A 71181-nucleotide genomic window follows, 5' to 3' on the forward strand; every position below is an offset into this window, starting at 1 on the left:
GATCTCACATCGAGCTCACTTGTTTTGTGAAAAGTCGCTCGGTTTCTCTCGACTTATTGCGAACGCGTCCAACAACACGTTTGGTTGAGTATTCGTGTTAGTTTTGTTTTTTAACATTTATTGACAAGACGCTATGTGACTAGTCTAACTCAGTAACGTCACCCCCAACGTGGCTGTACGTTATCCACAGAAGAGCCGCAAGAGGCCAAGTTTCACCGATGGAGGTCACTCCCAAAGCAGACAAATCTAAATGTGTGTATTATTCACCTCTGAGTTTAGCGCAGTCGAGCCCCTGTGAATACAAAGAGGAAAAGGTAGGTGGAAGGGCAACGTTCATGTGAGCTATCTCAATACACAGTGCTGGATTTAAAGTGATGAAACACAATCTAACATCTGTTGTTATCTCACTGTGTCATTCATTCATTCACTGACATCTCCGCAGCATCACCAAAAGCTGAGCTCCTCACTGAAGGAGAGGCTGAAGAGATCGAGGCGCTCCTTCACCTCGCCCTTCTCTGTGGCCAAACGCCTTTGTGTTGATGAGAAAGAGGAGGGGAATGGCCAACAAGTTTCTGCAGATTCCCTGGAGACGGTTAATAACCCTCCACTGATCGTACGCAATGTCGATGTCAACAGAAATGAAGAGAAGTCAGGGAGTGAAAGGTTTCCTGGACCCATTCCCGAAACGACACATCCTCCTCCTTCCAAAGGCTTTACACAACAACGAGACCGACTGAAGAAGGAGGTTAAAGACAAGATGGAGACTCTGCGCAGGCTCAAGATGGTTAAAATGTACAGGAGCAAGGTACCAGCTACCTTTTGTATCTTTCTGGGTTGCTCCTGACATGAAAGTTTAGATTTATTTTGCTTAACTTGACTTGAAAGTGGTTGTTTTTATATGACGCGTTCCCTGTTTCCCCTCCCTAGAATGATTTAACACAGCTCCACACCTTGATTGACAAGTGGAGGAGTTGTGCTCAGGCTGCACTGTGTGAGCTCCAGTCGGATGTCCCCGTAGAAGGACGAAAGGCCGGCCTGTCGGAGCTCATTGACCTCTTTGGTCTGGATGACGGCATTCTGCACTTTGACCGCACAGAGGAGGACTTCACTGTTTAAAATGCTTTAAAACTCATCACATAACAAATATCCTGAGTTCACTGTTTTTATTTATGCTCCTATGCCATTCTGATTCACAGCTACATTGTAAATACAATGTTAAGTTTACTTGGTAAGAGGAGCGTAAATAAGTGTTATCTGTTGAAGAGAAGGCCTCGCTCAGTTGTGTTTCAGCTGATCCAGGGAAGGGAAGTTCCTCATCCTCAGACGCTCGACTTCGGCCCAGAGGAAAGCCATTTCATCCACTTGCGCTCTGGCCAGGTCCTCCAAGTTCTTCCTCATGAGGATTTCCTGGTATCGCTCCTCTGTTTTAGCTGCCTGATTTTCCCCTGAAGCTAAACACCATACGGGTCACATTATCAGTCAGAAGATGCCATAAGATCTCCCTTTGCAATGAGCTGAAATTCTTGTTGTATTACCTATTGCTTCATAGACGTGGGTCCTCTCTGCCACGGTCACCTGCATATTAGGCAGCTGCTGTTCTACATTTGCGCTCTTCTCAGCCTTCTCTGCTGCCTGTTTGTTTAGCTGTTCAATCTTTGTTATGCGCTGCTCCACACTTTGTTGATGAGTCTAAAAGGAGAACATAATATGTTTATTAATTTAAGTCAGTTATGGAAAGTACACGGCACAGAGCGGATTGATGAGATCAAATTGTTACCTTTTCCTGAAAAGCTATAGTTTTCTCCAGAATAGAAACTTGCTTGGATACACGCTTGTGTCGATCTGTCTTGTTGAGGTACTGGAAAGAAAAGAGAATAACCGAATATAGTGACTATAAAAGCAAAAACAGCAGCATCGGGATTTTCTATACAATGTGTACTCATTTATCATAAAACGTTATGGCTCCTTCAGGATGGATTTGATTATATTCAAAGTATTTTCCTCTCACGGTTTCAGGGGCCTAAACAATGACAGGAAACGACACCATGCCACAGTAGAGATACCTGAAACTTTTGCCAGAGGAAATTGGCATTCAGGCCGGGAAACATGTTTTTAATTTCAATGGGACTTCCTGGTTAAATAAAAAAATTAAAATTGGTGATTTGCTCATCGGCTCGTTTATAAAAAAAGATGATGGATGACTCATTTGATCTTTTATTTTTTCCATTGCTCAACCACCACCTGCCTATTATTTTGTTATATCACAAACTCATGAAACAACTTGTGTTTTATAATGTGTATGAACGGGTTAATTGTAATGGGGAACAAAGTGTCTTTCTGTCAGTTTTTGATTAAACCGCCTGTTAACTCCTTAGATTGACATTTGCTGCGAAGTGAAGCAGTTTTCTGAGAATTTGTGTTTATTGCACAAACATATCTGAGAGGAGTAGGAAAAAAAACAAAGGTAGTATATTAAACCTGTCTCCACCTTTTGGGTTTAAAAAAACAGGGTGGGGAACTTGAATACGGTGTGTCTATGTCGACAAAACACCATCCATCTGTACTCGGGGATGGGAACAATTTTCTGCTCGCATAACATCTGATGCTGCCAAAACCAACATACCTGCCTTGATATCAACGACTGAGGTTTGGCCAGAAATGCTAACAGGGTTATAAAGTGTCACCAGAAATGCAGATACATCATTGCTCTTTTGAGCAGATGCTGAACTTGTTGAAAATGTCTGACCTATAATTACCATGAATTATGTGCAGTGTCAAATCTATCCACGATCCAGTAGCATTACTCCTCATGAAGTGCTTTTTAGTGCGTATTTTCTTATTGAGGAAAAGACAGTATTTGACTGAGAATAAAAGATATCCCGGTCCTTGAGAAAAGCTAAACAAAGACTATCACAATATTTCAGTATCCTGATTACACTCACATCCTGTTGCTCCTCAGAGAGTCGTAACATCTGGATGTCCCTCGCCTTGGTCTTGAGGTTCTCTATCCGCATCCCCATCACCTTGCGCTCCCACAGCAGCTGGGTGATGCCCTTACGGAAGTCTTTGCACTTCACCATGGAGGCTATCTTCTGCTCTCCCAGTGTCTGAGCATATAGATAATAATCAATCACATTTATAACCAATGTATCGGACCAACACCTGAATTTGGCTCATTTTGGCAGCTTTTATCAAACAGAAAAAACAGACACTCTTATTGCAAAACAAGGATATGCAATGTATAAGAGTATACATTGCATATCCTTGTTTTGCAATAAGAGTGTCCATGCGCTGGTGGTAGAGGCTGACCCTGATGGTTGTGTTGAGGTTCTCCACCTCACTCCTGTCAGAAAGTACAGAGTCAGTGTAGTCAGCAGTCAGGTCTGTGGTAAACACCTCCACCTGGCCCTGTTTGAGCAGGACCTGGACCATGATGTCCATCAGGAAACGGTTTTTCTCCTTATGCAGACTAGAAGGGAGCAGAGAATCATTCTTCATTCTTCCAAAGAGACAGAACAAATCATATTGACTTACTATACATATATATATATATGTATATATATATATATATATATATATATATATATATATATATATATATATATATATATATATATACATATATATATATATATATATGTATAGTATATACTATTGTTACAGGTTACAGAGAATAAGACACATTCTCAAATGTAAGACTTCAGGCTTAATACCACTCTCTCTCTTCCCTAATGAGTGATGAATCAAAAATGTTTAATATTATCATTCACAACTGCTTATAATCAGAAGGAGTGACAACATCACAGTCATACCTTTCAAGTCCATCAGAGAGATTTTTAATTTCCTGTTGAGCGGCGCAATCCTCGTCTTTCCTCTTCTGAAGGAACGCGTTCATCTCAGCAAAAGTCAAAGCTTTAACTTTTACCTGAATAGTGTCAAACAGTGAGTGGACAGTTTCACACAAGACACACAGTAATTTGGGGGAGTTTCCTAAACATGATATTGATAAGATCAATTCGTAAGTACAATTAAAACAATTTCAGTTGTTGAAAAAAAAAGACTGAAATGTTGCAGTGTGAAAAACCTCAGTATGTTTAGTGTACTAGAAACACTCGTCTGTGTTTCCTATCTTCAACCTGTCTATGTCCTTCAATTACCTTTTGCTCACTCTCTACTTTTGCTCTGCGGACAAGACAAAACTTCTCCCAGATTTGTGAGCTCGCGCCTTCTGGTATATTCTCCGGAGCGTCCAGCTCCTCCATAGCCTTCAGCATTTTGACGAGTGCATCGGGAGCCAGAGAACCGCACAGACGCTGCTCTTTCAACAGGTTGGAGCTGTTGTCGATCTGGGTCCTCATCTTTTGAACCCTGAGGCATGAAAGACAGTGTGCAGCAACTGAGCAGCTAATTTACAACGTACAATGTGGATATCAAGGTGAGCAAGTAATACAAACCTGGGTCTACACTTAAATAACTTAAAAAGTTGATCAACCACATGGCTTCGCACGTCACAGAACTCCTTCCTGAATTCTTTGTCAAGAACCTTGGGATAGATATTGGGATGGGTATTACATTATGTATGTGCAACCATCACTTACAAAAATATTTCAGTATTTTATCAGCTGGCTTACTTTGTCCTCAGCTACAGTGCTGTCATAGGACTCGTGAAACAATTTTAGTTCTTCTTCCTGTCTCTTGACCTCCTGCCTAATTTCCTCCTGTCAAAAAATTCAAAGTCAATAACACGAGAGCAGAAATTAAGGGAAATAGTGTCTGACAGTCTTTAAGTGAGCGTGCAGCGCAGGTCAGCTCTTGCAGAACACACCTGATTGATGGAAAGATAGTATAATATAATTTGGAAGAACATCCCTGCCATTCACTCAGGTATCTCACAAATAACAGAAACTCAATCTGGTAGTCATAAATTCCTACAGCATTACTGTGTACGAGTTTTCTGACCTTGTATGCCAATTTTTTTTCAAGTTTGAGCTTGAACCCCAGCTCTCGATTTCTCATCTCGTCTTCTACGAGGACTGAATGTACAAGGTAAGTAATCTTGAGCTCTTCCTGTAAAATACATCAAAAACCACATTAAGCAGGATTTTTTAAAGATGTCACATATCATATATCATAATTATCTTAAGGAGGGAACCACAAGAAGAACAGAGGGATCTTCATACTGTGAGGACTGAGAAAAACAAGACAAAATGAAGTCATGTGATTCAGATTGACTTCATGTTTACATGTTATGAGTACACGTGTCACATACATGTACTGCATGAGTGAGTAGGCTCACCTGATAAATAGCCATTTCACATTTCACTTTCTTCTCAAACAGCGCTGTCAAAGTTTCATCAAACCTTTCGGTTGCATCCCTGGTGGATTCCTGTTGTTTTTTCATTTCAGTTTCCATTGACTGCAATTACAGAGTTCACAGGTGATTTGTAATTTCACCTGTTTATCATATTTCTCGTCATAAAAAAACAGAATTGTGAATGTTTCTACTGTAATACCTTTTTGTATTTCTCCTTCTCCTCCTTGAGGTCGTTGGCTTTCTTTTCATACTCTTTGTAGACTTTTTTCTCCTCCTCGCTCCGCTGGATGCCAGGTTTGGTCAAAACAAACTCAGGCGGAGGTATTTCCTGTGGAGTTAATTGAATAGAAACTATGTACACTTCATGCTGATTCGTCTAATCCAACTGACAATGCCTAAAAAGATATTCATGTTAAAAAAAAGGCCTAAAACATAATTTGCCTAAAGGGTGAGAATACTTAAGTACTTTGATTTCACTTTGGAGACTGTGAGGTGTAGTGTTTAGTGTGTGTCATAAGAAATGACTGCAGAAAGTTGGAGCTTTCTTCTTCTCCTCCTCTCCCACACAGTCAAAACATGTTTTCTGTTCACTCTTGCACTTTATTAAATAAATAATCATCTAATAATGAAATACAAATGTAAGAAACTCACTTTAAATTAGGGTAGTTACTAACAAATAGCTTTATAAGTTCATAGCTTAATTGTGTATTCTATCAAATGTTAGAAAACTGCAAAATAAAATGCCCATTATAGTTGCCAAGAGCCCATGATGAGGAAATGTATTGTTTTTGCAGCAATAAAACCAAAAGTTTTATAATCTTATAGTCCAATGTTTATGTCATGTATGACAAAGAAATCAAAAACATAAAATCGTCTGAGTAAAGAATTTGAAACCAGAGAATGTTTGCAATTCTTGCTAAATTGACCAAAATCAATTAATTGATTATTATCTGCCAATTGACTAGATGCTCAAAGGAAACATTTTCAACAATGTGTTTATTATTGTATATGAAATAATATAACTGAGCTCAATCTGTTACATCATGAATGCTTAAAAAACAATTTGAATATTTTGACCCACCATTTTCAAGATGTCCTCTTTTTTCACTTGAAGCACTCCATCCATCATGTCTTCAAGAGCCCTGTCGCTGACACTATTCCCCTGCAATAGGAAGAGCAATCAATATGAAGGAACTATTCATGGCTTTCTGTGTAATACTGTACATCACATAGAAATATAATATTCATATATTTAATTTATTTTTCAATAAAAGTAAAGCACTGTTAAATGTACTCTTACTGTTGTCAATAATAATGATAGAAGCACTTTCCAAACATGGGAGTATAGTATTTAAAGAATGTGTAAATAGCCGACAAACAAGAGTTTATGTTGTGTTTAAAAACACATTTATTATGGCTGCATACTTTGGCAGCCAAACGTCTTTGCTCTTCCAACCTCTTCCTCTCCTCCTCCTCCTTCTGTTCTTGGGTGAGGTACTTTTCTGCTTTTATCTGTAGTGGGACAAAGGTGCATATTTCTCTGTGAAAAAGCATCTCATATGATGAGGACCACACAATACTATTTCACTTCTCAGTATAGGAAAAACTAACACACCACAAAGTGGCTCAACATGCACTATTTGTTTGTTGAACATTGTGTGAACTGTTTGTATCTCGAGGAGGTCAGTAACCTCGGAGTCGTCCACCGTGAGCAGCCTCTCTGGCTGCTCGCTGGTGCTCAGGCCGGGCTCCCACAGCGTCTCCTTCACGCCCAGCTCCAACATGATCTCCCTGATGTGTCTGTTCCTGTCCTTCAGACGGTTCAGCTCCTGCACCTTTTGCTTGTACACAGCCTCAAAGTCAGTGTTGAAAGCTGTCTTGATGCGATAAATCACATCCTGCATTCGGAGTTGTGAAATTCAGCAAAGAAAAAAGAAATTGTTCTTTTGATCATGATGATAATAATATATGACTGAGTCAGTCAGTTTTTATAAACCACTAATATGTATGTGCTTTTTTCATTTCACTTTCTACTTTTATTATTTGTTGTGTGTTTTGGAAAAGTATGTTATATAAAAGCCATTATTATCACACTTTGGCTAAGTTCCCACCTGTAGCAGAATTATCTGGTTGATTCTCTGTTCTGTGGTTTGCAGACGGAACTGGTCGTAAATGTAAGGATTTGAACATCCTAACTGAGCGGAGCAACTTCCCGTTAGAGCAGCACTTTCTGCGTTGTGGCCTTCCTCCTCCTGCTCTTCCTCCTTCATACTTGTGTTGGAAGCTTTCCTTAACCGGCTCTGCTGCAGTTAAAAAGTAAGGGACAAACTGAAGGGTTGAAATACATGTTAAGGACAGAATCTATGGCTACAAGATAATAAACTTTATCTCAAGAATATTGCAGTGAAGGAAGCTATCCTCACAACTATATCTGAGACACATAGCCATAAATCTGGAAGAGTTTCAGCACGGGCGGACTGGCACATATTCAAGCATTTAAAAAAGTTATAACAGTGAAAGGTCAGATGTAGGATTGTGATTCAAAGCATCAAATTATTTTCCAGATGCATACCTGTTTTGACTTGAATGGTTTTTCCATAAAATTGATTTCCATAGAGGAAAACCTGCATACTGAGGAGGTTGCACTATCACAGCTTTTAGAAAATGGTTGCACGCTGCCTTTCTGTTTCACATTATAAACAGTAAACATATAATCTAATCCATTTTAACTCATCACACGTGCTTCTTAATACGTTAACAATAATCTAAACCACAGAATGCTCCGGCCTGTGGACCAGTTAAGCTTACGATGCAGGCAGCCTTTTCAATTTTCCTGATGTTCTGAACCCTGTGAAGGTCCTCCACCTCTTTGTCTGTTCGTTCTTTCAGAGGGTAGTTCTTCACCTGTTGTTCTGAGTGAAAGGCCTGTGGTAGACAGGCAGAAGTGATTTAGATTTCGTAGTACAGATCATACAATTCTGTGAAAATTAAGAAATGCAACACTTTTCTGTGCTTGTTCCTACACCATCTTACCTTAATGGCCTTGCCTTTGACCTTCATGGAATCCCAGCATTCTCTTCTGAGGACATCACTGAGGTAACGTTTTGCTGTAATCTCCCATTCAACTTCATTTTTCACCTACAATGTGACTGCAGTAAGAATCACTTCAGATCACTACTGCCATTGAGTTCATGTTTGTGTGTGTGTGCATTACCCGAGTAACTTCCTGCTCCACCATGGCCTCCAGTCTCTTCTGCTCCTGAACGTCCAGGTTGAACTCTTGTTGTTCCAGACACTCAATATCTGGGAGGTTCTCATTTTCGCGCATCATCTCCTGGATCTGCAATATGGAATAAACGGTTTAGTCATCATATTGTTTTAAAAAAAAAAACACATTTTGTGAACATTAAAACATTTACCAGTGAATTGTTTCGTAATTGTGCAACTATATTTAATATAAGTACTGGACTGGACTGTCATTACATTAATACAAATATGTTGCATGAAGCATACGGTATTTTTATGTCCTAGAAAACAATTCAAATGGAAATGAAAATGGTAAATCATTCATAATAGGTCAAATATTCTTGAGACATTATACATATTTTTGAATGTATTATTCATTAGTTATGTATTTATTCATTCATGTATTTATTTACCGGAATTCTACATACAGTTTGTATCGTTTAGCTAATGATTGCTTTAGCTTTGTGATGTTTTTGTTTCACCTCTTTCATTTACTGTGCTGCCCTGGTAGTGAACTGTGGCATGTAATTACAGGGATATTTTTATTGAATTCAAAAGCACTTATCAAACATGTCTAATTATATAATATTCGTGCAAACATGGACTGTGATATGTTGTTTAATGTTTGTCATGGCATGTTTCCTGATCAACAACCTATGAGTCCCATCAAACAAATATGTAATAAAACTCACTTACATTGTCACGGAACTCTTTGATGGTTTTCCTCAGGTCTTTCTTTGTCTCAGAATATTGCTCATTGTCTTCTTTTATTATCTGTTCAAAATATCCAGATTGAAAACAAATGAGATATTTTTTGAATGAGTTAGTATTAAAGTGTGTACACTTATGTCAACTTGACGAGACTCACAACACATCCCCATCCTTCTACAGTAAGTAAATCTGCAAACAAACAGCATGTTAATTATACATTTTACAACATGGGGAAAAACATATTACTTATATTGCCCCGAACACACGAGTCAGATTAGAGAGCATGTTGGAGCATAAAAAATGGCTTGAAAGGGCCTCTACACGTTTCCTATGTGTGAATGTCAATGAGGTGTAAAACTCAATTCAAAGCCCGCCACACCTTCAGTATCAACTTGATGTTATCAAAAAGCTTCATCAGGTGACAAAGTGCTGAACCTTTGTTTACAAATGCTTATCTGCTTTACAGCTCCATACCACTTGCTAATTGGTTGATTCCTAACTCGATTAACAAGGAGAAACTGTGCCAAAAGTAATACAGCTAGATGTCACAAAGAGGTGCAATGGAATCTTTCAAAATCCTTCACCTGCATCAGTGAAGTACTTTAACATAGTTAACATTTTCAACATTTTACGCCACAACCACAAATATGACGGCATGATAAGTCACTGACCGCCTCTCGTCTGCTTTCCAGCCAGGTGGGGAGGGAAGGTGGTGCAGACAGCAGGGTGCCATAACTCTCATCCTGCTCTGTCACATCCACAGTACCTGCTCCACCACTGACCTACAGAGTGTTAACACGCATACAAATAACGCAATGATACAGATAAATACATTCGCTTTTACACATTTTAAACCTTTAATCTAGTTAATAAACGAGGGTTTTGCATGTGAAATGTTGCATGTTATAATTACACTTCATATCTATCGATCTATGTAATCTTCATACCAGATTTATACCACGATGCTTTCATTAAGACTACAAAGTGCTGAGCTGTTTTATCGCTGAAAAAACGGTTTTCCCACAAACAATTCACATGTAAGATTATAGTCTTTAAATTTACTGGTATGCCTCACACTTTTATCACCTCCAACTCCAACATAATCTGCTGCCTAGAAAGGTCTGGAACATAATGTACTTGTTGAAACTGTTTTAGAGAGGCATTGATTCAATTTCATAGGTTGTAGTTTGTGTTGTACTGAGAGGTGTTTTTAAAAATGTTCCCAACACATTTATAACAGTGAGGAAATACTACATTTTTGGAAAAAAAGGCATCAGTATAACTGAACAACATACTCTTCACGAAGAGTGTATATTCTGCAATTGCAGTCTACTGTTTGGAGTTTCAAACAATCATCATAGTCAGACAGAATAGAATTTAATTTACCTCACTTTCCTCTGGTTTTACTGTGCCAGCAGGAGTCCCTTGGCCCCACTCAGGCAAATCAATGAGGACGAGATTCTCGGTATTGAATATGTTCTTCAAGAAATGATTCATAGACTGACTGTACTTAGCAGCTTCATTCACCTTACCAGCATTCCCACCTTTAATTCTGTATGGAGCCATGGAAAACACAAGGTATAAACAATATGATAGTAGAAGATATTTGTTATGGAGTTCTCATGATGGCCAGTTGATCCATAAATCCAAATAAAATTAGAAATGACATGTTATATGATCTTTCTAAAACAAATCATGTTTTAGAAAGATCCCATGGATTCGTTTTTTATGAACTAATTTTATTCTTTGTTTATGAATGAAACAAAGCAATGCTAACTTATCATTATCTTTTTTATTATCGTCATGAATTGTAAAGTTACTTATTGTAAAATAATTTCACATTAAAGTAGCCATTTTGTGTTTGTAATACAGTATAACAATAAATGAGCAAGTGTAAGAGTATAATAACGTTAACGGCTAAGGTTGAGAATATTCTACAAATCCTACAAAAGTCTGTCCAAAAATCTGTCCAAAGTAAAACATTTTAGGTGTGTCAGAGTAAAATTAGATTCTCTCTCTATAATTTCTGACTTCCCTCCTTCATCTGTGGCACTGCACACTAAGCCCATTTGTTTCTACTGAAGACGTAAATCTTAAAAAACCTTTGAAAATAAATAGTTTCATTTAAAAAACATGTTTTAGAGTTATTTCATTAAACATGTTTTAGAGTTATTTCATAAAACTTGTAAATGTTACTTAAACAGTAAATTGTACTTTAGTTGAGGACTATTTTCAGCCGATGAGTATTCATGTCAGCAGGAGCGTGTACATGGGATTGACTCAACATAAATCAGGGTGCCCTTGATTATAACAAAGGAACAGGGCACGCATGTGTCATTGGTGTGTTTTCAATAGTTTTTTTAACAAAGTTGATCTTTATGGCACAGAGGAACACACTATAATATACTGTAATGCTTTGGCTACAGGAACACTACTTGTACTTTTCAATTAATTGTTGGTTTTGGTCTTTTCATGGGATTTGTTGACAATAAAAAAATTACAGAATATCACCAGATCTTTAAATTATTCAAATTCCCATACTATCAACAATTTAAGCAGCCAATAGATCAGACACATAATGAATTCAAATCAACAACAGATGACAAAAAAAATTGAAAGTAGAAACTGCTATGAAAAAGGAAAAGATATTTAAAGACGAGACAGACGTGGAATGTGATCTTATTCAGTGGTGAGTGTTTAACTGTGAAATTTATTGGATCTTTGTTTTCCCACAGAGGATGTTCAGGATCCCCCTTGACCCAGCACTTCAGTTGTATTTATTTTACTTTCCTCGAGGCCAACGCAAAGAGAGGAAAAATACAGTTTAATATGGACTGTATCAAACTGCACAAGAGCGGCATCCTGTGAGCAACAGTTCCCCCTACTGTTCACAGCTGTGCATTATGTAAGCATGACAAACTGCGTGCTGGTTTACCTGAGATCAGTGCACACAAGAGAGCCATCTTTAAAGCCAGTAGTGAGGAGTGTTTGGCTGTCTGCAGAAAAGGACACGCTCCGAACTCCACCCAGACGGCATGAATGACATTGCAGTTCAATGCACCGCTCCTATAGGTGCGGCAACAGCATTGTAATACACACCGCAGATAATGAAAACAAGATTGGAAAGTTTAAAAGAAATAATAAAACTAAATAAAATAAGCTCCTACCAGGGAAGCAGTTTCTCGGATAAGTAGGAGGCCATCTCGGCCCACAGAAGCCAGCCATAACTGATGAGGCGACAGAATGAGAGAGGCGGGACCCAGAGGGTGACCCCTCACTTCCTGCTCTGGTTTGAGCTGGACCACCTGACTGGGGAGATCGTCTGTGTCCTGGACAGAACAATAAGAGATTGGGATAATGTAATGACTAGTTTATAATTGTATCAATGATATTTCAGGTGGATGAAGACAGAGAATTTAGATCAAAATAATCTATCACATTAGGCAGCAGTAAACCTGGGGAAGCTGAAATCGCTGTAGAGTTTTCCTCTTTTGGCAGTAAGCAAAGACCTCACTGACTCCCAGAACACAGGATTTAAGTGGATAAGGCACTTCGTATCTGGACACTTTGAGGATCTGGGTAGACAGACAACCATGTCGGTCTACACAATCAGGACCTGCAGATCAGCAAAGCATATCATCAATGTATTAAAATAATGACTTCCTTTTTATGTTCAGTTGAAACAATGCCTGTCCATGGTGACAGGTACTACAGAGAGCCTGCATCAACACACCCACAATAATAGGGGAATTCTTCAGTAGTTGGTCTTGGCCCAGAAGTTCTGTATCAGCTTAAGCATATGACACTTTATACGTTGTTATTAAATACATTTTCCAAGAGCTTTTGTTTCTCAGTTGATTTTTACCGAAGTCATTGTCATTAGTGATTTCCATGGAGACAGTACCTTAAAATACACTGCAGCCATTTGTTTAGTTCTATGACTCAGATGTAACTATTGTGTGGCACAATGCTCTTCAGCAGCCACACGTTAGACCTCATGTTTGCACTTTACTCCAGAGACCCGTCTGTCTCATGGTCTTTCTTGCTCAACATAGTTTAACAGGCTGCATAAACTATGGGTGTGTTTCTGGAAACCGCTTCGTCGTTTTTCTCTCTTTTGAACAGTGTTAGTGACAACATGTCTAAACAATTAGATAACAATGTCCAGTTGAGTACTATTAATCGGTTATGCTAATGTTTCTGGCTGTGGTTGTCTCTTTGGAAACAAACTGAAGTCCACTGTCAGAACATTCTCATGGATGAATTATGAGATTCCCCGCCTTAAAACAATAAGAGCAACAGGCAAGTGAAAGTATGGCAAAATGCAATGTCATTATTTACTGCTGAAGCTCTCGTCATTGAATGGATATGAGTCATTAACCACCGGTTGCAAAGTTAATACGTTGCATTCAATGTTCTGTCCCCACCCCTAACTGGCATCTTTGATGCTGTCCCCAGCTGAATGTTCAGAGAGGTAATGGGAGCCACTGGACCTAATCAGCGCTCTATTATTAACAGCTCTCTCTCTCCTCTGTACCACATTATCTTATGAGGGTCAACCAGTGCTGACTTAAAAAACAACGTCTGACCAATATACAAAATGTCCTTAATTAAAGAACACTATAGAGAATAAGTAGTGAATGAATCCATCATTGCTGTACCTGAAAAGTCCCCGGTAGGCAAAGAGAGCACTGTGAGCTCCTGTCCAGCACACAGTGCAAGAACGTTCACCTGCTCACTGTCCCTGATGCACTGACTGGAAAGCGACAAAATGGGCCCGGGAACAACTGGAATATCAAATGACAAAAGGATGAGCTTGATCGTGCTTCTAGATAAAGTGTTACAGTAATAGGGCAAGTATTATCCATATAGCTATATAAACACATTCTAAGCTAAAAATGACATTTACATTTATATGTACACTGTTTTGCAATGTGCAGGACAGTAGTGACATGTCTAATGAATAAAATAAAGACTATCTACCTGTGTATCCTATGACTGAAAACGTCTTCGATGGCTTTGCGTCTAGTACATAGATAAATGAATCTGAGGCACCTGTGAGAAGGTAGTGCCCCTCTTGATCAAAACTGTAGAAGCCCAAACACATACACACACACACACACACACACACACATACACACACACACACACACACACACACACACACACACACACACACACACAGACAGACAGACGGTATAAAAACACAATAAGAAAGTTTGCAACCATTTATTATGACATTTAAATTTGCTTTCCCGACTAGAACTGGAGGGGCAGTTGTCCTCTCAGGGTTTTATGGGTAGAGATAATATGTCTCATGCCTCTACTTTGTAAATGTATGATGCGTATAATACTTTGTTAGTGTAGTGTTAAACTGAGACTCTGGCTGAGACTCTGAGTTATCACAGGGATAGAAGATACTTACACCAGGTGATCCACAGGTGTGTGGTAGAGATGAACCCGATGCACCAGGCGAGGTTGCCGCTCCCTGTTCAAGTCAATGAAGAGGACATTTCCTGAAGCCGTACCAACAGCTGCGTATTGTGCAATAGGACAACAGGCCAGACTTGTCACCTAAACAGACACAGATTACAAGCTTTAACTGTTTAATTCTCTCTTACATTTTCAGAACAGGTGTATTAATATGGCACCGCTGATATGTTCTGGATGTTCATATGTTGTGAATCTGACCTCAGTTTGAAGAGACAGGGAACTAAGACAAATGCCATCTGCAGACCACAGCTGCAGTACTCCAGAATCCCTCACCGACTGCAATCAGCAAAAACACAAACATGACTCACTTAAGAGACATTGACCCAAATTACACATGCCATCATGGGACACTGTACTTCTTGCGTACGACAAGTGTTTTACCACACAGATGTCAGTATGTGACAAAGCTGCTGCCACAAAGTTGCCACTGAGAACCTCCAGGAGCTTCACAATTTCGTCCGACCGGGTTGGGTTAAACACATAGATTTGACCCTGAAGAACAAGAAACTTGTTACATTCTAATACCTATTTCCTTTTATCTCAGTAATGTCATGTTATTATTTAATTAAACATAATGTGACTCTATGTACAGTAGGCCACACAGAGGTACATTTAACTACTTACTGTATTAGACGAAAAAAGTAATGTTTCATAGTCAGGGGAGTACATCACAGTTGCGACAGGTTCTTCTAATTGCCACGTTTGTGTAATGTTGATCTGAGTTGTTTTGATTTGCAGACAGTGCACCACATTCTCCTGTGAAACATGCATTTAAAAGTGCTTTTAAATTTGGGAAATTGAGAATTTCCTAATAGCTGAAATTGCAAATCATATCACAGCATATTGGCAGAATAATTAATGTATTATATTTCATGAAAATTTTAATGTGTCATACTCAGTGAGCCAAGTACATGTCAATAGTGCATGGGCCAGTACCTTTCCTACAACGATCAAACTATTCCGCTTAAGGGTTAAACCTTGAAAGTTGCTCCGTCTGAGTTCAGGAATGTAATCGCCAGCTGAACAAAAGTGAAACACAAATCAGACGTAAACTTTTCTATTGTAAAATAAGACGAGGCAATAGGCACAATGACTAGTCACATTTCTGCCACGTCACAGTGTGTATGTTTGTTTACTTGTGGGGTTGAAGATGACTGAGACGGAGCATCTCTCCGGGTCAACAAGGAGCAGAAAGCCTTCCACACAGCCCACATAAAGCTGTGATGTGGGTGTCCAGCAGATGGCACTCGGAGTTAGTCTGGCTTTGGTGAAGAGTTTAGTCTGTGTAAACACATGTGGAATTGTGTAACAGTTTACATTTTGTCTTTATTTGTGTGTCTGGAAACTAAATTGTTCTTCCAACAAATAGATTCATAGAAATCAGTTTTATCACAAAAACAAACATTAAAAAAGTGCTGATAGTGTATCGGTTTTAGTGTATATGACAGGGGGACAATACCACAATGCTTTCTGCCATGTCTCCCTTGAGCCCTGAGATGGCTGATGGAGGCATCTCAAGATCGAAATAGGGCAGTTTGTCGCTGACAGTTTGAGAGTAGGGTTCCAATCGCTCAACAAAGGAACCATCAGTTGCTGGAAGCTCTATCACACTGCAATGCAACAAATATGACATACACATTTGTATTATCAGTCTCCATTGCCCTTGCTGCTTATTGCATACAAAGCAATAAATGCAGGTAATGTCAGTTAATTTATCAGTTACATCACATGCAATGCTACCACACTAATTGCTCGCACACCCAGGTCTGCTTTACCTTGGTTTCAGGACGAAAAAGCTGGCACTCTTCTCAATATTCCAGACAGTGAGGGACGTATTGCCCAAAGCATAGAGCTGGAGCCAATTCAGAGGGTTGAAGACCAAAGAAATGACATCCTGCCCAGCGTGCGGTTGTGTACAAATTGGCTCAGCATTTTCCCAGTTCCTGCGTCACACAGTCGTCATTACAGTAACAGAGCTACTCAGCCTAAATACACATACATTAAATATAAAGTGATGTGCAGCTTTCAATGGCTTACCACACTGTTATGGTGTGATCTGGCAGAGATGAACAACAGCCCAAATAAGGACCACCAGTACTCAATGTAAGAGATGTGTAGTCCAGTTGTGCTGCACCTAGAAAAAAAGTCAATGGAAACTAGTATTTGTCAGAGAGAAAATAGCCTAAATGTAGGATGGAAAATAATGAAAATAATAATACAAACAAATATTAAGAATGCAAGACATCTTGGGAAAAATATACAGTTAAATCATAAATAAAAACATCACCAGTTTGAATATTATGTCCTTTGCATTGATTTAGCTAATGATCTCTGCTGGGAGAAAATATTGTACCTTTTAGTTCATTCTTCAACTGTAACTCAGGGAAAATGTACACAAATATAGATGGGGATATCTTTTCCTCGGAGAAAGCTAAAGTCCCATTGTTGCCATTGGCTGTCAATGCACCGACTCCTCTTCCAGGACTCTGAAGCACATGCTGCTGCTTGGTCTCCAGGTTGAGGAAACAGATGCTATTCCCACATGTGTAGCATAGTGTTTTATTGTCGACAAACTCGATGCTGTTGTTTGTAAAACCTCGTATCCACCTAGAAAGAGTAAAACAGTAAATGATGAGCTCGCCACGGGTTGTGCCTCTCGTGTTTTAGCGTTAGTACACTACTCTAAAACAGAGAAAAACGGATAAAAACGGTAGTAAATAGATGTGTGTGAATGCAACATACCTGACATCTAAACTTCCAATGCCATCCATTTTATATCAAGAATAAAATTACACACAGTGAAAGTTAACTCTTTTTTTTTCATCAACACAACCGACAAACAAACGGTCAAGTCGTTGCGTATCCCTGGCAACCAGGAACACTTCTTCTCTGTCTGGTTTTACGGCGGTTGGCATCCATCTTATTGGCGCATTAACGCCACTTTCTGCCTCGGAGTGTGGATCAGACAGTAGATTTACAATATTTCCCACAAAACAAAAACAAAACAAATAAATACATTTAAAAAAAATGAAAATAATACCAGGACTATAATATATGCCCAACCTGTTCTCCTTCAACCATCATAATAACCAGAAAACTAACCTCTCACGCTATTGGTTGATGCTCTATCTGACACGCCCATCGCGGAAGCGATATATAGCTGATATCACTGTAAACTGTCACTTTTTTCTTTCGCACACAGACGTGACATCACCTCAAGTGTAAACATGTCGACAGAAAAGTGTTTCGCCAAAGGTAAGAATCTACATGCTGCCAGGTGTTTGGCTGCACATTGACTACCTGAGTGACTTTTTTTCTTACATCAAAAAACGTACATTTGATTTCAATGTGTTCTCTGTAAACGTAGAAGAAGACGTGTTCCGACTGTAAATGAGTGAAAGGATGAAGTTCAAGCAGACTGCTTAGTGAAATAAGTAAATTTATAAAATGCTTTACGTAACGTTAGTACTTTGCTACTATTAAAAGTCCTGCATTAACAAAGGACAGGGGTAGGGGTATTATCAGATAATGTTATTGCAATCTAATACAAGTTAATGTAATCATACATATAATTTAATTTTATTGTCATGTTCATCGCTTGTAAAATGTTATTTTGATTGACTGACAATCAACTATAGCACAGGTACTATTTGAATTTTACAGCTGCCATGGTACAAATGCAAATAAAATAGCAAGGCAGAGTACATGGACATATCCGAGTGGCTCGGATGGACAATAAAGTCTCTTTGTCCTATATTTTTTTAATTTTTTTAATACACACATTCCTCGAATTTTTTAACAAAATAAACCATTTTGTTTGCATTTCCAAGATTAAAACAAGGGGTGTCCCAATGGCGGAGGGGTGAACCGCGATTATTTATATGACTCTGGATGGTGACTTTTGTTACATAACGTTCCAATTCTCTCTCTACCCCCTCATTTCCTGTCCACTGTCAATTAAATCTTCAAAATGCCAAAACTAAAACTTAGGTCCACAAATCAAATGAATTAAAACAACACATTACCCATTCAGTGACTGGAGGCCCCGGAGTGGGTGGCTTTTTTGCCGAACACATGGCACACTGTGTTTCATGTCAAAAACTAATGAAAAGAATTATAGAAATGTTGGATCTTTTGTAGTACAATATAAATTAATATGAAGAAAAGCTGTCACACACCTGATGCGGAGTAATTCAAGTGCCATGTTTTGTCATTCCTCAACAATGTTGTCCAATTGTGTCCCAAAGGCCATGCACATGGACATAGCAGAGGTCCCTCTGAACAAGACTGCAATGGAATTTCAATAAACAAATCTAAGGATCTGTTTCTCTAGCTGTTTGAATATTGTGAAATTTCGAATATCATTATGGAATTCAAGCAGACTTTGAATTCACTTTTCTCTAAAACTGTACAGTAATATCTAAAGGCCATGCACATGGACATAGCAGAGGTCACCCTGAACAAGACTGCAGTGGAATTTTTATATACAAACCTAAGGATCTGTTTTTATAGCTGTTTGAATATTGTGAAATTGAGCTGGCCCCCGTACCGTAACACCTTGAATAGAGGTGCATTTAGAATTGCAACTGAGGCTCACTCGGCGGATGTGGGCTCACTTGACCGCAGTCCGCTGTACTCTAGGTGGGGCCACAGTTAAGGGTTTTATACACTGTTCTATATTTATATACTGATCGTTTAATCTGTAAAAATGCACTATACATTAAAATGTTTACAGGTTTGGCATGCATAGATCATAAATCTAATGTGCAAATAAACTAATAACTGTAGCTGGTAAGATAAGTTGGTATGAAGCACATTGTTCCTCTGAAATGATTTGAAGTTGAAGTAAAAAGTAGCATGAAATGAGAACTCTTAAGTTATGTACAAGTACCTCAAAAAGGTGCTCAAGTTCATCACTTGCCTAAATATGTGCTTGGATTTATAGTCTCCATTGGTTGTGATTTTAAAGCTTAAGTACAGAACAGTAACAGAGGTGACGGTTACATTCGGGCATGAATGGTAACAAACATAAACCATCGTACTCTACAGTTGCACTCGGTCATTTATGGCAATTATAATATGTTTCTTTCAGGAAGTGCTGTGCCCGGTCCTGTCCCCAATGGCCACATCAGGCTTTACAGCATGAGATTCTGCCCCTTCGCCCAGAGGGCCAGATTAGTGCTGAGTGCCAAAGGGATCAAGTAAATACACATTTTAATTATACATTATTTGTTTAAACCGTAGGTTCACTACTCTCCAAACCTGAAAAACCTGTGTGCTTTTTGATTACACAATATGCTTTTGTATTTCAGACATGATATTATCAACATCAACCTGAAAGACAAGCCTGAGTGGTTCCTTGAGAAGAATCCTCTTGGACTTGTTCCAACAGTGGAGACACTTGCTGGTGAGCTGATATACGAGTCTCCCATCGTCTGTGACTACCTGGACGAATTTTACCCCGAGAAGAAGCTGCTTCCTTCCTCTGCTTTCGGTAAAGCTCAACAGAAGATGACCCTGGAGCATTTTTCCAAGGTATCCTCCATGAAGTTTTATATCTGGGGTTCTGTTTTGAATACTTTCTACTGTTACTATCATATAATCATATTCATGCAACTGTTTATTCCAGATTACACCACTCTTTCACAAGATTGCATCGATGAGAAAGAGCGGTGAGGATATCTCAGGACAGGAAGCTGAACTGAAAAACAAGTTTTCCAAACTAAATGAGGTAGGTTGCTCAGGATTCTTTACACATTCGCCAGATGTGATTTAATAGATTGTGAAGTCAAACTTATCCCCAGGAATGAGCGCGAGCACAACGGTTAATGTGCGTCTATGAATCGCTGATAAAATGAGGAAAGTGAGCTCACCCATGTGTAGTTTACCGTGTTTAATACAAGGCTGGTGAACATTTGTTTACCTTTTAGGAACTGGCTAGCAAGAAGTTCTTCGGTGGAGATTCCGTCACGATGATCGACTACATGATGTGGCCATGGTTTGAGAGGCTGGAGAGCTTTGAACTAAAACAGTAAGTAATACTCTCTGAAGACACTTAAAAATAAATACTTTTTATTTGAGTTTCACTCAAGGTCACCATAGAGAGGAGCAAACAGTACAAATATGAGGTACAGTGCAAAAGTAAGACATGCAAGAAGAGCAGGGAATCTCATCGGAACAGAGCGAACCAGTCTTCTTCCGTCATGACGTCCGATAGGTCACATTTAATGAGGCCGCTTCATGTTCATGTAATTAGGCGAATGATTTAATTCCCGTTGTCTTTTCAGATGCCTTGACGGCACACCCGAGCTGAAGAAGTGGACAAAGCGAATGTTGGAGGACAAGGCTGTCAAAGCCACAATGCACAGTGCGGACAGCCACACAGCCTTCAAGAAGACCTACGCGGAGGGGAACCCCAACTTCGACTATGGCCTGTAGAAAAGAAGGGCTCAAAACCTTAAACCGTCCCATTTATTATTCATATCTATCTTTTGATTATGTTACTCTGGGGTCATGTCTCTTTTTCTAACTTTGATGATCTAGGAAGGACTTCAGTGAAGTAAATCTGACTCAATGTGTTCCCTTTCTTTAATAAAAACTGGATGTAATGACTCTGGCCTGAATTTTCTGTTTGTTATAATAAACGATAACTCCACCCCCAGACTACGCAGGGTGGTCTAATTTAATAAACTGAAGACCGCACAGCAAAAATGTAACCGGCAAAACAAAGGCTTTTTGATAAGCAATACAAAACATTGCACGATTAATAGCTGCCCATCAGATCTTCAACAGTATGAATGAAAACAAAAGCACTGCTATACTGCATGATACGAGAGGTATTTCTGTTTAAATGCTTTCCCAACTGACAAAAGTGCATGGTGTTTTCTTTGAAAAGGTAAAAGGTGAAATGCATTTCTAAAATGATCCTCTTCCTGCTTCTCTTAAAAGGCACACAGATATCTACTGGAAAATATCTCCAGCAGGTTACCTGATAAAAGAAGCTTCAGTAACAGTCCTACAGATTTGATTAATAATCACTTCAATATACCCATCAAATCTGTTTACAAAATGAACCCACTGTTAAAATTCTGCTCATATATCGTTTGGAGTCCCTTAGCATCACACTGGTTACTTGTCAAGTGTGAAGAAAGCAGCAGCAAGAAAAACATTTTCATGTCGATATCAGCTGTGACTAAAATAACAGTGCTTCATGAGTAATTGTGCATCATGTGCAACTAATTATAACACTGAATGATATTTAAAAATCTGCCAGTGCTTTGGTCACGATAAGAAATATGGCCAAAGCTCACAAGCTTGCATCCGGCCTGTGGCGCAAAGCGCGGTTGGATACTTGTGGTGTGTACTCTTGTATGAGCACAGGTGCATTTCTCAACATCTCGTGGAAATGTGCGATCGTTGCTGCATAAAGCTCCCTCTGCAACACCAGAGACCGGAATAGGTTGACAGGCTCTGCTTTGCGAATGATCTCAGGAACCTGGACTTCCTGTGGCACTTTACTGTTCCCAATCAGAACGTGATAAAGTCTCTTCTCGCGTAGGCTCGTCTGCAAGAAGCTGAGCACATCCCGAAGCCTGTGCTCCGTACTCTCAATGCTCCACGCAGAGGGCCTTTCAGTCAGCAACAAGTGCAACAGAGCAGTCTTCACGTGGTAGTTAGTGAGGGCGCTTTTTCCTGTGAGCTCTGTCTGCTTCCTGTGGAGGAAAGTAACAATCTGAAGGCAGTGCAAATGACAGGAATTTTGTGGCAGGCGTTTAGAGAAATGTTTCAGCAAATTCCTCTCGTAGACAGCAAAAGAGAGGTGCCAGCACGGGTCAGGAGCGCTGTCACAATCTGACGGGAAGTGTGAGACAAAATAAGCATCCGTATCCTCCAGCTGAACTACCGGGATGATGTTCATTACGACCACTTTCCCTGAACGGAATCTGATCTTCAGAGCGCCGGCGGCATCCAGGTTGCGGAAATTGAGCTCAAAGTCGTATTTGTAAGAGATGCGCCCCCACGCTTTGGTTACCGAGATCTGAAACCACTTCATGACTTGATCTTTGGATAAGAAACGTGTGTGCCTGGAGCACAGCAGTTCATCGGGACTGCGGCTCACTTTGAGTGGGTCATCCTTGCTGTGCAACAGACAAAGCATGTCCTCTCCCAGGTCCGCAGAGCCACAGAGACAGCCCTCCTCGTTCTCCCCGAACCTGGTCACCTTTATCCTGCCGCAGCCCTGCATGTCCGGAGGCATGTCACTGGAGGGGCTGCACCACAGGTGGAACTGGAAGGAGTACGGATCTGGAGGCCAGAACGGCACTAGAAGGTCGCACATCAGCGGCTTGCACACCTTCCACGACTCGAACATGCTTCCGATCCCGACAAAGTCCCCGACTTCCATGTCCGCCTGCCTGTCACACACGCTCCGGAGCGATTCCAGCAAGTCATCCGCAAAACCCTCGACAAAGCCCCTCACCCTCCAGTTCTCGTGGGCTGAAGTGTAGGCGCAGTTGTCGCAGAAGTTGCTCAGGATATCCTTATCAAGCACCACCGTCCTGGGGGTGATGGATCCGCCCTCAGAAAAGACGTCTTCATCCTCAACTGGCCGAATGTCTGTGTCAGCCCCACCCTGAAACCTGCTCACCTCGATAGCGAAGAATATAACGAAAGACACAGCGCTCCAAAAATACCAACTAGAACCTTCCTCCGAGCTGGTTTCTTCCTGCTCTTCCTCCAGCTGTGAAAGCTCTTCCTCCAGCCTCGCCTGCTCCATTTTCAGCCGCTCCTCGTGCTCCCGCATACGAGCCATCAGCTCCTCGTCCTGGTCCGGGAGCGTGGTGTTCTCTTGAGGAAAGAACAAGGGGTGGTTTAATATGGCGGCGGCCACCACCATACACACTCGTGCAATGGCCCCCTGCATCTTCAGCTTGTTTCCAACATGCACATTTAAGCACAGCGCAGGCGTCCGGGCAGCTGCAGCTCAGATCCTGAAACAAAATCACAAAATCACAAAATTAGTAAAGCACTCCACCCAAGGGGGAAGCACAGATTGTACCTCTAAATATAGAGGCAGTGCTGAGCGACACAGAGTGACGCACTCGTCCAGTATCAGACATGGGAGGAAGGAAGATTGGTCCCTTTGGTCGCCCCTTCTCTGATAACCCTCTTTCGTTACCAACATTGTGCCCGTTAGCATTTACATCCTGTTAACATTTTTGTCCAAAATAAAATTAATAACGCCTCCCTTTCTGGAAAATATCCCCCCCCAAAAAAAAGAGTATATACAATGAAATTCAGCTTGTAAGTGAAACAATGTGGGAAACGCTTACACTGACGTTATTATCTTCTTTCCTGGACGTCAGATAACCGACATGTCATGCAATACATTGCACAGAAGAGGAAATTACAGAAGTATCTTGCTTACGTTCCAAGCTTTTAGTAGAAGTTAAAGAGACAACCGGACACTGCACTGGTGAGGATAGACTGAATCTAGATATCATCATTATAATCTTTAAAGGAATACAATGCATTTCGAACGGGGCTTCCTTTCTTTCGGCAAATAAGTGAACGAAAAATGGGAAGTTCACGTCCATTATGAGCTCACTGCGAGATCATGAGAATATGAGCAGTTCTGTCAGACTTCAGCTATAAAATGACAGCAGTAATGGCAGAGTGTGTGCGGCCACATAGCCAGGGAAACTTCCCATGACTTACTCGCTGGGCTGTTTTCCAACACTTACATGGTTCAGTCCATCCAAACAAACATCAGGCCCAACAGAGGGATGCCTGTGCATGTAGAACATGTAGTCCACATAAACTAGACCAGAATTCTTAGCTACTCAAAAAAATATGTTGGTAAAGTAAAACTACTAAGGTACATAAGTGTTGTGCAGCTGGTCAAGTTGGAGGAGACTTTAATTCACATAGGGTTGAACACTTGAAAGAGCTATGCCTCATTTTTGATCATTTTTAAATGATCATCTGTAATGTAGTGGAGTAAAAAGTGGATACTATTCCTGTATGGAAGTAAAGAGTACATGGAAATGTAATTACTCAAGTAAAGTAACTATTTCACTGTAGCAATTGAGCACTGTACTTGAGTACAATTGTAGGTACTTGTACGTTACTGGAGTAATGACTGAATATACTATTTATATTCTACTCAACTACATTTCAGAGGGTATGATTGTACTTCAGATTATCAATACAAAAAATGTGTCAATGTAATATTATAGATTAAGATCAACCTTCACGAGCTGCAACATTCAAGTGATGAATGCATTGTTGCATCAGTAAGTACAAATCCAATAATATAACATAAGTGAATCAGAAACTGATCACTATGCATAATGAGTACTTTTGATACTGCAAGTTTATTGTGATGCCAATACTTTTGTAGGCTAGTCATTTTGGATGCAGGACTATACTGACTATAGTACTTCTAAACCGTGATATTTTACTTTTATTTTACTAACAGATACGTTTGCACTTATTGGAAGTACATCATCTTAAATGTGAAGTCTTCCAACACCCACTATGACGTCATGTTTTACACACATGGCCAACGGTTACCACCTCGGTTGTCAAAATAGTAATCCGCTCATCATGGAAATGTCGCGGCAGAAAGACATTATTCCAGACACATGAGTCACTTCACAGCTAACAAACGGGGCTTTATGTTAGCTGTGTAAAGCATTGAAGCTAAAAGAAACAATCAAGACGTTTAGCTTCCAGGAAATATAAGCGACAAGCATCATTCGTTGCATGTTTAACGACTTTAAACTCGCGCTCCGTTGATGTAAAAGTCAAGAGAAGTACATTAAAAGAGAGTGAGCCTACCTTTGAGCTGTTCTCGGTTTAATGTCATGGTGATACACTTGTGTTGATGGCACTCCGGTGAAAGCAGCCTCATCAAACTCATGTGAACAACGAGGGAAACTATTTCACAGCCTCTTTTCTTATTTCCTGACTGTGCGCTCCACCCAGACACAGAGACACCGCCCAGTTCCCCCTTCAACCCAAAGAGACCGGCTGTGACCTCTCAGGCTGTGACGAGCATGTACTGTATATGTGCATATTATATACATGGTGTGCACATCATGTATATGTGCATATCATACATGGTGTGCACATTGACATTCAAAAATGTTTAGTCCAGTACGCTGATTGGATTTTAAAGCAGTCTGGATAACAATATTTGCAGAGGTCCCTCACTATATATAGTATAATATTTTTTTTGTTGACTATTAGGCTGCAATGTTATGCTCTTTTTTTACTCATTTGAATACAATACATACGGTCATCTTATCAAAATAGAACATTGTAGGAAATATTGATGGAGGTAGTTTTCAGCAAGAGTTAACTAGGGGCCCGTCCCCCAGAGGTTCTTTGAGTTGTTTAATTAAAGGTTTGGTGAATTGAGCCACATGCCAGATGTTGTGATTTCACACATGCCATTTCCAATGACTATGATTGGATCAATCTTTTTAACTTCACACGTGCAAACCGTAACACGTGAAAAGTAAATGTCCCATGTGATGTGAAACATTTTACATGTGAAATTGTGTGATGTTATGTGCTGCTATTGATCAAATATTAATTCACTATTAATAAGCCATTAACTATCTGTTACCTCACTTACTATGAACTATAAGTAAGCAAATTATCTGAATATTCTAAGATACTGATATAAAAGTATACTACACTGTAAAACTACTCCAGTAAGTAGAACCCGCAATGAAAATATTACTTATGTAAAAGTCAGTATGTCAGTATAATCAGGAAAATGTAGCCGACTTTATATTTCATAGTGAATTATTATGTTTTGCATGTCTGTAAGTCGGTGGACCTCTACACGGCCACCTTCTACCTGACGACAGAAAACATGGGCACATGGGAGATACTGAGCCTCAGCTTCTTCGTGAGAATAAAACAATTAAGAGGTGCAGTAATGTTATTATGTTACAAAATAAGAGCGTAAAATAGTAAATAGTAATAGACGTAACACATGGTCTATATTTCGGTTTATAGAGTACGATTCTCATAAAAATTGCTTTTAAATGTGGGACTTATTATATTACTGGAAATACAGTTATTGCAACAAGCCAAAGGGCATAGTAGTTTAAATAGTTCTTAGAAATGAAGATGCACTATTGTATTCTGGTTTTCAGATTAGGGAAGGATGGCTGACCAGAGAATCTGTTTTTAAAGAAATAGACAATAGAAACTAGGCCACTCACAATATATTAGGAAGATAAAGTGAAATGTTCCCTAAAAATATATTTAATGAGGTTTAATACATAATACACAAGCCGTGGCACATATGGACTTTGTTCAGCCTTTGACCAGCATCATCATATCAACACAAGGATCTTATCTTTTTAAAACTGGAAGCGAAAAAATCTTTCACTTCATTATTTAATTAACTGAGAAGCAAATATGAGTGATTCCTCACTATAACACCATTGTAGATCACATAAGTCCTTTAAAATCTAACATTACAATTCAGCTTTTACAAAGTTCAAGTACAGACAGAGAAACATCTCATTAAAAATACTAATTCATACAGACAGCACCGCAAATATTTAAAAAGAGCTCACACTCGACACATTCAAGAAGGATACACTATATTCTTCACCTTCTCTGCTTTGCCCCTTTTGCCCATATCTTTAAGGATTTGGATCAACTTCCTTGAGGCCTCCTCTCCATGCTTCTCCACCCAGATCTGTAGTAGTCGAACTGTCTGCTCCTGACTATTATTAGGGTGGTCCAGTTGACAAGACTCAATAATAGGGGCTGATATGCTGCTGCGCGTTGCTATAACCTGCATATCCCTCCATCCAATCGTTTCTGCAATGTCAGGCAGGTAAGGCTCGAGATCAACAACTGGAGCTACGTGAAAGACAGGAAAAGTGGGGATTAATGTGATAAAGCAAACAACATAATATCACATCTTTATTGTTCTTGAAGAGGCATTCTAATGGACAAAACCCAATCTGGTCTGTTTGCAGACCGCTGCTCACATATTAAATATGTTTAGGGATTCATTTAGGTCTGTTGCTGTGCTAATGAGTTATAAGTAGTTAGAAACATAATATGTTACACACTACTTGGTTAGGACAAGACTAAATACAATACAACCCTTCCAAACAGAAATTATCAAACATACGCACAATATCAGACTGAATATTGAAATAACATGAAATGTCAATTCAGTCTGATTAGCAATTGATCAGGTATTTAATCTAAAAAACTCAAAATATATAGAAAAAGCAATTAAAGCTCTGATATTGCATCCATACAAAAAGGCATTCTGGGTCTTTTCTTACCTGCAAGAGGCATCTCCTGAGAAAAAGAAGAAGCATGAGCGTTGATTTAGAACAAATGACAAGTCCATAGTGATAAAATAACACACTGCTTTCACAGGCTTTACAAATATGTCACAGCACAGTGGAACTGACACAGAGCAAACACACTAACACGGACATCAACAGTTTCAGACAACTAACCTGCACCATGTTGGCATAGCTGCCCCCAACATTAGAGGAGAAACAGAAAAGTGTTTATCATACATGCACATGCACGTGTACATGTGTGACAAAAGAGGAGAGATAAAACACGACAATGGCCAAACGTCTCCACAGCTGGTCAGAGAGTTATAAATGGAGAATTACTTACCACATCAGGAGCATTCGATTCTGTGATCTGGTGTCTCGCCCCTTATGAGATGAATTAGGAAAAAGAAACACATATTATTAAGTAGCGATAAAAAACATTTGAATTGAATTGAACGTGAACAGAACCTCTGGTAATATCACTGCACTTTCCTAGTTTTACTGAGGACCATATGAGGTTCTAGTGCTCTCTACTGGTCTCAGTACATAGAGATGAGAAATACTCACGCCAGTGTTTCCTTATACAAAAGAATGCAAGAAGACCAAGTACAATGACTAATATTGAGACAATGCCCATTATTACGCCAATGTGCTGTACCCCTGAAATACAAAGGCACATTATATTGTATCACAAACAAAATGATGACACTTCTGATTACAAATACATTGGCAATCTACAAACTGAGGCCATCATGCTGCAACAATGCTTAACCGTACCTTCTTTTTTTTCATTGCAGACTGTGTTATTGCGGGGATTACAGGCTACTTTTATGCCCTCCGGACACCTTCAAACGAAAGGAAAAAGAAGAATAAAATGTATTTTATTTTATCCTGCTGGCAGTCTATGAGGATGGGTCAATACACATGCTGTGAAACCTGTTGAAGACATTTATTTAAGAAGCTATACATACATTTTATAGTTGAGGGATATTAGACGGAACAGAACTTACTCTTTACAAGGATGGCAGATTGTACATGTTTCTGTGTCACCGCTGCAGTAGTGCTCCTTTTTACATTGGCACTTAGCGTCACTGGCAGAGGTACAGGATTGCTTCACCTCTAGATTGACTAAAAGGACCGTAGAACCACACAACTGACATTAGAGGGGTAGACCAAACTTCACATTGCTTTGAACTGTGTTTTTCCTCTAAAAAAAACAAAACAGTGATATTCCATTATGTGTATACCATTAGGTTGTGAGCAGGATGTGCAGGGCTCACAGGACTCCAGGCTATTAGGCTGACTTCTGTAAGTGTTCGGGGCGCAGTGTTCGCATTTGCCATATTGTTGACTCGTAGTGCAGTGCTCCTTCAGGTGCTGACCTACAGCATGGAGACACATGAGAGCCAGAGGCAGAAAAAAAGAAAATGAATCAGTTTGCGCCAGCCCATGATTTACACACCCACACAGAGCCACGTACAAACATATTCAGTACTCTACCACTTTCCCAGCAAAACCAACACTAACAATTTTCAGGCGTCCATGTTTATCAATACGTTAAAATGATGTTAACATTCTGCAGTGGATAAAGGTGTCCCAACAACATATGTATGATGTAGACCTAGCTCACAGGATGAGCTTACAAGTAAAGAGCCTGGGACGTATTATGTCCTGCATTTTTATTTATTTTTGCACTTTTTCTTGAGGCACTGTCTTGTCAAAGGGCCCTGTATCAAACCGTTTTTGAGTATTTTAAGTTAATATTCTGCTTACATGGTGTATATTCTTGCACTATATAATTAATCTCCAGTCAATCACAGTTTTTATAGAAAACATAGGCACCTGGGAGATGCTGAGCCTCAGCTTCTTCACAAGAATAAAACAATTAAGAGGTGCATTAATGTTACCATGTTACAAAATAAGAGCGTCAAATAGCAATAACAATACAGATAGATATTTCTAAGTAAAAAAAGCAACATAAATATATATACGTATATATATATATATATAAAAATATATATATATATATATATATATATATATACATACATAAAAAAGCAACATAAATATATATACGTATATATATATACGTATATATATATAAATATATATATATATATATATATATATATATATACGTATATATATATATACATACATGTATATATATATACGTATATATATTTATGTTGCTTTTTTTACTTAGAAATATCTATCTGTATTGTTATTGCTATTTGACGCTCTTATTTTGTAACATGGTAACATTAATATATATATATATATATATATATATATATACGTATATATATATATATATATATATATATATATATATATATATATATATATATATATATATATATATATATGTATTGCCATGTGCAGGCTTTATATGGTTAATTCAGTTACTCTTTGATGGACAAATAAAACAACCAATTAGAGGTGCTCAAGCAGAAGTTGACATGTGACAATAAAGTTTTACTTTAGTTCCACTGAAACTGAAGTGATGCCCCACGTTGCTGAGTTTATAAACTGATTCCACACACACACACACAAACACACACGCACACACGCACACACGCACACACACACACACACACACGCACACACACACACACACACACACACACACACACACACACACACACACACACACACACACACACACACACAGCCTCCTCGGTGGGGACCTCTACCCACCAGCGCCACACAGACAGCACATCCTCCCGTCGTCGTGCTCGTACGTGCCGTCGACACACGGAAGGCTGTCGTTCCTCCCTTCCGCGGACGAAGTGGCGCTAGCGACAAAAACGAAAGTGAAAGTTAAGTTTCATCATCTCTATTAGCGAGAAGAAATAACTGATAATTACGTCTTTCATTTCTTTTAATCGCCTACGTACGTATTGTTGTCGGTATAGTTACTCGACGCTTTCCTGACTTTACGTGGAGACCTGAACTCAGGTGTTGTCCCATCGGTGCGTAATTCCCCCTGAACCTCACCCGAGCATAACCACCACAACCCCGTGAACTAATATACATTCCCATAATATCTGTGACATACATCACAAACTTAATGTCTGCGATCTGTGTAACTGTACTTACACGAAGAACGAGGCCAACACACAGAAGATCCACCACACAGGAAGCCCGGTCGAAGCGGCTGCCATCACGCTGCTATACGTGATTACAATGGTACAGTCAGTACAGTTTACAGCCAGCAGCGGAGGCGGCGACTCACGGGGGGATTTTTATTTTCTTGCATTTGTTTTCTTAGTTTATGACACCAGGCGACTCCAGCATGTCTGCTTATAACAGAGCATGTATACAAAATAGTTATACTATGTTTCCAACTGTACGTTATGATACAACTTCGTTTATCACAAGATATGCTGTGATTTGGTTATCATCATTGCCAAATACAATATGACATCCCATATTAACCAACTCTCCAGTGGTTAAAAGCATGGCCATCTCAGGGCCTCACTGTTAGCCATTCATTTGGACTGGCTGTATGAAGGTCTACGTTGTGTTTCAAGGCCCTCTCCATGATGCTAGGGACATGCCCGGGCATGTATTTATTATATTTGTAGTCCTTAAAGAACCCAAGTTTGAACATCAAAACACGCACCAGGGTTGAGTTTCTACTCCCAGGATGTAAACAATGAGAGCAACAGATCTGGTTAATAGGACTTACACTCTCTATGGAATAATTTACAGTACAAAGAATAGGAAGCCAGTGACATTTATATGGTTTGAAGGTTGGGTCTCAATTGTGCCACTAGGAGGTGTTATTGCTCTTTGTAAGGTATGCTGGCAGGAGGAGTTTGCTCAAATCTAATTCATTGTCACATATATTCAAACTAGAGATCGTTTAAAAGATTCAAAACAAACAGCTGATTTTCTAATCACCAAAAACTGCCTGGACCTAAACTATCTCGCTTACCTGCCTGAATTATGTCTGTAATGCATTCCTTTTAAATCATGGTTCGACATGAATTGTGTTATCAGCACCAAGTTGTAATGTGATTTGTGAATGTGACGTTTAAAATATGCATCTTGGCCAGATCGGCACGACCACTTACTGACTTATTACTGTTCCTGAACAGGGAATCAGCAAAATACAGTTATAAAGAAGGTTATGTAGGGAAGCAATGCACTGCACAGCTGGATATCTGCCAACCTGGTGCCATCATAATACATGAATCAATATAATGTCACTCTTTGATTTATACAGTTATTGTGGAATGAATTAATGATGCTCTTTATGTGCTGTACAAGCCCTTCCTGTCGCAGGAAATGCTTTATGTCTGTGCCACTAAGAAAGTAATGCCTCACACCCACCCCATACGCCTAAACAATGCCATATTTGTTTGATCTCTGCCAAATGTAGTTAACAGCAAATCTTATCTTTGAACAAAAGTGAAGGAAAAAAGTATTTGGCTGGGGAATAAGAACTTAACTTGAAGGAGAACTCCTGTGGGATTTGGTTGTTTTTGCAAGTGTATCAAATTTCAGGCCTTTGTAGTCCCAGGGAGTCCCAGTGTCGGATTTGTACCAGTCTGCTGCCTGCTCATTTGGCCCACTTACAGAGCAAAATTAACACACACGCACAGGTGTTTTTAGAAAATCATGAATTCATAGTTTTAGCCACCCAAGCATCATGGCACTGGGTGTGGCAATGCCGGTTTGGTCTTTTGCCATCCAGGCTACCATTTTGATCCAGACTGAAATATCTCAACAGTTATTGGGTGGACGACCATGGACATTATTACAGATATTCGTGGCCCCCAGAGGCTGAGGACCAATGCATTTGGTAATTCCCTGACTTTTCTTGTCTTTGAGTGAAGTGTTTCTACAACTGTTGGACGGACAGGACTTTTCAGCTTGTGGTCAAATCTTTATTTCTCAAAGTTGATTAACAAATCTGTGCAAAGCTCATGGCATTCCCATCCATCTGAGGTGAATGCTGGACATCATAAACGCTGCTCAATCAGTTTGTTAACATTGTCATCGTGAGAATGTCAGCAGGCTGACATTAGCTCAAAGCACCACTGTGCCAGAGTGCTTCCTCACAGAGTGTCTGGAGAGTCTTCATTGTTTGGGAATTTATTTCCATATTTCTGCAGAGTTCAAATGGTAGACATGCATTGCATAGCCAAATCTGAAAAAAACAAGACCATGCTGGATTGATCTAGCAATTGGTTCTGCAGCTCTTTCACTATAATTCATTCTTCTCTCTTTTTTTGCATATATATTTAGTTCTTGAAGGACAGATGCAAGTCATACAATGGACAGTTAAGTCCATATTTTCCGTCCGTCTCTCTTTTCTTCAACAAACATCTTTCATTCTTTTATCAACAGAAGTAACTGTTTATAAGATGGGCTATAAAAAGAGGAAGGAAAACAAATCTCTTGATGGATGAAAACATAATGTGGACATCATGCAATTAAAATGTAAGAGGTAAACCTGATGGCCTTTCCTGAGGATAAATAAGTGGATGAGTTGGACATGGTCTTCTTGGCAGAAACTCATGTATTTAGTGCTCATTCTCTGTTATGAGTGGGCTTAATGTAACAATAGCATATACAACTGTTACCAATATATCAACAATGAGAGGACGGCTCTCCTCTACTCCGCTGAACTGCAACAAAACCAAATAGCTGCAAAACCACCAGCAGAAAAGTGCAGCTCGTAGATTTCAGCTTTGGCGGAAAGACACAATCATCCACGGCCAATGTGTTCCGCCTCCCATCGCCTCCAGCTCATATGCAGAATAAGGCAAAGTAATAGCTCCACTGAGATGGAGGGGAGGAAAAATAAAATAGAATAAAACAATGTTTTTGTTGTTAGGAGGAAGCTGCTGGAAGGGACTGTGTTGCAGAGCCTCCCTGGGGACACAGAAGAAGAGGGAGGAGATGAGTCGAGGAAGCAGAAGGTAACGGCTCCTCTGTTTGGGTAAAAGAAGCACCAGACGGAAAGACAGAAGACTTCAATGGTAGCGATTGCTTCTGCTTGCTTAAGTTCATTAATGCTGTATTGCATTATAGTCGGTTTCATAGATTTAGTTGATAATCACGAGGCACTGGGTCTTTTTGGGGAAATTGGGTCACGACAGTGTTAACCTGAAACTCTAAAGAACCAGAGATGTTACTGCATGCATGTCAGTGCCACGTTAAAATATACCCACCCCTAAAGTACATGATGCATCTGTACATTTAAAATGTCATGCATGTTTTTTTTATAGAGCCAACTCTTTTAGGCCTACAGGTAGTAATCATAATCCATGAATGCACTGAGAGTAATGGTAAAAAACTATATTTCCAAAGATAGGCTTTCCTCTTTCACTTCAGAGTAGCTATACTGCAGCGACTTGACATTTAAACATAACTACCGTGACAGTTTGCACTTTTTCTCTGCCTCAAAGTGAATATTTGAAACATTCACCTTAAAAATAACCAGAGTGATGAGACTGGCAGTATGCAGTGCTTCTGTTCACAAGCTGAAAGCGTGGTATTGCATGATTCAGACAGGTATATCTCTATTAGGGATATCTTGAATGCTTGAAGAGTAAAAAAGACGAAATAAGACAAAATGTCTACTGCGAACCGCTTGTCTGCCTTGTAATGTGACCAGTATAGAAAACCCTATGCTTCTTCACTCACCGAACAGGAAGAGACTCATGCTGCTCTTCAACTACAGGAAATAACCTCTGTGCTGATGACGCATGTCTCAGGGGAATGCTCAGCAAGTTCTGTAGATCTGAAGCATACTGTAACTGCACGAGCAGCAGGGCTGTGCAAAGCTGTGCAACATGCTGCAGCGCTGACACACACAAATGCACACACACACACACACACACACACACACACACACACACACACACTCTGATATTCACACGTTTCTTTGAGTGCAGCTTTGTGCCATACATTAAAAGTAAGGGTTGTGATGAAAAGACGTAAAGCTGTAAAGCTGCTACGAGACGATATGTCTGTGCAGAGAGATTTTACTTATTGTTTCGTTAAACCATAACATGAAAGGGCGTCTGACCTCGAGGACAACCCCTCTCCTATTTCTGAGTCCGCTCTCTTGCAGAATAAGGGAACTTTTTCTATGTCTGTGGTACTTTCATTCACTTAACCTAGCATGAACTGTGACTTACATCAGTAGCTCTCATTCAGGGGTACATCTGCCCTATTCAGAGTGTGTTTACATTTGTTTAAATAGCTTATACAATATTGAGTCAACTGTCAGGCTGTAACACACAAATGAGAATGTGTGAAAACTAACAAGGGGTTCACGAGCAAGCAGAAAAGTTGAAACGGTTCGCTAAGAATCAATAGCTAGTCAGTAATGAATACACGGTTGAAACTGGTGCCTTAGGGTAATAATTGACAGTATAAATAGTTCAAAGTAAAGGATACATTGCTTCTGCTGAATAGTGATAGTATTACACATGCAAACTTGACCAAAACATTTTTATGTTACGTGTAACATCTGGAACATAATTAGTAGTTGAGTAAATCTGTACAGAACCGTGGTGTTGGGAGACGCTGATCGATATAATGTGACCTTCAGTGAGTGCACAACTTTACCAGGGCTGCACAATCTTCTCACTTTGTTATCCTTCAACAGCAAATGTGAAGAAATGTTGCATCTGGATTAGAATCAAAGGACATAAATAAACAATCACAAGATACACACAGATTTATTTCCAAGTGCAATAGTTCAATAGTTCAACAACTTATTCGAACAAAGAGAAAAAAAGATTACCAACCGTGTAGCATATTCACTTCAGTGAGATGAATCCACTTTTCTGAGGACATGAAACTTTTCACCTTTCAACTTTTCATTTCACCCACACAGAAAATACACAGAAATGTGTAATCACACACACACACACACACACACATACACATCACTTACGCACGTGAACACACATAGCTATCACCTCCCACCCACCAGCCTGGAAAATATTAACCTTTTTATCTCATGTCACCTTTTCATCTAACATGCATCTTCACACTCACATGCCTACAGACACATGCAACACTGCACACACATGCACATTATAAACGGGCGTGAGTACACACCGATTCATGCACACGCACACAAGCGGCTGCAGATATCGCAGAGTAACTTGAGAGAATTCAGGGAGTGGAGACTCACTTGGTTAAAGAGGACCAAACTGCAGGAAACGAGAATTATTGACCCTCCCTTGTGACCAAATTTACAATCTGTGCCTGAAATCAGTTGGAGGAAGAAAGAAAACAGAGAGCTGGAGAAGGAAATGTTTGAGCGTCTATAAATAGAAGGACCACGTTTGAAAGGACTCAGAAAGGCACGCAGTCATTTATTATTCAGCTCATATTGCTCAATGTTTATCACATATAATGAGTCAAGGAAACTTAGAAACCTGATGTGCCTGTTTGGAATCTAGATTAATCTTTTCTGAAAATAGCAGATTTAAAACCCGTGATGAATTTATGAAAAACATACAAATTCTTTTTGGGAAATACATTTGTATTTATACGTGTTTTTCTGCAGTATGATTTTTTTAATGTAACACAAATTTACGGAATATCCTGCAGCATCTGGATGCAACCACATACAAGGACTCTTTACTGTAAATAACTAGATCAAAAACTGCATTTAAAAAAAGTAGCTGTTTCCCTGTACATCATGAATCAGTTCAGCTCCTCAAATGCAATATCAAGCAATCTAATTGTCTTAGATCGCACCACCCATATGCCTATCTGCTTTGTGCGCTGTTTGTCTCAGACAAAGATGATTGAAATACTCTGTTAACCTTTATTCAAGACTTTTAGCACGACCAACAATGACGAGAGGAGGCTGCGTTTGAGTGCGACGCATTAACAAAAACAAACAGTGCATTGTGAGCATGAAGAGGAGAGAGGGCTTTTGCATTGAAGAGGTGCACAGGGCCTCATTCATAATTCAGAGGCGTCGCAGCGTTATGAGAGAGGAGGACGCATCTGTCTGCATTACGCCAGCGTTGCCTCTGAGTTGCATCACCCTCCCGGGTGGTTCGTTTTCAAGAGTTTAATACGCACTCCCTATCAGTTGTGCTCTGGCTGTGGCTAATTTCAGCCTCAGATAAGAGCCTTTATTTGTCAGCCAGCTCCTTCGCCCTGTCACAGCGCCTAGAAGTGCCTCCTCTGTCTGGAATCTTTTGAAGGATTGCTGACTAGATGAGCCACTGTTTGTTTTATACGTTACTGGTGACTGCTCAGTGTGCACTATCACAAGTAAGGATATTATGAACCCTCACTGCTAACTGGAAACCCTTCCCCCACACACACACACGCACACACACGCACACCCACGTATAGCTGTCTCCCCACACAAAGAGAGGCGCATGTGCCGTATTACACACACACACACACAGCTGGCTGCTGGTCTGTCTGACCTAGTTTATTTCTGTAGGCTGCTCTAATGAAGGGAGCGAGCGCGGCGTATTATCTGACTGCATCTGATTTGCATTTCTGCCCTGTCACTGGCAGATGGCACCAGAGGTCAAAAGCAGAACTTTTTTTGAGGTCCTGTCACACACAACACATACTGCATGTACACAAACACACATCCACACAGAAGCGTCACACATAATAACACTTAAATGATTTGAAGAGCTGATTGACTACTTACTAAATGCGTTTTATATCAACTAAAAAAATAACCCAGTTGTATGTAATGGAGGCGTGCAGGTGCAGAGTGCACGTAGTGCACGTAGTGCAACCGTGCAGAGGGGCGCTGTGCTCTGAACTGTAATGTTTGGTTGACACCCTCTGCTCTTGCACTGTTCATGCCTAATAGGAAGGAAGTGATGATTCACACTTACTTATTTGTGGTAGTGGTGAGTGTTCAAGTATAGATAGGGCCTCTCTTTCTCACTCTATCATACACTAACACACACACACACACACACACACACACACACACACACACACACACACACACACACACACATAGACACACACTATCTCTCTCTAGAAATCACAGAGGAAGTGAACAGACATGAAACCTCAGTACTTTGTCATTTTCTATCTGATGGAGGTCTCTGTCACGGTTGAGAGATGGGAAGTGATACTGTGCACCATCTCTCTGTGCTTGTGTGGTGCTTTGTATTCAATCTCATCAAATCTGGCTTTGTGGGAATGAACACACGGTGGCTTTAAGGCACGCGATTTATCGGACTTGTACTTTTTATTGGACTTGTAAATGAGTGGCAATGTCACAGGTGGTGTGTGTGAGCGTCCCATATGTGTCTGGATGGACTGACATTTATTCAGATATGTCAGTTGTTAACATCTCGACTGCGGGAGCTGATTGCGCCTTTTCGTGTCATGCTGAGATGTCAAAAATAGAAATTTGCACTCCGAGAATGTAGGTATCCAAACACACACACATACTGTATTCATGATGGCATGCACACACATGCCATCAGTCTTTATTTGGAGACAATAAACATTAGGGTGTGCTCTCACTCTCTCTACCTCTTTCTCTCTCTCTTTCACACACACACACACACACACACACACACACACACACACACACACACTCACGTAACCGTTATTTAAGGGTGTGGGGACATTTTCCATGCGGTTTGAGTGGTTAGGCTTTGCAATTGTAAAAGTGTGAAAGAGAAAATAAATCTGCCACATCTGCTCAATGTAAAGACACAAATGGCTTAAGTGGAGTGGGGGTGAGACCAATTAGATTGAGGCTCATTGAAATGTTGGGCAACAACTGGCGACAGAAATAACACAGGGTTGTCGCGCCAGAGAATAACTTTTCCATGAGCTTTGGTGCTCCTGAGGCTGATTGAGATATAATGACATTGTTAAAGTGTTATTCTCTGTGTTCAAAATCATGAGCTAAGTTCAACCAGAATGCTACTTGAGCATGAACCCTTTCCTCTTTTGTCTTTTGCTTTCACAATTTGCTTCCATACGGCCATCTCCTCTCTGACTCATCCTTCAGGTCTCGAGTGTATTGTGGTGAACCGCCGCCGAATCCGCTCAATTTTAATATCCTTTTTCTCTCCAGTATCCCGCTTTCTCCCTCTTTCCATTTCCGCTCTGTCTCCCGTTAGCAAAGGTTAACTTCCAGTGCAATGTAGATAGCTTTAAATAATGCATATTTCTAATTAAATATAAATGAGATAGTTTCTTTTTTTTAAAGAAAATATTGTAAATTACACAGAGTAGGTCAATCTTGTGAGCTATGATAGTTCAATATTTCAACAGAAATGCCAGACAGGGGTTGAATTGGGTTCTCTCTGCATTCAATGTGGCCTTTGGGTTTTTATAAGTGATAGAGAAGACTAGTCATTAACTCACAGGGAGCTAATTGATGTGGTTGGGCTGCAGTTTAAACAAGCAAAAGTCTGTGTTACGTCATGGTGCTTTAGCACCAATAGGACAGATAATACAAGTACACAAGTTTTGCATCTTCTGAACTTTTTTCTGTGACATTTTTCAATAATTCACACCCGTATTTGTGCCTTTTTATATGTTGACAGCCTCACCTCTGTGCCATTCTCCCTTCAGGTGGTCTCTTTGACAGATAGGATGGCCACATTGTGGGCTGTTTCTTCACACCAGCAAGTGTGTCATTTTTACCTTAAAACCTGTTAGCTACGCAACAGTCTGGGCTTTTCTTGTCTTGCTTAAATGGATGCTAGTAGAACCGACATAAGCCTGTGTGTTTATCTGTTATTGTGAGCATGTGCTATGGGTGTTCTCTGTGTTTTGGGATGCTATGGTGCATGGATGTGGATATCGTGTGTGTGTGTGTGTGTGTGTGTGTGTGTGTGTGTGTGTGTGTGTGTGTGTGTGTGTGTGTGTGTGTGTGTGTGTGTGTGTGTGCTCGCTGTGTGTTCTGATTTGATGGCTGCTTGCTATCAGTGTTTGTTTGGGGTTAAAAGCCCCTGTCTCTGAGGGTGTTAGCGGGGGTCATCTAAACCGGATCTGCAGCAGAATCGCTTGAGAGGCAGAAGCATAATCTGTAGCTGGCTTTGTGCACCCAGATTAAAGTGATGATGTTTTAAACCTTTCTCACGGCCGCAATATGCCTTCGCTTCCCTCCCTGCTACTCAGTGTGTGTGTGACAGCAGATCCACACAGCCGGGTTCAAGAAAAGGACACCTTCCCCACAATTGATGAACGGGGAGCTTTAGCACATTATCTGAGACAACGCACGCATGTTCTATTCATCTATTAATTTGCCATCAGCGTGGTGTAGCTGTAGCGTATCTTCTCCAGCGTTTGAGGGGAAACAGCTGCTAATCCTAATCCCTCCACCCCCCCCGGGATTCAGTCAAATCACAGGCCCTTTAAAAATCTCTGGCTGGCTGGTTCCAGGGCTGGTTGAGTGGCTGGCTGACTGGCAGGATCTAAATGACAGGATGGACAGCGCTTACCCTCTCCTGTGACTGACATCCACTCGGCCTCCAGAAAGTATGTCATTTGTTTGTGAACATACACACTCCAGAAATTTCCATTGCACACTGCTTCTCCATGCTTTACCCGTAAACATGTGCAGACAGGAAGGAAGGTTTTATTGAAGGCAGACCGTCCTGTGAAATAGATTAGACAAAGAGACGTTTAGGCTTCCACAAAATTCACAATTTTTGATATTTTTTATTTAAGAGGAAACTGACGTACTATCTGGGCAACTGTATCTTCGGCGGTCCAACGTGTCGACCACTGTTTCTCGGTTTAAACCTTTTCTTTTCCTCTCCACATGTTTAAAAGAATAGTTTGACTTTTTGGGAAATATGCTTGTTAGTTTAGCATAAAGCTAGCCTGGCTTTGTTCAAAGGTTAAACAAAATCAGTCCTGTTGCCTCTGTGTGGTTTCCAGGCCACCACTTAAGACTTTAGGAAGTCACTGTGTCCATCCAAGAAAGAGTCAATAGTCACTACATGAAACATCCTGGCATTTATGTTTATTTCATTTGAGGAGAGCTGTAGTCTCCGCATGGCTCCACACGGATCCAATTTTTTATTTGCTAAGTCTGTTTCCATTGCTTTTTTTTGCATTTTTTTATTTTTGTATTGACACAGCAACTGTTCAACCTCAACCAATTGTTGTTTATTTTTGGGGTGTTTTTTGCGGTACGTGGACTTTTTCCGAGTTGAAAATTTGCGTAGAAACAGGTGGATGGAAACACAGTTATGGGCTAACTTTAATCCACGGGAATACTGAAAATGCAGAAAGATGCAGAAAGGTCTCTTGGTGCATTACTGGCTAAAGGTGACTAAATGAGAGTCACTGGGACGGTAACAAAAACAAATGAACCAGCACTACAAGAGCTGTAACACCCTGAAGCCATTCCTCTTCTCTGAAACTCTCAAAGTCTTCAGTACCATTTCTGACTTTCACTCTCCAGCCCAAACACTAATATCGGTCTTGTCCATCAGCCGCTCTCACATCAGTCATTTCAGATAATGGCTCTCAGCTGGGAGAGAATGAGAGCGGAGGGACTCGGAGGCTGAGCCGAGTATCAGCCGACACGCCAGTGTCTCCCTCTCTTGTTCTTGGTGTATAAGGATGAGACGGGGATGAGGAGAGCACGGGTAACTATCAGTCATAGGCGTGAGGATTAGGGACTGTCATCAGCAGCCATATGCCTCATATTACCCTCACGGTGACACTAGATGGAGAGAGGGAAGAGAGCGAGGAGGAGTAGGAAGAGGCTCAGTTGAAGGATTATGCCGGCTCTAAGATTTCAGGGTAAAAGTCAGGTAGAGAACAAAGCCTGTCAAAATATAGTCTGATGAACACACTGACGCATAAGTTTGTATGAACTTACGTTTTCGCACACAGATGTACATAAAAGCCCTGCAGCAAAAGCACTTTTCACTACTGGGTCTCCCAAACACAATCCTGTTGTAGAAACGTGTGTGTGTGTGTGTGTGTGTGCGTGCGTGTGCATGTGAGCTGGATGTATGTACTGTATGTAGGGCTCGTCTGTAGAGCTCTGATACGCTTCTGTCCATGTTTTTTGCCTCTGGCTCTGCATGGTGAGTGTTATTCAGTACAATGGACACATGTGCTCTGCATTGAACACATAGAGAAAACAAGCTGTGTGTGTGTGTGTGTGTGTGTGTGTGTGTGTGTGTGTGTGTGTGTGTGTGTGTGTGTGTGTGTGTGCGTGTGTGCGTGTGTTGAGGAAGGGGTGGGGTCAGCAGCGACAGCAATACAGTAAATGTTTCCATGTGCTTCTCTTATTCATGAAGACGCACATAAACACACACAGACTGACAAGCATGCTGGCATATCCATGTCAACAAACACACACACACACACACACACACACACACACACACACACAGAAAAAACAGAGCTGGTGTGACTCATTAGTTGACTCAGGTCTTGACAGTAAAAATAACATCTGGAAACATTTACCGTAAATTCATTAACAGTTGTTCTAACGAGGAGCACTTTAATGGATCTCCAATAAATTGCACCTTGCCAGCTAAACTGTTGCTTCACGTGTACGTAGACTACAACTACGTGCTTCCAAACATGTCTTTCTTCTTACCAGTTCCTCTTCCTCATTCACCATAGGCCCGGTGTGACTTCACACAAAAACTAAAACACACACGCTAAAAGTTGAAGCAAGTTCACAGCAGATGAGTTAATGGCACTTTGAAAAATGCACTTTATATTTAAACAATCTCAAAGTGCTACAGAACAGAATAAAACAAGAACATTTTCTAAGATATATCTAAAAGCAAAGCCCATAGGTAAAGGTTACACAAGGACAGCAGAGTGGTAATATCCAGCACCTTGGCTAATATATTTTTTTCAGAGTTTTACTGAGATCTATGTCGTCTGGATGGTACTTTCATAGACAGATTAAGATTTTGTATGTGATCTACAATGAGTCCCCTGCTGCTTTTGAGCATAAGTTATTCATGAAGTTTGACCTAAAAGAGATGACTCAAGAAGACATTCAAACTACAATATGTGTTTAATAATGTGCTTATGAAAGTAGTGATTGTTTTAATATTCGTCTTCATTGTCTTTAGAGAAACGCTTGATGGGATTCCAGCTTTGATGTAGTGGACTAATAAAAAAATAAGAAACTGCAAGAAATGAAGTGTTTCTACGACTCCGGTGGCACGGTAATCAGAGTGAATGTAGAAGTAATCAGAGCTTCTGTTGTCTTTTTCTCATTCACAGACATTTGTGTTATGAATATGATGTTTGCATCTCATACTCCCGTATCTGCAACGTTACACTGGCCTGCTCCCTCCAAGACCGATTGAGCGTGTTTGCTAGTTTTCCTCAGACCACCGTGAAGAAGGGAGGCGAGGCAGAGAGGCACTTAGCATGTAAAAAGACCATATGTGTGAGCACGAGTGTGGGCACAGAGAAATGATATGCCTGTGGTCCTGCGGGCCTGTGAGTCTGTGGGAGGCAGAGTATGACTTTGTTCATGCTGTAGTATATTTGTGTATGTACGATGGTCTGCGCGTGTGGGTGTGTGCACTTTTTTCCACTGGCTGTCACTCGTGCTGCTGCTGCTGCTGCTGAGTCTTTGGTAACTTACACGGCCTGTGTGTGAGTGTGTTTCTCTCTGTGTGTGTTTAAGCTTTTGTTTAATTTCTACTTCCTGTTTTATTCTTGGCCTAATCCAAACGCAACACAGCTGTGCAGTCAGCCAGAGAAAGAGGGCTTGGGGGATGGGTTGCCAGGTCCGGGTGACTGCAGCCTACATGCTCTACAACTGCTACCAACAGATGGAAGGGAAATGGGGTTACCAGCTTGGGCTTATCTTGTCTTTGTAGGCCAGACTGACCCCCTCCATACACACACACACACACACACACACACACACACACACACACACACACACACACACACATACACACACTCCCCCACCCCTTCATTTGGTCATAATACTATACTTAAATCTCAATATTGTGGTGTGATTTTTTTTTTGTTTCCTTCTTCTTTTCACTGTAGTGTGAAGCATGGACCATCATGGAAGGCTATAGCCGCCAGAGAGGTTATCCGTGATGAATGCTAATGGTAAAATATTATGAGGCGCTAAGCCAGAACCAAACCACCACCTACGAGACAGAGGTACGATGAAATGAATCTGTACGTTTTTGCAAAATAGATGGTTCTTGAAATATTGTGACCATGAGCTGGCTCGCTGTGGAGAGCTAATTGCTAACTTGCCACCCAACCAGGTCGCAGTAGCTCCCGGAGATTCTCTCTCCTGATCCGTTTGATCCCTTCTGACATTTTTGTTCAATAAAACGGTAATTGAAGAGGGAAAATAAAGGGTTTGTTGCCAACTGGGCAAAAAGTTGACAGTCCGTTTCAAAAGAAGCATCATCTCGCCTCAATGATGACTGCAAAATGCAACACCTGCTTAACACCGTTTTCAGAAAGAATAGTTATCCAGGCGTCAGAACAGCAATATGAATCCATCCTTTGTTGAGCCGTTCACACTCTGTCAGAGGAAGGTTTAATAAAAGTCAATGGTGCAACATAGCTAATATGCTACATATTCTGTATATTCCTCGTAGGCTGTCTCGCAATTTCAGTGAATGTAGAATGAAACATTTACATCACGTCCACATTTTAATCTTATTTTCTTTATGGAAATGGACAATCAGATAGGATAGGCTTGGTGGGAGAAGTAGATCAACAGACAAATATAATTTCCTATTATTTGGCTCTGTTTTGTTTCATATCACCCTAAAATAGAATATCATATTGCGTGTTTATTTGGCTATATGTGGTGTAATATCTGACCCACATAAAGTAAATACTCCACCACCCAAAATCTAATTTCTCCATCTGGTTGATGCATAAAAACCAAACAAAAACATTTAGAGCCAGCGCTCAACACATACAAATGAATCAGTGTATTGATTAGATTAATATTTCAGATGCTGCCGCGTCTGTGTTTGTGTGACGAGGAGGGCAATCAAAGGCTAAAGATGTGGATCCTCAAGCCTGAGAGCCACTGAAGTCGGCCCTCTTCAGTCTTGCCTGCCTGTGGAGAGCTGAGACGTCTCTCTGGTCTCTCTCAGCCCAGCACAGCACATTCATTATTAATCTACCAGAGTCTCTCCCTCCTTCTCAGCTCAGCCAATTACAGTCGGGCCCCTGCGACTGCTGCCTGTCTCAGTTGACGCTGCACTGGTTTGGCTTTGATGTCTCTATCAACGCGAAGGAGCCGAGGACCGAGTCTTAATAGAGCAGAAGGGGATTATATGACTGCCTGCCTCTCGGGGTGGAACATCTTATATATATATTTATATATATATATATAAATACATGTATGTTTAATTCATACTTTATTTTATTATCAGGAGACTTCGGGCCCTGCTTTAGCTAGGGTCTCGCCCCTCTCTGCTCTGCTATCACAGTGACATGGTCGTTAATCCTGTTACTCTTTCATTTGGGGAGCCCGCGAGCAGCGCAGGCTCCGTCTACCCGAGGCCCCACACTCCTCCCTCCTGGGCTGGTAGCCTTTTTCCTTCCTCTGCTCATTTCATGCGGAGAACGCCTCAATTAACCAGCAGCAGCCACTCTGCTTGCAACACTGGCGATTCAGTACGAGGTCAGGCCGCTTTTAGCTCATTAATGTTTATGTCAGAGGTCAGTGTTGCTTTGAAAGCAATTCAGGAAATGGAAAGGTTACTGCGCAGCACTAGTAAGACCGAGATTCACCGTACAACCTGTTGCTATGACAAACACATCAATAGACTGACTTTACTGTAGATGATCGGCTCCCTAGTTGGGTCACTTTTTTGTTTGAAGTGAGCTTTTTATAATAATCCTTCCATCACTTCCCCACCTCAAGTCCCACCCGCTATTTGCAGCGCTGACCTTTAAAGCAGGAAGTTACTGTGAACACAGCTCCAGCAGCTGCAACGACAACCTGCTTTACAGCATTTTTCTTATCAAGTGCAGCGCTTGTGCACATTTCCCTCCACCTCTCACACACTCGAGTTTAGGTTTTGGGCCGTCGCTTAAAATCCTGACTTCAGTTGACAGCCATGGTGTCTGGTTAAAGACTGCATTGGCTTCACTGTTGGATGACAACTGCTTCTTGCTAAATATATTTTTTTCCTTCTGCATGATTTCCATGAAGGGGAAATATTACATAAACCTCTGATGTAATTGTCTGAGTATGACTCAAAGCACTGGGGAACCCCACGCAGAAGACACATCTCAAAGCTTGTTTCTTTAAGAAAAGACAACATTGCATACATTTATTAGGGATGGACGCCAATTCCAATACATGCAAATCACCATTGTCCTTTAAATGTAGTGTTGACATTACTGCAAACACTTGTCTCCCTGCTGTTTTGTGTATTATATTTTTATTATCTTAGGATAAAAAAAAACATTAACAATTACATGGGATGCCTTGTTCTGCATAATTTAACGTATACACAGTGGGGACAGGAATGGCAATGCTTTAGACATCATCACAGCCTCTTCATAACCCCGCCCACCCCAAACCCACTGCCCGCATGCAGTTTGCACTGCACAAAGACCAAAAGTCACGTGAGACAGCCTGCAAAGAGCACAAGAAGCATTCACAGTAAAGGAGGATAGGAAGGAGGATAAGATGGAGGGGATGGAGAGTAAAAGATGAGGAGAAGGAAGGGGGGAGGAGAAGAGAGGGAGTGAAACAAAGTGACTGCAGCACTGGCCTTGGTTTAGACAGGAGAAGGAGCAGCATAGTCCTAGTATATCATTCTCCTCCCACACTTCAACTCCCATCTCCTGATTGTGGTTTCCATTGTCTTTGACACAAAAAAAAGTTTGATATATGCATGTATATATGTATATACATATACGTATGTATATAGATATATATAAACACATGTTTATAGCTACAGCACCTTTTCCCATGGGGCAATAGTGTCAATACCTTGCACATGGTACATGGCCGTGCCAAAGAAAAAAAGAAAAATAATAAAACAATATATTGGTCAGGATATTTATCTTTTTTTCCCTAAAATTGGCATTTGACATGATGATATTCTATTGCCGTCTGGGGGAGGGAAGGGACAAAGGTTCTTCTTTTGAGTTTATATTCAAGTTTTCTCCTTTTTTTCTGGTGTATAATTTCTTCTTTTCCTGTTTAAAAAGAGTTCACACTTTTGTGATTTGCGTGTGCTGCTCTTCATCAAAAGGTTCATTTTCCGGATCAGAGTCAGTGGTGTCAGAGTATCGATAATGGTCTGGCTCATTGTCGCTAACGTCCGGGGTGACGGATGTCGAAGTGCTTGCCTCAGAATTCGAAGGCTCCTCCACGGTTTTTGTAAAATACAAATTCACCTGGAATTGCAAATCAGAAACTAACTTCAGTCTGTGCAATAGTAATAATAATAATCATCATCATCATCATAAACAAATCTTACCATCGCTCTTTGGCTGATTTGACATATATCTGAGCAAGAATCCAAATTAAAATCCGTACCTTGAAGTTTGGCGAGAAGTAGCGGTTAGCTTTGTCTTTGTTGGCCTTGTCCAAATCATTCTTCGTGAGCGTCAGGATGAGGTAGTCCCTGTCGCTTTCCCTGCTGCTGTCCCTGGACTCGGCGCTCTGCGGCTGGCCCGGCGCCGGTACGCCCTGCTGGCTGTCTGCGTTGTTCACCGCCCCGTTCTCCATCTTGTCCCCGCTTTCCTCTGGTCCAGGGATGAAGAATGTGTTCACCCAAAAATGAAACATTTTATCCTACAGGGCAAAAGTGAGGAGAGGAGATGTCATGAGAAATTGGGCAGAGAATTCCAAAGGAACTTTTCATTACAGCTGGCTATAGTCTACATTCTTCAACACATGATGGTAAAATCTAAACGAACACCGTTTTGGTCCACCTCTAAATACTTTAAACCTTCACCAAGTCTGTAGTTCTGCCTTTTGAACACTCGTTTCTACTGAATATGCAAATCTTTTCATTTATTACTGAGCTTTCAGCCACTGTCGTTTTAAGCAATTGTTGCTCAAACAAAAGTAAATAAAGCATTTGTTATTTTCAACAGTGTTTATGGCAGCAGAACAGCTCGACTCTAAATAATCCACAGTTCAGTGATATTGGTAATGAAGCCAGTGTAAATAGTTTGGCTAATTGATGTTTGTAAATAGTAAAAGATTTCTATGGAACAGATTAATACACTATTACTAGGCTTTTGCAAGAAAAATAACTACATTCATGCATTTTTTTTTCAAGTGAATTGTTGACAATAAAAATGGTGCCAGCCTTATCTTTAAAAAAAAAAAAATCTCTTCATGACAAACGTGTTGATTAAGCTCCAATTAAAGAAACACACATCAACACAACTAACCTTCTTCATCATCTTATTCTGTTTATGGAAGAACTCCACTTTGATGTCTCCGCAAACAGGCAGCGGCTGGGGGAATTCGAAAAACATGTGCTTGTCCTCGCGACGTGTGTGAGCGGGGTTCGACGTGTGAATCTTCACCTTTAGTTGATAAACAACAAACTGGGGATCTGCAAAAATAAGAGTCAACGTTGCACCGAAGGAGGGCAAGATTGTGAGATTTGTGAGGAAAAGAGACAGAAAACACAAGAGTGAGCGACGGGAGGAGCAGGGAGTGTCAAGAGGGCAAGACAAGATACCAGTGTTATTGCATGAGTTTGACAAAAAGAAACAGCACACCACCACCTCTCCCCTCAGTGCAAAACATGCTAGAATTAAGGAGGGGAAAGACAATATGTCACACCCAAAGAGACCCAGAACCAGACACATACGACCCTATTCTGATAAACAGTCACGGTTTGGTCTTGTACCGGCACAACACGCTGCATATATAGAAGAATTTCAACTCTGCCTTCTTCATGTAAGGGTGGTGTGGTGGTGTCATAAACTAATCCTATCCTGCCAGGCAACATGACTACTTCAGACTGCTACTGCCTGGTGGATCTCTGGGGCCATATAAAAACAAATGAGTGAAATGATAATAATGGATGAAAGGCTCATTTACCCCAATGCCAATTCCCTTTCCTGAAGCCCTGAGGGATCGGCTCGCTCCTGTTTTTAACGGTACTGTCCCCTTAGAGAGAAAGAAGGAGATTATTACAAACAGGACTTGGCTGGACCGAAAGACAAACATAAGAGCCCGACACAAATATTTACAGATATGTGCATCTACATGGTTTTATCTTCAAAACTTGCAGTACATGGCTACAAGGCGGACGTGTGCATCGTCACACATTTGACCTGACGCGTTGTGAGATGCACAAAGGGGATGGAGGGAAGGGGGAACTTGAGATCGCTGACCACCACAAAACATGAATTTAGCAAACAGAAAATATGTAACATTGAGTTATTTGTAACTTAATTTTTTTAATTAGCTGCTCATCTTCTATTGCTGTGGTGAGCACGACTTTGAGGTCAGAAAAGGTTGATTTGTATGTTTTAAATTTCAGATAAAGACGACAAACTCAGAATAGGGCCTTTTTTTTTTTTTTTTTTAAAGGGAGTGTTAGGAGGAAAGATCAATACAGTCAGGTGTTACGGGTGGAGAAGTCACAGAAATTAAGGAAGGAGATGCTTTTTGTGAAGGACAGTTTAAAGTGGAGAAATTCAGATACAGAGAGGCACGACATCGAGGGACTTGGACAAAAATCCCCCTTCTGGGGACATTAAACCTATTAAAAAGTAATACACAGCCTTAACATGTTAAATATGGACATGCACAAAAGAAAATGTATTTCTGCTGAAAGTTGAAAAGAGTCATTATCTGCTTCGAAATTTTACCCAAAGGTCTCGCGAATGTCTCTGTGGGGAAGACTTCAGTTGAATTATAAATCAGAGGATGTGGAAAGATAAAATGAGCACTGCTGTTGATAAAGTTTTGGTTCCAACGAATCTTTTAAATAAAGCAAATTCCTTTTTTTGGTCTGTGCCACTCTGCCACTGAACACACGGGACAACAAGAGCTAGTGTTTGCATACACACCATTTTACAACAAAGTCATAACACTCAAGCTCAGAGCAAACATGCAGTGATATGCAAATACTCATGAGAGAGACTAAAAACCAAAGACAGTGACTTATTAACACTGACCAAAATATTTAATTGCTTTACTGACTTTTCGTAACTTCCTGGTTATGTGCGAGTAAAGCACATAAAACTCATCTGTAATATCGGGTGCGTGTGTGTGTGCACCATTAACTACTCTCGTGTTGGGCTCCAAGTGCTCGACTCTGTTCAAACAGTGAATAATGCAATTCCTCTGAATACCGTGCACAAGAAAAGTATTACACAGCAGAAAATGGGCGAATGAAAGCAGAACCTGGCTTCTTAAAGGCAATCCTCATGAGGAAGCTAAAAATATTTTTTTAAAGATGGCTAAAATGCTCAACTTTGCACAAGTTTGAACTTTAAGAATTGCACATTGCTCATTGTGACAAACAGAGGAGATCTGATCGAAAATGTGCTTTAAGAAAGCAGAGAAATAGCTGGCCTTGTTGTAAGAGGACTTCCCAAGAAATATACTACAGCTAATTCAGCCATACTACGGCGCAGGACGACTAAACTCCACCGGAGATGACCCGTTCTGTTCCACGGTGCAAAGCTGCAGCGTGGGTGAGCCCTACAGCGCAAAACACATCCAAGGCTCTCGTTCCGTTTGAACAGCGGCATGCATGCCTACGCCCTAGTTTGGAGTTAAAGTTGAACATAAGCGTGACTCACTGCAGGTGCCCCCGCTGAACATAGGGAGAGTCTCGAACACCATTTTGTGGAAGAGGAGCGCCACCGGCTTGTAGTCCAGCTGGTGCTTCAGTAGGTGGCTGTAGTAGTAGACGTAGCGGCGCTGGCTCGGGATCGTGACGCCCTGCAACAACAGTGACAATGTTTAGAGGTCAAGAACGTAGAAAATGATGCTCTATTTCCTCCGTGGGTTCAAGTGTTTTCAACTAGAGCTGAAACTAAAAATGACTCGACAGCTATTTGAATAATTGTTTGAGGCAGTTTTAAAGCAAAAAAACGCCATTTAGTATTTTCTGCTTTTTATCATGGTAAATTAAATATCTTTTTTGTGAAAGCAATTTTAATGTCAGTCATTTTCTTTTACAATTTACTGAGATCCAGGATTAAACAATGAATCAAGGAAATAATCTGCAGACTAATTGAAAATGTATATATATTTTTTGCTTCAGCCCCATTTGCAAAAATTTATCTGAAGCTGTTGTTTGAAGACATTTTGGCCTCAGATTAATATCCCACCTTCTTGTCCCTTGTCCTGACTTCTCCGTAGAAGTCAAGCGCTTCTTGGGCCTTCTGGAATTTGCCTCGATGGAGGAGGTAAGCGCAGATCATGACTCCAGTGCGGCCCTTGCCGGCCTTACAGTGGATGGCCGCCACGTGATTGTCATCTTCGCTGAGCCACTGGTCCAGGTCTTCACAAAACGGCTTAATGAGCTCCAGCTGAGGAGGGTTGTGGTCTTCGAAGGGGTACTGTGCAACTGATGCGTGGCGGGATGCAGGCCCACGCAATATTGGAGAGGAAAAGAAATGTGGACACAGCAGACAAGTCAGAGGAGACAAGACACAGTAGACATTTTGTGGGATTTTATCAACCATGTGTCATCAGGCATTTAGGTCACTGTTTTTGTTTTTAAGAGGGAAAGCATATAAAATATATAAAGCAGCCTACCTCTGCAGTTAAATTTGGCAGTATCGTAGTGTCTTTCTGCGCAGCTGAAATGGGAAGAACAAAATCCAGTTAGAGAGGAAGTTATTAAGTGAACAAAGAAAAGTTCAGGTACAAACAAAATGTGAAACACTTACAGGTTGTAGATTTTGTAGTGGTTTTTATGCTTTGAATCCAAAAACCTGTTTTCAAGAGAGCATAGAATACATTTATGAGATGAACTGCCAGAGCAAAATAGACAGAAATATTCTTTGATAAATTGCTTTACCCCCTATACTCCGCTTTTCTAGGATCACATAACAGAAGCAACACAACTCACCGTACTACATCGTCTATATTGTTTCTGTACACGCCTTCGAGTCTCTCCGCTGGAAAGCCCATAGCAATGATGTTTGGGTAGATATCTGTTCAGGCTTGGAGTCAAGGAAATGTACATTGTGAATGATTGTGAAATTCAAGCGCTTTCAGAAAATAAGGCATGAAGGCAGCATTACAGAGACATCGGTCACCTCTGCCTTCAACAGCTATGTAATACGACTAAAAAAGAAATAAATGTTTTATGTTTAACAGAAGTTACAATCCATTTCTATTACGAGCCAAGAATGTTCCATTAGAGCACAATGACAACACTGCAGAGAGGGGCAGCAGAGCGTTAGAAAGTAACAGCCAGTGTCAATACGAGGGTGTCACTGTAGGTATGGATAGATGGGAGCACAGAGGAGGGGCGCTGATCAGTGTGTGTGTGTGTGTGTGTTGTGACAGATGGCCTTGACAGTGAGACGCAGGCAGATAGGACGGGAGTAACAGCGCTCCTGTATGAGCCAGGCCCACATGTGGCTGCACGAGGAGAGTCTCCACTCTCTGACCTGCATTTATTTTTAGAGCCCAAAGTTATATTGGGATCATCGCAAATGTTCGGCTTATCTCTGTCGAGCTCAGGCGGAACAATTTGAATATCTATCGAGATCGAACGCAGGCAACACGCGGCTAGAAAAAAAGCTAACATTTTGTCGAACAAAAACCCACTGGTGGTTTGACTTGCACATGCAGCGGAAGGCAGTTGTGGGCAAGACCCAAGTGGGAAGCAACCCTTTGCACCAACTCGCTCGTGCTACACCTGCTTTTAAAAGTCGACTTATACCATCAAACGGGGCTCCGCATTTCAGCGCGTGATTGGGATGGAAAATGTTGTGGCCAATTATACAGTGACATACATACAATTTTAAAAAGGCACACATCAGTGTCATGTTGCAGATAAAAGAATAATTGAGTTGGCACGCGTGTCTTTGAGGCCTGCAACGCCTACCTGTAACCGAAGTCTTTGTGTCGCCATAAGCTGTAGGATTTCACACTTAAACCACAGACTAAAGGGCAACCTTTACATACACTTCCTGTGCCACAGTTTCAAAAAATAGAAACGCTGAATATTTCTTATTGGATGTGTCTGTTTCATTTTAAGCAGATCTTATTTTCTCAGGTCAAATCACTCTTCAACTGGTCAGAAATATTTGACACAGGCATCTGACTAACTGTGTCTTAGCTGGTGTGCACACATACAAGACCTTCTAAAAATATTGGAACCCAGAACAAATACACACGCATCCAAAGATAAATGCAATTGCAACAATTCTTGCTGGAAACAAAACCAATCAAAATCTTTCATAAACCCCTGAGAGAGAGAAACACATGGAGTGCAAATGAGGTATGCTCAACACAAGCCTTGATGCATGAATTCAACAAGCCCAATAGCAAATTTATGTTTGTACTTGCATACTGCCAAGCTACTGACCTGCAGCTCACAATAAGGAGATACAGGGACATACTGTGCCATAATCCAGTCCATTAAGGCCTCAAAGACCTAATTAGGGGCCAAACACAGCTTTTCTATGCTATTTGATGGGCTATCTAACCCTTGGACCTACTGGCAAAGTGATCCCAGTCAGTCTATTCTAAGTGTTTTTAAAAAGCTCCATAGCTCCCAGGAGAGCCTCAGCCCAGGGCATGGTCTCTGCAGCTGGAAGGAAACGCACATACGGGACCCCCGACGGAAGCTCCAAGTAGGAGGGAAAAAAAGAAAGAAAATCTGCCGTTTCAGGCACGCCTTTTCTTTAAAGCCAGCCCTGCCTCGGCTCTTTGCATACGCCAAATCCACAACTGAGAGCAAGAGAAAGGGGGGAAAAGGGAGAGTGGGAACCGGCTAGCGCCGAGTGAGAAGGGGGTGGGGAGGACAGGAAAGGAGGAGAGCGGAGGAAAGGGGGCAAAGCAGAGGGAGGGAGAATTAGAGTGGGAGTAGTAAGGAAAAAGAGCAAAGGAGAGGTGGTGGGTTGAGAGGGTAAGAGAGGGAGAGAGCACTCAGACAGCAACGCTGATACAAGATCACTGGCAACTCTATTTTAAGGGCAATTCCCAGAACTGTGATACTGCATTACATAACTGCAGAGAGCCCATATTGTTTTTAGACACCAAGCCAAAAATGATAAAAGGGATGGTTAGAAAGGGCCCACATCTGAACAAGACGAGGCTTCAAGTCAAAAAAAAAGATGCCCCCTTCACACCTGCACAAACCTCTAGAGGCAGCTTCAGTGTTGCCACAAGTTTTACCACAAAAAAAAAAAAAAAAAAAAAAAACAGGTGAGAAACATCTGATCAAATGTTGTGATGCACACGTTTCATCATCTGCTGTCACACGAACATCCCAGCGGACACTTGAGTTCATCTATGTTATCTATAGTATTGAGTCAAGGGAACTAGCACACCGCTTTACATTTGTCTACAAAAGAGAAAAGCAATGTTTTCAAATGAATACAATTATACTGAGGATAACCAGAGAAAATAATATGCATAAATACAAACGCATGTTTAAATTGAGATGCCATACAGACTCAGGGCTACATCTTACAATCGTTTGATTATGGAATAATCTGCTAAATACTTGTGTGCCCAACTGTTATCTCGATCAGTCAATTAATCACTTCGTCCATAAAGTGTCAAAGAAAAGGGCACAATTTCCCAGAACCCAAGCGGACACCTTCAAATGTCTTGTTTTGACCAACCAGTAGTCCAAAAATATATATATTAAATGCATCATCATAGAAGATCTAAGAACACCAGCAAATTGTCACATCTGAGATGCAGAAGGCAGGCACATTTTGCATTTAAGACGTATCTTAATAAACTCATCTTTGATTTGCCCACTTGTTTCAGCTCTACATTCAGAAATATCAAGCGCAGGCCTCAAAAAGGCGTAAATCTTGAAACAAAGTCAAGTGCACATCCAACTTGACACAATCTCAGTACCATCACACATTAGATTTAGTATTTAGTTGCCCATGGACAACTAAATCTGTTGCCAATCTAGTTCATGACCAGCCAAAACACAAAAAAGTACCAACTCCAGTAGCAGCGATACTGCACCGGGGAACCAGGTCAACTATTATCAGTGGTAATAGATGAGAAATGAGTCCTGCGGATGGGCCTGAAATAGAAATTCTTAAAAGCTGGAAATGACTATCTCTATAAAAAGGGAAAGGGAAATGTTAATTAGATTTTTCAAAATCCATCAATGAATACTCACCCATAGAGGACAAGGCCGAGATAGAGGAAAGGTGAGGGTGATCTTACAGCAGGGATGTTAGTCCTTTCAGCCATTTGCATCATAAAACAAAACCCTACCATATAATTAAATGGCATGTATCCATCTCGATGTAAAAATAAATAAATGTAGACATACATATAGAGAAAAATACTAGACCCGAGCTAACCTACCCGTCTTCGAACACAAACTGATGATTTTTTTTTTTTTTTAAATGACTTAATGCCACTAACAATTTCACAACCTGGAGCTCGCTCCACCGCTGGTCGACTGCAGTCACGGTCACTAAAATACCGCTTCTTTCAAAAACACACGCCAACATTCAGCTGAACATTGCGTTTCCCAGCTATAACACGACTGTGACATGTCTGCGTGCTGGTTTGACAGATCCACCATCTTTCAAACACGCTGGCTGACAGCGAAGCTGCGCTGTCTGACCAGCCAGCCAGCCAGCCAGCTAGCTCGCTAGCATGGAAGCTAACCGCCTCACGTTACTTCACGTTTCTGGTCCCACTCCTGCCGCTTCATTGAGAAAATTACACATTACTGTGAACTGATCTGAGAGCTGTGGAGATTAAACAAACCCATAGGGAAGGATACATGTTAAGTCCAAGTCGAAGCCGTCCTCTTGATATCTCCTTTTGTTCCGACTGACCATTTCTTTTATAATCGCAGCCATTGTAGCAGGTGACAGGAGTCTTTACGGGCTAAAGGATGGAAACAGGTCTGAGATCGGGGCTCTGGTTGTGCGCGTCGCAGTCCGCGGGTCTTCTCTCGGTCGCCGGCAGCTCTCTGGGTTTCGCGGGTCCTCGCGTGGACGTGTGAAACAGCCGCGCTGTCGGTGTGTGTCGGTGGGATTAGAAAGGCTCTTCCTCTGGATCATAAAGTCGGGCCTCCTCGCTCCGCTTCTCAACGCAGGCCCGACTTTGCCAAATCCTGCAACTCGTCTCGCAAAACACTCCCGAATAAAATACATATGCAGTTGTCCTTCGGATGCCAGACGCGGGTCCGAGCGAAGGGTTTCTATCGCAGCCCCCCGCGGTCGACAGCGCGAGGACAAGAGGACTCACCGGTTCTCAACGAAACCCGGATCCAGTCAGCCCGCTAGCTAACGAGCTAGCTAGCTAGCAGCTAGCAACAATAGCTAACGCTGCCTCTTGCTTCGATCCGAGAGCGTCCTAACGATTCAACATCGTCATCGACTGATTGCCAAGAACACATCTGAAGAAAAGTGACAGGCTCCACCTTGAATTTATATAAACTATACAAAGCTCATAGATTCGCAGAGATTGGTATGACAGTTCCGTCCCGGGGAATCATCTTCTTTTCTTGCTCCTCTCGCTCCAGCTGAACTCTCAGGCTCCCATCATGGCCTCCACCGAAGGAAAAAAAGAAGGTAGAGCAGGCTGGGATTTTAGAACACATATCCCTCCGCCTACTCTTTATAGTTCCACGGTTTAAATGAAACCGGCAAATGCAGCGTTGATTCGCTGTGTGTCGACAGTGGCTTTTGGATGCTGGTGAAAAAGTGCTCTCAAAAGTAATTGTTTTAACCTCGAAACACGCGACAATCGAGTCATTTCGTGCTTCTGGCGGAAGGACAAAGTGAGTCGGCATGCGACGCTCCCTTCTGTCAAAGTGATCACGTGTGACTGTAATTAGGGAAGTTTCCAACATAATGTCACTTTTCGCGGTTTAAACTGTCATTTCAGGCCGTAGAAAATATATCCACGTAACCTATCAATACATAATACATGTATTATGTTCATAGTTGAAAATTAGTATACAATCTCCTCAAAATAATCATACATTATACTAACGTTGTTAATTGCATGGAGCAGTCTGTTATTTTATTGTGTACATTCTTGTTATCGATGCTCACACAGAAAAACAATTACATTATGCATAGTAAAATGACAACTACAGCCATAGAATACATTCATATGTTATTTAAATGAATACTATAATACTAATACTAATAATGACACTTTACAAGAATACAAAAGGCCTGTTCAAAAAGCCAAACATCACGAGTGACAGCATGAGGTCCCTTTCATAATCTTCATGTGCATAATGCAAAAATAATTGGGGCACAATCTCTCCTAATGAACCGTGTGTAAACATCATTCTACATCTGAGGAGGCCGTACTAAATCAAACTATTCCGGATAAAATATTTGATCACTAACTGACATTTTCATATGGAAATAAGGCGCATGCCTCACACATCAACCATCATGCCATTTATACAGTTTGGGGGGTTAAAAAAACGGTTATCCTACATTCAGAAATATTAGGCCTATAGGATACAAAGGATTCACCCCATTAGCCATCCTGGTCAGTTGACAGTGACATTACATGTTGGATGTACAGTAGGTGGACATTTTATAAAGTACTTGAGGGTGCCATTCATCAGATTTAAACGGGGTTACCTGGAACATCGCAGATTAAATGATCTGATCCAATGTGAGGCTAATTGGGAATCTGCTTCTTACGGGGGATACTGGTTCTCCTCAAAGAAGAACACTCATCTCGTAGCAATGTAAGCCCTTACAGCTTAATGACAGAATGGCAAAATTAATCAGTCCTTCAAGTTCACTCTACCATCTCTTAAGTATAATTTGAAAGCGTCTCGGGAGCTCCTTAATCTGTTATAAAAGATCTGTCTGGCAAAGCCAATCTAGAGCCAAATCCCAGTGATTTACAAGTGATACAAATGTGCATGAAGTTATGAGAACATCTCCACCATGACTACTGCTTGTCCAAGTGTTTACCAGATAGACCGTTTTACACAGGACTATCTTTGGGTCTGGTGTCAGTGAGAGAAGTTATCATGATGAGTTAAATCACAAAGCCCGCCTCCTGTGAGAGAACCCTCAGTGACTGTCCCTTTTGCATGCATTTTAAGTACTTCAGTTATTTCAGTGTTTTCCAGTACTACTTCTTGCCAGCAGGTGGCAGCACTGCACTTTTTGCTTTGCAACCCCAGAATGCCACACTGGACACGACTTCAACCTTTAACCTTCAATTGATAAGTATAGTACCTTGTACAGACATAGATTAAATAGGGTGTGTTGCAAAACAATGTGTCACTAAGACAAATCAGAAGAGAGGTATGAGGGAATAGATACAAAATGTAATCCATCACAAAAAAAAGCCTTGTTTCAATGACAGTACACAATGTCCCATGATCAATAAGTCACCAGCAATTCATAATAGCAAAGGAATGTCTTTATTGCTGCATTTGTCACCCTAAAACTGCAGGTCTTTATTGCATAATTGCACTTTATAAAATCACACAAATCACAGACATTTCACGGCGAACGCCTGCAATACATTTGAACAATTTCTGTTTTATAATGTTAACATTTGAGAGAAAGGCACTTTCACATTTAAAAAAAACTTAAATTGCATTTCATAATAATATGAAACATTAACAGGATGAGTTAATGAACAACTATAGGCATGATCTAAAAAGAAATGTAGATAGTGATACAACTGCAAGTAACTTTGATTCAGCTCAAACATAACTCAACAGAGAGTGATATAATTGCCATAAAATGTTATAAAAAGTGATTTATTTTGCCATGCATCCTTCAGCTATTTCATGAAAATGTCACAAATGATTTCCCGGTCTTTAGATGCACTCCTAAATAAAATAATTAAAATAATAATAATCTCAATTTACCTTTAATTTATTCAAATACACAGTTTAAATTAAAATACATTTACAATGAATCTATATGTTTTACAGGAATGTAAAATGTGTAACGCTTTAACTCTTAAAGACAAGTGATTTCTATATGGTGAAGAAACAGTCACCCTGTCACTGATTATTTATAGCAAAGACTGATTATTTATAACAATCTAAATAAGTATTTTTGGATAAGATAAAACAGGAATATATCTAAATACTCCTGTATGAATGGTTGTAATTGTACCCTCCTTTAAGAATCAATGGTTTTCCCTGGTGACCTAAGCGCTGTGTTGATTACTTGTCCTTCTGCAGAGAGGTGTAGTACTCGACCAAAACCTTCCAGGCCTTGGGGGCCATGAAACCCTCTGGAGGGTTTTCTCCACTCCGAGCCATGTTCCTCATCTTGGTTCCAGAGATAAACTCGAACTCAGCATGTCTGAGAGAGTGGGGAAGAAGGGAATGGCAGTGTGGAGAGAGTGAGTAGGACAGGTTATTAGAAATGTTGTTATAATATTTACAGATCATATGATGGGGCCATAATTATACCTGCAAAGAAAGGTGGATATACATCTACAAGAGTAAGCCTCATAATTTACATTGTCATAATTTTGGGAGTGGGAATTTACATGTTCTCCCCGCGTCAGCGTGGGTTAATTTTGGGAGTTGTCTAAAGATGTATACTACAATCTTCTTGTAGTGTGAACAAAGTAAGTTGCTGGGTCACAGATGGTTCACATTTCCATAAAATTCATGCTTTGGCTTGAAAGATTTGGGTCTGAAAAGTCTGAAAAAAAGTTTGCTCCAGTCTTATTGCACTTCACACAAGGACCACCATATCAATAGATTCCAAGTTGTAAATTAAAAAACAATCACAACAAATACATAATATGTAGTAGTAAACAGGACATATAAGACAAATCTGGAAATTTACTTTTTTTTCTTCACTTACCGCTCTTTGTCATAAAAGTCCATGTTCTTCTTAGTCTTGTTGTAGGCAGCGACCCTGAAGGGGATGATCTCCACAGAGGTGAGGCCTGGCGCCATGGTGAGGACCTTGCTTCCATGGGTGGGCTCATACAGGTCCTGCTTAGTCTCCGGGTGAGGCATGCCTGCAGGGTCCCTGCCGACAATGTAGAAGTTTGCTCCGGCGATCATTCTGGCTCTACAGTGCCACTGAACCTGATGAGTCATTGGAAGACACGCACGTTCAAATACATATTCAAGGCAAATGGTTCAACAGTAGGAAGCTGGACTGATAGAAACCGCTGGTTAGACGAGAAGCCACCACTACTTCTCACCTCTGTGGGTCCAGCGTACATCATAGGAGAGGGGAAGATGGCAACGATGGTGCTTGCTGGGTCCAGGACGCCCTCTTCCAGGACAGCAGCATGCTGCTTCATCCGCCAGTCCAGAGGCACATCGTCGTCTTTGGTCCAGCCGCCGAGGGGGTGCAGCAGGAGGACTGGATTCTTGTAGCCTCGCTCCAGCAGACGGCGCTTGGTGTCCTGCATCAGTAGGGCGTGACCGTTGTGGACCGGGTTACGCAGCTGGAATGCAAACACCGCATCTAAAGCGGACAACATTGGGGAGCACAAAATAAAGTTCACGTCACAATAATAGCAGCAGTTATTACAGTGTAATATAACATAACAGCAGCAGTGCGACACAATGGAGGTGTTGAGCTTCATGTCTGTGCAGTCCAAAATATGTGAAGAATATTGTGCATTTTATTAGCTGTCACAGTAAAAACATGCTTAAAATACCATTCACATATCTCTTTGTTTCATACATTTTCATAGAAAAATGTATATATATATTTTATTTTATCTATATTTTTCTTATTGTCAACAAACTTCACGAAAAGAGCAAAATCAACAATGAATTGAAATGTATTTGCTGTGTAGCGTTGCTAAACCTAATATAGCTTATTCTTTTGCGCTGGCTGGCATCATTGCCATGAACAGGAGCAGGGTTGTTTGTTTTGTGTCGATTCCAAATTTATAGTCCTAAATACTCACTAGCATAACAAATCTGCTGCAGAAAATAATCCGAAACAAATCCACTACATCCCTCTGTTTGAGTAAGGATTGTCTATTTTTGACAGACTTGAGCTTGAGAGCCACAAACAAAGTATTGAGAGATGGACTAATGGATTTTTGAGTTTTGGTCTTTTCATAGGGTTTGTTAACAAAAAGGAAACTTGTAACAAAAAGGAATATTGTAAACCTAATCTGTTGAGTGCACATCATAACATGCTTCGGCCAGAAACACAACTCAAGACAGCAGCAAAGAATACTGAAAACAAGACGAAACAAAATACATACTGTATTGTGTTGCAGATAAATTAACGACACAATCCTGAACACAGCATTCACATCCAAGTGAGCGAGTGAGAGTAAAAACAGGTGATCACATTCCTTTGTTCTTTACTTTTCAGAAAGACACTGCATGTCTCCATTGATCATTGAACACAGAGCACAAACATCCTCATGCAGCTTTACATTTACCATTTTATTTTTCATCTGGTCCTTTGTCAAGTTCTTCTGAAAGACAAATGGTGCACTGCTAAATACATTGCTTCCATGTTTATGTCTATTCTTTTTCTTTTACCAGCTGCGATGGATATTTTATTTCCGTAATAGCCTTAAAAAGGGTCAGTAGCTCAACACATTGTATGCCATTGTGTGTTCCCTGATTGTTATGGTAGTTTAGTGATTGAGTCATTTATATTTTCAAACCTGCTTTCATGTCTTTGAACTTCTGCTTGAGCTCCTGCGGAGTAAGGCGGTACTGGTCAAGTCCATCGTTCCATTTGATTCGATCCAGCACCTCTAGGTCACCACCTACAAGCCAATCACCTCCCTCCATCACCATCTGGGGAAGGTGATAAACAGAATGATATTTGAGGACGCAAACATTTACATGTAGTATTGATATTCAAGCACAAATATTAGCTTTACGGTTTAATTATTTATTTTTCGTCTGGGGCTTGATTGATGTTTTGTTTTCCACAAAATCCCAACATTTAATATTGACAGAAGGAAGGTAAGCGTTGGTGCATGTACTGTTTGCTTTGCAATCATGTGACAGACATTCAAATTACAACTGTGCGTGTCGAAGATATTTGATGAATGCCTTATCACCTTAATATAAGGGTGCTGTGGACAAGTGGTGCCCCACTGTCTGGCACAGCGTTCCTCCTTGCGATGTTGGTAGAACTCTGGGTTCCTGAGAATAGCCACACGTGAGCCCTGGTACTCCAGCGCTACGGCCGCACAGCCATCCAGGTCCTGCTTGGCCTCGGCGCTAACAGGCAGGACAATGGGAACAGACAAGTTGATGGCCCCGCCTGGGACGGAAGAGGGTACAGTGATCTCAACCAGTGAACCAAAGAAAATATTATTCCAGAAATGTTGTTACACAATATGCGCTACAAAACAAATACAAACCACTGCACGCTCAAGACAACCCTGATGTTACAATGTATGTTTGAGCTTGAGCACGTCAAGCAGTTATTCCCCACCAGGGATACTTCTGAACCCAACTGACTAGGTTGTCACACAGAACCATCAAATAAAGCCATCATTGGAAAACTGAAATGTTGTGGAAAAGGAGAAAAAAAAACTATTTTCCATCCAAGTGTAATGATTGAACACTTCTGGTAGCTGGCTAAAATTAAGGACTAATTTGTGGGAAAAGATACCAAAAATTAATGGACTAACAGTTGAAATAAAAGTTTAAAGGGATGGATAGATGGTTTAAATGTCCAGCTTCTGCCACTCCAAGTGGTAGTTGTACGTAGGCAAATTTGACAAAACTGACTTTAATATTGACAGGTCAGTAGTTATAACCAAAGGTTATATGCAATATATGTGTTGTATGCAGCTTTTGTGTATGTATTGTTTTTCTGTGTAAAAACACTGTATATTATTTAAGGGCATGCATAGTTCATGGTATAAAATGGTTGGATTGGTGAGACTGAGTTGCCTTATTGTTTGGAAATAGGCTGCATCCTTTTCTGTTGTACAGTACTGGCGTTATATTTTAAAATAAAAAATAAAAATCATAGAAAAGTGACTAATTTGCCGTCAATGATTGCATCATAACATGCCCAATAAAGTTGAATTGTCATTTAGGTTCTCAGTTGGAATGGGAACAAACCCACAGGGTAGATGGTATACTGCTTGGGCTTGTCTTTTAGTGCAATGTCCTGGGAACACAATGTCCTGGGACACAATATCCTGGGGACACAATATCCTGGGGACACAATGTCCTGGCATGTTTATAAGAACAGTTGAAATGTGCAACCAGCGCTTACCATCCAGCAGGTTGCCAAAGTGTAAGACCTGCAGGAACTCTCTCTCCCTCATGAAGCCCTTCAGAGGGCTAGCCCAGCCTTCTGACAAGACCTGCACCCACTGTAGATCCAACTGTGGACAAGGAATAACTTCTCATTTTAAACAGCACGAAATACATTTAACCTGTGGACTTAACTGCATCGATCAGTGCACTGTAAATGTTTATACTCTAGTCTAAACCAACAAGTCTGTAAATATACTATGAATGAAATAATCAATTATTATGGAAGTAAGAATAGTGGATGTTTAAGAGTTACTCTCCATCCTAAAGCATCATTAAATGCTGCTGACGCATTTATTATCATAGCATCACTTCCTCGTACAACGTTGTAACAAGACGGTTGGAGATAACATGCTCCATACATTCTTGGCTGAGCAATTGACTACAGATGGAGGTGTTAATATCTTTTATTTGCAAATTGCAATTAGAAAGACAGTTCACTTCAATTTACTTGTATGTTGACAAGACTGAAGTGCTGTCCTGATATATTTATCTTAACATCCACACTGCTGTGTGCCTGGTAGGCGTGTTTTTGGTCTTTATTAGTACCCAGGGAAGTTAGATCAGACCATTAGTAAACAGAGTCCAAATAGTGGGGAATATTTATGGGCTCATCATGAGCTGTCATGTCCAGTATTGACCCTGTTCCATTTGCTTTTTAATGAAAAATAAAAAGCCTGTCTAATCGAATGATGGTTACCTTGGTGATGCTGATGGTGGGAAGCGTGTTTGCGTCAGCAACAGCAAGAGTCAGCTTGTTCTCCATAACAAAGAGTTCATTCACCTCCTCCATGATCTCGCCTGGTACAATGTTCTATAAACGAAGAGAAAAGGAGAATATTATTATCATGAAGTTGGATGTGGTTGCTAATGTAGGTCTGCAAATAACGTATTTCCCTTCCCATAAAAAAAAGAAGTAATATTACAAGATAGTTCATTTACTGCCATATATGACAAAGAAAAGCATTACATTCGAGAAGATGGAGCCACAAACAAAGTATTGAGAGATGGACTAATGGACTTTTCATAAGGTTTGTTAACAAAAAGGAAACCGAATATTGTAAACCTAATCTGTTGAGTGCACATCACAACATGCTCCGGCCAGAAACACAACTCAAGACAGCAGCAAAGAATACAAGACGTAACAAAATACATACGTATTGTACGTAAAAATATTGTAAAAATATTGCTTCCATGTTTGTGTCTATTCTTTTTTTTTTACCAGCTGCGATGGATATTTTATTTTCGTAATAGCCTTAAAAAGGGTCACATTAGTAGCTCAACACATTGTATGCCATTGATTGTTATGGTAGTTTTGTGATTGAGTCATTCATATTAAATGCATTTTAGGTTCCCTCATCTCAAAATCAACAAGTGTTTGGGTAGATGCCAAAACTGGTTATGAACAAGTGTCATGCTAACTTCCAAGTTGGCCACAGTTATACGTGTGTAGTACTATTTCTTATGTTACACCCACCTGCTCCCTGAGCAGCTCCAACACCTGGTGGAGGCATTCGTTCACTGAGAGCTCTCCAGTTTTCAGCACCAGATCTGGTGCCTCAGGACGCTCGTAATCTGAGTCAATACCAGTGAAACCTGGAAACAAATGTAAAAAACATAAAAAGAAAAATGTAACCTCAGCAGCATTCCTATTCCATTTTTATTTGAATAAAGATTAGGGTGAGCTTGGGCTTGGCTTTACTTGTATCACACAGAGAGCTAGCACATAAAACATTTGGGAATGTTTTGCTCAGGTGAGCACTGTCACACACACAGACCTTTGATCTCTCCAGCGCGAGCCTTCTTGTAAAGTCCTTTTACGTCCCTGCTCTCACACACCGCAAGAGAAGCGTGGATAAACACCTCGAAAAACGGGAGCCCGGCACTTGCATGGATCTTCCTCGCCTCATCACGATCCTGTGGAAGAATACAGCACAAAACATTTCATGTATGCGTTGCAGTGTATTTTTCATCAAAGCCTTGAGTAGATGTTTTCATTTTATTTGTATAGACAAGATAAGCATCAGCAGCACATTACTTTAACTGTTGATGTTTTCTGACCTTGCCGAAAGGTGAAATGAAACTGGTGACGCACACCAGCCCAGCGTCTGCAAACAGTCTGGCCACCTCAGCAATACGGCGGATGTTCTCCTCGCGGTCTACGGGGGAGAAGCCCAGATTCTTGTTCAGGCCTTGGCGAATGTTGTCTCCGTCCAGCGAGTAGCAGGGAATAGCGTGGGACACGAGAAACTCTTCCAGGGCAAAACTGATGGTAGTCTTTCCGGCACCTGACAAACCTAGATTGAAAATGTGACAAGAGATATCAGCATGACGACACAATTCTTAGACCAGATCAGTTTAAACCCCTATGTGGCAGAGGAATGAGCCACCTCATGACCTTTAGATGGACATCATTATACGACTGTATAGACATTTACCGGTCAGCCATATGGTGCAGCCCCTGAAGCCTCCCCTGGACCCCACGACCTGCCCCCTCTTGCTGCGGCTGACGTGGTGGGCCTGAAACACCACATTGGTCGACCTGTTGAGATCCTAAAATAGAAGAACGCATGATTAAACAGAGGCGAGCTACGGCGGTTCTGAGGGAGTTACAGAATACAAAATATAAAGAAACAGGAAGGAATGGTTGCAATACGGCCTCTCACTTCGCCTGACACTATTTGGCACCAAACAACTTGTCATATCATGCAGACTAGTGTGATGTGGCACTTTACAATAATGATTTGCTCAGTTTAGTGTAACATGACTGGTTTTACTTGCTTGTCCTGCTGAACGTGTCTATGAGGAGCAGGCTGTGGATAAATGGGGCTGTTTTGACTTCAAGAAGGAAGGGGTGGATGAGGGAAGCATTGAGGCATGGAAGGAGGGGGAGAGGGCTGACTGGACAATGTGTGCAGTGTGCTGCGTGCAGCCCAGCGATGATGTGGCAGTGCTCGTGCCCACACGTTCGCACTCTGCACTCACTTTCCCATCGAACCTACATCCATGCCATGGCTTCACTTTGTGCATGCTTATCCCCCCCTCCCCCCGCGCCACCACTCCCTCCTCTCAATTACTATCCCCCATGCTAAGAACGTGTCTTCAGCCAGTGTGGCATTGGTTTAACATAAAGGACCCTGATATTCGCTTTGGCAGAGTTTCAGTCTCAATCGGACAATCTGCATTTAAACAGCATTTCAAAGTAACCCGCTGCACTTACTTACAGCTAGTAATACGTGTAAAAAGTACTTCACATGCTATATCTATGAGCATTATCTCAGATAAGCCAATGCATTTGTGTACACTGCCTTAGACAAACATAATTGTTCTTCAATACCTTCCCTCCATTCAAATGATGGTATGATGGCACAAGGTGTATTTACTTAAGAGAACATACTACGTGCCTAATTTTTAGACGTGGTATACTCCCCTTAAACCAATATGTCACTCCACATCATTAATCTTATTACATTTTAATTAATTTGTAATCACTTCCCTTGTTTAACTCCGCATGCTTTTGAATTTAACTGTCTTTTCATAAAGCACTTTCTACTGCATTCCGGTGTAAGAAATGTGCTAGAAACTCTCGTTATTATCAATTTGGAACACCTTGTGCAACTCTTTTCCTCTGGCTCCCAGTGCAGCTTGCATGCTCTTTCTCAGGAAATTACAAAAGATAAACTTTGATAATAAAGTGGTCTGGAGGCATATGTTCAAAAATGGGATTAGTAAGGGCCTTTTGTCAAAGTAAAAACAGTACATTAAAGCTTTATTGATTATTAGCATCATCAATTGGTCTGTCATCTTCTCAATTAATTGTTTAGAAGAAAAAAAATGGTAAAAAAAGAAAGAAAATGCCAATGTTTATATATCTAAATGGATTGTTCTGTCTAAAACCCAAAGATATCCAATTTACACACTAATAATGATAATATTGATCTCATCTGTGACTCAGATCGTTCAATATCAGAGTCGTCTCGTCTGCAATGGTGCACAAAGTGAGGGATCTCTAAACAAAGACACGAAATGAATATTTTTGAGTTATTGGAGTTTTTCGTGCCGGTAACTGTCGCTGCTCTCATTCTCAGGACATCTCTCCACACATGTTCTCTGAGTTAGCAGCATTCCTGTGCGGCAGCAGCCCGCCGTCTCACAGTGGCCTCTTTCTCCGCCTCGCTGCACTATGAATGGGCCAACATTGACACAGATCCGTTACTGCAACAACCGGCCTATTCAGACTCACGGTGACCATCACACCTGGCAGCAGCCTCGGTTACAGTAAAGAGGCACACACACACACACACACACACACACACACACACACACACACACAGAAGTGAAGTCGTCGCCGAAAATGAGCTCCAGTGCCGGGTTACCTTGAAGGGAAAAGTCCTCAACTAATGAGACTACTTTTCACTGCTGTTTCTGAGTACCGTCATCGAGGAGAGTGCATGTTATACGCCTATGGATAAGACACAGCGGTAATACTTACCCGAGTTGGGCGCTGGCGGCTCGCATTCACACACACACACACACACACACACACACACACACACACACACATATAACTTTTGACAAACATTTCAGGGCTGCCCTGATGACAGCTTGCACTTCAATCGTTTCTGTCTCAACGTTATCTCCACATCCACTCACCGTGCGAAGCTTTTTCACCCCGGACATTTTGCGCGACTGTCGGTAACACCGGGACTCGGAAGACTCTTCACGCACGCACGCACGCACGCACGGGCCTGGATGAGGAGGGAGACGAGTTACCTTCCAACACAATTTTGGGAATCGAGGAGGAGGAGAGGGGGGTTTTAAAAGGGACTCTTCCAAGACACGTAGCATTCCGCTGGCCCAGCCTCGAGCCCTCCTCCGCCGAGAATAATCTGCATAATGTGCGGACTTTCAGCCAATACTCAAGCAAAACGACACGACGGGGCCGAACATCTAACGGCAGAAGTGGGACAGAGGTTGGACCTTTTGAGTTGGACACTAGTCTCTCACATTACTGTGGGGACGCGTTATTCAACTACACGAACACTAACTATCGGCGAGACACTTGGGTGTTGCTCGTATTATTCCCGAGACAAGTAGAAGAGCTCAGGTTACAAAACCAAACTGTTGAAGCAGAATTTTTAAGAAATGCATGCACACATACTGTATTCTCTGCCGTTAAATTAACTAACAGGCGTAAATTACGCTCGCCGTAGACTCACTCTACCAGGAGCACGGTGACGTCACGTGTAGGTCCTGTGACGTTAGTTGGGTCATGGGGAGTGCCTTTAGGACTTCCCATTTCCCCCCACAAAACTACGATTTTCAATTGAACTTCATATGCATTGTATTACGTAGATGTCATGCTGTTAGAAATGCATGTTGGTCAAGCTCACACACTTTTTTATAAATTAACTGCATGATGACAATGTACTTGCAAACAGTCACAAATGTCTACCTTGTCATGGACAAATGTAAAGTAGAGTAAATACATTGTAAATACATAGTGATTATAAATTGTACATTTTTAGAAAAATATGAAGTCCCTTTCTCAATAATATATTGTATTTGGTGTGTAAAGTATTTGGATAATAATTAAATTATACAAATAATGTCCACCCTGTAATGGAAAACTTGCGGACAGGGTAGACAATGACTGAGTTGATTTTTGGCTTATGTTAGCATTTAATGAGCACATGAGGGACCTTCAGTCAGCAACATGATTCAGTTAGCAAGTTGACGGTGTACTGTTTAACAAATAGATTTAAAATTTCTGAAAGGTTTTATATTAATTGATATTTCACTATGACAGAGTGGACACAGTAAGCTTGACAACATAACACTACACACATAATATGATGAAAATTACGAAATATAAGTGTAAATACTTAGTCTGCAACATGCCACTGTTTCAGCCTCCAGTGAATAAAGACACATTGGTGGTAGTAATGTCACTGAAAACATCAGACGTTTTCTTAAAGAGGAAGTTTCCCCAAAATGTCAATACGATTATGAAAATAGAATATACATGATCAAAATGACTCATTTTTATCAAATAACTTGCTGTGGACAATAAAACCATATACTTTTTTGGGGGAATTTAATTTCATTTAACCATCTATTACACACACTAGTTAGCAGAGCAGTGTGTGGGACATGCCAAAATCATGTAAAGCCAATAAAACAAAACAGTATAAAATAATGAAAACACATTTAAAGAGACTTATCATTGTTTTGATATGTGTGTAAATGTTTGACCATTTATAAAAGCACCTCAGTTTCATTATTCTGCTACATTTTCATAATAACTGACTGATTCTGAGGACACCAAAGGCATTTTATAGTGATCCAGTTAGTCCGCCGACGTTACAAAGTTCACACTAAAATACAGGTGCTGGTCATATTCATATACTGTGTTTTCTGAGGTTCAAGGTCAACACAGCCGTATACCGGGAAGTTTTAGAGCACCTGCTGCTGACCAACTTTATGGAGATGCAGATTTCATTTTCCAACAGGACTTGGCACCTGCACACAGTGCCAAAGCAACCAGTACCTGGTTTAAGGACCATGGTATCCCTGTTCTTAATTGGCCAGCAAACTCGCCTGACCTTAACCCCATAGAAAATCTATGGGGTATTGTGAAGAGGATGATGTGAAATGCCAGAGCCAACAATGCAGAAGAGCTGAAGGCCACTATCAGAGCAACCTGGGCTCTCATAACACCTGAGCAGTGCCACAGACTGATCGACTCCATGCCACGCCGCATTGCTGCAGTACCTCAGGCAAAAGGAGCCCCAACTAAGTATTGAGTGCTGTACATGCTCATACGTTTCATGTTCATACTTTTCAGTTGGCCAAGATTTCTAAAAATCCTTTCTTTGTATTGGTCTTAAGTAATATTCTAATTTTCTGAGATATTGAATTTGGGATTTTCCTTAGTTGTCAGTTATAATCAACAAAATTAAAAGAAATAAACATTTGAAATATATCAGTCTGTGTGTAATGAATGAATATAATAGACACGTTTCACCTTTTTGAATGGAATTAGTGAAATAAATCAACTTGTTGATGATATTCTAATTATATGACCAGCACCTGTATAACTTATATTACAAGTTAACCAACGTGAGGGGACATGGTACTGTGTTTTTCTTTCCTTCTTTCTTTCTTTATTTCTTTCTTTCTTTGAGGTACTTGTAATTGCTTGAGTGTTTCCTTGCTAACGTATCTCGCATACTTCTACACCGCTACAGTTTGGAGACTAATGCACTTTTTTACTCTGCTACATTTATTTTGAGTTTTCTTTAAGTATAGCTACATTGCAGACTCATATTATTAATATAAAGTATGAGCATACTAACACACGGGGATGAATCTTTATGAATTTACCTCCACCTGATAGGATATATAGAAAGTTCAAACTGGTCCCATATTGACCAGCTGCCTAACTGTATACAATTCAAAACAGTACTTTTACTTTTGAACTTTACGAGTATTTGAATGCTATGAACTTCTTTACTTTTAAGTAAAGTTTTGATTGCAGGACTTTTACTCGTAACATGACTCTGTGGTGTTGCTACTTCTACTTCAATAAAGATCTGAGTAGGGTTTTTTTCTTCCATCACTGGTATTTTGTACACTTGAAAGACTTTGTCTACAGCTACATTAATATAATTAAATGTTTCCATTTCTGGTGCTGGAGCCAATCCCAGCTAACATTGGGCGTAGGCAGGGTTCACCCTGGACA

The 71181-nt window shown here is 40.7% G+C and overlaps 7 protein-coding genes across 7 annotated transcripts; 2 read left to right on the forward strand and 5 right to left on the reverse strand.

Annotated features, from left to right (window-relative positions):
- Window positions 1–218: 218 nt before the first annotated feature.
- sfr1 (SWI5-dependent homologous recombination repair protein 1) lies at window positions 219–1126 on the forward strand (the record flags this gene model as incomplete). The annotated part of the gene is made up of 3 exons (XM_079229294.1): window positions 219–314; window positions 443–805; window positions 928–1126. 3 exons carry the CDS (start codon window positions 219–221, stop codon window positions 1114–1116), a joined length of 648 nt encoding a protein of 215 aa, XP_079085420.1. The 3' UTR covers window positions 1117–1126.
- Window positions 1127–1263: 137 nt separating this feature from the next.
- Window positions 1264–17535, reverse strand: cfap43 (cilia and flagella associated protein 43; the record flags this gene model as incomplete). The annotated part of the gene is made up of 38 exons (XM_079229293.1): window positions 1264–1451; window positions 1536–1689; window positions 1778–1858; window positions 2943–3107; window positions 3310–3469; window positions 3813–3925; window positions 4158–4368; window positions 4455–4543; window positions 4632–4718; window positions 4960–5067; window positions 5297–5416; window positions 5514–5642; window positions 6396–6476; window positions 6740–6826; window positions 7006–7212; window positions 7426–7617; window positions 8102–8239; window positions 8348–8452; window positions 8529–8654; window positions 9257–9334; window positions 9943–10053; window positions 10658–10823; window positions 12207–12337; window positions 12439–12600; window positions 12727–12887; window positions 13933–14058; window positions 14255–14358; window positions 14697–14845; window positions 14963–15040; window positions 15146–15256; window positions 15389–15520; window positions 15701–15783; window positions 15901–16045; window positions 16224–16374; window positions 16540–16707; window positions 16802–16898; window positions 17118–17371; window positions 17507–17535. The coding sequence occupies 38 exons, from the start codon at window positions 17533–17535 to the stop codon at window positions 1276–1278; spliced, it is 4965 nt and encodes a 1654-aa protein (XP_079085419.1). The 3' UTR covers window positions 1264–1275.
- Window positions 17536–17967: 432 nt separating this feature from the next.
- On the forward strand, window positions 17968–21461 carry LOC306747124 (glutathione S-transferase omega-1-like). The gene is made up of 6 exons (XM_079230136.1): window positions 17968–18019; window positions 19857–19965; window positions 20077–20299; window positions 20394–20495; window positions 20695–20795; window positions 21052–21461. Exons 1-6 carry the CDS (start codon window positions 17992–17994, stop codon window positions 21200–21202), a joined length of 714 nt encoding a protein of 237 aa, XP_079086262.1. The 5' UTR covers window positions 17968–17991; the 3' UTR covers window positions 21203–21461.
- A 399-nt stretch (window positions 21462–21860) lies between these two features.
- itprip (inositol 1,4,5-trisphosphate receptor interacting protein) lies at window positions 21861–25684 on the reverse strand. The gene is made up of 2 exons (XM_079229898.1): window positions 25607–25684; window positions 21861–23754 (listed from the first exon to the last, which is right to left on the reverse strand). Exon 2 carries the CDS (start codon window positions 23685–23687, stop codon window positions 22071–22073), a length of 1617 nt encoding a protein of 538 aa, XP_079086024.1. The 5' UTR covers window positions 23688–23754; window positions 25607–25684; the 3' UTR covers window positions 21861–22070.
- A 1376-nt stretch (window positions 25685–27060) lies between these two features.
- fas (Fas cell surface death receptor) lies at window positions 27061–31268 on the reverse strand (the record flags this gene model as incomplete). Its single annotated transcript, XM_079229502.1, has 9 exons — window positions 27061–27658; window positions 28096–28111; window positions 28445–28485; window positions 28669–28761; window positions 28879–28946; window positions 29112–29229; window positions 29349–29483; window positions 30802–30899; window positions 31204–31268. 9 exons carry the CDS (start codon window positions 31266–31268, stop codon window positions 27378–27380), a joined length of 915 nt encoding a protein of 304 aa, XP_079085628.1. The 3' UTR covers window positions 27061–27377.
- A 15363-nt stretch (window positions 31269–46631) lies between these two features.
- On the reverse strand, window positions 46632–56687 carry ptena (phosphatase and tensin homolog A). The gene is made up of 10 exons (XM_079229674.1): window positions 55983–56687; window positions 52110–52194; window positions 51928–51972; window positions 51794–51837; window positions 51364–51602; window positions 50830–50971; window positions 49115–49183; window positions 48454–48620; window positions 47588–47845; window positions 46632–47445 (listed from the first exon to the last, which is right to left on the reverse strand). The coding sequence occupies exons 1-10, from the start codon at window positions 56059–56061 to the stop codon at window positions 47260–47262; spliced, it is 1314 nt and encodes a 437-aa protein (XP_079085800.1). The 5' UTR covers window positions 56062–56687; the 3' UTR covers window positions 46632–47259.
- Window positions 56688–58615: 1928 nt separating this feature from the next.
- LOC306746649 (bifunctional 3'-phosphoadenosine 5'-phosphosulfate synthase 2-like) lies at window positions 58616–68204 on the reverse strand. The gene is made up of 12 exons (XM_079229595.1): window positions 68091–68204; window positions 65876–65990; window positions 65499–65734; window positions 65216–65354; window positions 64915–65033; window positions 64138–64251; window positions 63397–63508; window positions 62222–62427; window positions 61817–61952; window positions 60377–60645; window positions 60028–60257; window positions 58616–59514 (listed from the first exon to the last, which is right to left on the reverse strand). Exons 1-12 carry the CDS (start codon window positions 68115–68117, stop codon window positions 59373–59375), a joined length of 1845 nt encoding a protein of 614 aa, XP_079085721.1. The 5' UTR covers window positions 68118–68204; the 3' UTR covers window positions 58616–59372.
- Window positions 68205–71181: the final 2977 nt, after the last annotated feature.

Source organism: Taurulus bubalis (genome assembly GCF_910589615.1).
Source record: "Taurulus bubalis genome assembly, chromosome: 14".
Taxonomy (NCBI): Eukaryota; Metazoa; Chordata; class Actinopteri; order Perciformes; family Cottidae; genus Taurulus; species Taurulus bubalis.

Excerpts from the sequence above, each read along its gene's own strand:
- itprip (XM_079229898.1), bottom strand. The coding sequence starts at position 23,687 with ATGCAGGGGGCCATTGCACGAGTGTGTATGGTGGTGGCCGCCGCCATA.
- LOC306747124 (XM_079230136.1), top strand. The coding sequence starts at position 17,992 with ATGTCGACAGAAAAGTGTTTCGCCAAAG. Across the intron at positions 20,300-20,393 it reads CCCTGGAGCATTTTTCCAAG|ATTACACCACTCTTTCACAA; the intron begins GTATCCTCCATG and ends TGTTTATTCCAG. Across the intron at positions 20,496-20,694 it reads AGTTTTCCAAACTAAATGAG|GAACTGGCTAGCAAGAAGTT; the intron begins GTAGGTTGCTCA and ends TTTACCTTTTAG.
- LOC306746649 (XM_079229595.1), bottom strand. The coding sequence starts at position 68,117 with ATGTCCGGGGTGAAAAAGCTTCGCACG. Across the intron at positions 60,646-61,816 it reads GTTCAAAGACATGAAAGCAG|ATGCGGTGTTTGCATTCCAG; the intron begins GTTTGAAAATAT and ends TGTCCGCTTTAG. Across the intron at positions 60,258-60,376 it reads TGTACGCTGGACCCACAGAG|GTTCAGTGGCACTGTAGAGC; the intron begins GTGAGAAGTAGT and ends ATGACTCATCAG.
- ptena (XM_079229674.1), bottom strand. The coding sequence starts at position 56,061 with ATGGCTGCGATTATAAAAGAAATGGTCAGTCGGAACAAAAGGAGATAT. Across the intron at positions 50,972-51,363 it reads TCAGGACAAGGGACAAGAAG|GGCGTCACGATCCCGAGCCA; the intron begins GTGGGATATTAA and ends CTGTTGTTGCAG. Across the intron at positions 48,621-49,114 it reads GAAAGGGAATTGGCATTGGG|ATCCCCAGTTTGTTGTTTAT; the intron begins GTAAATGAGCCT and ends TTATTTTTGCAG.